The following is a 72,089-nucleotide window of genomic DNA, read 5'->3' on the forward strand; positions in this document are numbered from 1 at the left end:
CTTTTCCCTTCTTTTGTATGACCGTTCGGTGTTGGTTTTGTAAACCGTACGGTCAAATTTAACTTATCTTGTACAGTTAAGTTGGAAAGTTTATGTAAGGCCGTTAGGCCAGAACCGTACGTTCTTTTAATGTTAAGACTGATCTGAGTTATTATTAATTGTTAATATTCTATTATATGGTTTATTGCTATATTTTTGGAATGTTACAACCAGTGAATCTATTACTAACAAAAAAATATTTATCAATAATTAAAATTTTGTGAGATATATTTATGTTAAAGTATTGATATAATAATTATGTTTCATTTGTGAATCATACTTTCTAAAACTAAAGTTATGACTTTTTAAAACATCTGAAATAATTATTTGAAAAGCACATAGTTTTAGGTGAAAAACGCTAACGTGAAGGGTGAAAGTAGTTAGTTTTGACATATAGAAACCTTCGTAAAGGTAAATTGACATTTTTTTTTGGGTATAATTATGATTATAAATGTGATTTTGAATGTTGATAGTGAAATTGAATAAAAAATTATTTTGGATATGTTGTATGATTTATTTTATTATTGTATAACTACAAAATGTGAAACAAAATTTTCTAGATTTATTTTATTATTTTTGTAACTTATTTTTTATTTTCACTCTTAAAATGCTTCTTATTAAAGGTAATGTGATAGTTGTAACGAAGTGTGTTAAAATAAGCATTCATTAAAAGAGACTACGATTACTTCCATTGTTTCTTAATGTTCAAAGAACTTTATTTATTTTTTAATTAAGAGACTTTTATTTTGCACTAAAAAAAGAACTCAAATATCAAATAATTTTATGAAAACTTTTTGTTATTGCATTACTTGCTCCAAATTGAAAAAGAATAGAACTCGAGATTCGTATGGTTGGTTGACTAATTTTCCCATGTGATTTTGAACTTGTGTTGTTAACGGAAATATTTTTTTAGCCATTATCACCAACTCTAGAAGATGACTGAGTTGGGATTTGAATCAACATCAATTGTAAGAAGTGTCTATCACAATAGACAACCTAATCTCTTTTACTTCAACATTTCTTTGATTTAAACATCAATAAACACATTATTTAAGCACGTTTTAGATAAATGCGTAATCGATATGATGATAATGCCGACTTTATTTTTAACTTAAGTTCAAAGATAAGATAAAAAAATTATTTATAACAATAAAATTAGTTTGTAAAGTAATAATTTTACATATTATATATATATATATATAATCATTTAATATTACTTTTAGTTAATATAGAATTTCTAAAACACTTTAAATGAATTTATATCTATTTCAATTTTAGGAAACTAATTTATAGGATAAATTGTGTTCAATTTATAATATAATCTTTATGGTATAGGCTCAGAACTGAACGGTCGTTGTGGATACCATTCGCAATGTTGGGTCATAATTGGGCCAATGTTTAAAGTATGGGTGTTACTTCCTCCACCACCACAACTTGCTTCCTCCACCACCTCATTCCCCTTTTATCCTTTTCTTTATTTTTTCATTCCTATTTTACCCTTATTAAAATTTTAGGGTTAATATTATTTAAAATCTCACGTGAACATTCATTCTCTTTATCATTCTTCATTCTTTCTCTTTATTATTTTTCTCAGGTTGTCTCTTACGTTCCACTATCCTTGGGTTGTCTCTCATGTTCCACTTCTTCTTCTCTTTTATAGAATTGTGACATGAGAGTGTGGTGGACTTTGTGTTTAGTAAGATTGAAAGTGGGGAAAGCAATTCATCTTCAGCCGTGAGTGTGGTGATGCTTCAATGTGCTGGTTTAGAGGTGTGAGAAGTTCAGAGGCGTGAAGGTGCGTAATAAAATCCTAAAATATACCGTATAATCTTTAAACGGATGTGAGCATCCGTCGATGGATGTCAACATCCGTTTAAAGATTACAGTTTATATTTTACAGTTTTTTTTATATTGATTTTGAATATATTTAAATAATATAATTTATATTTTTTGATATATTATTTTTGAATATATGTTGATGTATTTTAATAATGTATTTTTGAGAATCTTTATTCTTATTAGTATATATTTAGATTTTTTTTATTTTGCACGTTATATATTTTGCACACCGCCCACCGCTGAAGGAGGAAGAAAACTGATATGGAGGAAAAATGGAAGATGAGAATGATGAAGTTCGGGTGAGAATCTGAGAAGGTTGGGAGGTGAGTGAGAAGGGGTAAAAAGATAGATTTTAGGGTTAAAGTAAATAATTATGATTAAAAAGTATAAAGGTTATTTTTGTAATTATAAAAGGTTAGTTTTGTAATTCAAAAAATATGTAATAGAATTGGGGAGGTGGAGGGAGAAAATGTGGTGGTGGAGGGAGTAACACCATTAAAGTATTATTATTGTTGGGCCAAAATCTTACACAAGTTTAAAATAACCAAACGGTTAAGATAACCAAAAATATTTCGTTAAAGATATTGAAAAAGTCATTTATAGGTAATGGACCAAATTTTCAGGTAGGTTGGTTTCTATTTGATTATATACTCATAAATACAACAGTGAGCCCAAAAGTCAGGTACGTTCAACTCACACTCTACCAGACTCAAATATTCAACTGTGATAAACAGTTCATTAAACCACTCCTAACTTGAGTGTCAGAGTGCCTTTTGCAGGTACTCCCCCCATTAAGAGTACAACCGAACGACATCCAGAGTACAACCGAACGACATCTAGAGTCCAACTCCTACCGAAACATAATCAATTTTATTTATAGTCGATGTGTATTAAAGGATTTTAAACAATAATTTTAAAAATAGGCAAAATAATAAAAATTAAACCGTGTAATTTTGATGTCTAATATATTTCATTAATTAACAAAACTATATGAAGCAACTAGACATTCCTTGATTACGTTGATTCCTAACTTTGTTCTTTAAAAAGAAAACTTAAAATTAATGGATCGGAAAAAGAATTGTAAAACAATATTACATCATTTCTTATAAGCTCCTCCATGCCAACAAGTTATCTCTAACTATAAAATAAGAATAATGAAAATATAAAGTTTAATCATTTAGGAAGTCTCTATTTTCGGGCAGAATCTTAATTTGGTCCTTTTTTTTCTGGACGTCTCAATTGAGCCATATTTTTGTGAAAATTGCAACAATTCGACCCCTGTCGTTAAATTGAGCTCAAAGGCGTCTGTCTTTGGTTGACGTGGCACGCTGGACTAAATTTTTAATTGACATGGCGGGGCACCTGAGTCTCACGTGGATATTTGTATTTTTTAAAAAACAAAGAAATGGAAAGTAAGAATGAATGACACCAACGGAGACCTTTATTTCCTGCGAGGCGTGATAGACAATGGAATGAATGGCATACAGATCATGATCAGAAGACCTCAAGTAAAACAGAGTCTTCCCAAAATCCAAATGCGACATCGCAGATAGAGCCTTATTCAGCTTGTACTTGAAAAAGTTCCACCGCTGGACAAACTCCACATGCTGCTTTTGCTTCAGCAGATTATTTCCCCCACCATGAGTCTCGACGCTCTGAAGAACATCAATCGCACTGGTTATGCTGTAATCCAAGTCAAAAACAGACACAGGCACAACCCTAACAAAATCTGGTGCAACCGTTTCAAATCAAAATAATCACAATCAAAGTATAATTATCAAACAAAAACCTAGAAGTATACGAATTAATCGACCTTGCAATAACAAACGAGCAAATCGAACACTCTGAAAACCTTATTCCATAATTCTTAAAACTCAACCTTTGATCTCCTAACAGCAATCCATTATTGTTGTTATCAGTCTCAAACCTAAAGCTCATCTCAATCAATTTCCAATCGAGGCCGGAGCTACCCGTGCTATCGAAATCGTTGTGGATGTGGATGAACTGGACGGTGACGGAATTCTCGAACGGAACAGCTATCCGGAGGGAGGGAGCGAGGAAGACATTGTAGGTGCTCCAGATGAGGGAAGCGAGGTCGGCGGCGCAGACCTTGCTTGATTTGGGACGACCGTGGACAGTGGCGAGGGGGTGAAACTCGCCGCGGGGGATGATGCCGTCATCGGAGATTGCGAGGCCGTAGTCAAGTAGCGATCTTCGGAGGTGAATAAGGTGCCAGAGCATTTGGTGAAAGCGGGGGAGGATTCTCAGGGGGAGTAGGTGTAGGCGTAGGGTTTGGGATCCATGGAGTTGAAGAAGTTGGTGGTGTGTTAGAAGAGATGGATGATGTGTTATTCATTTCTTTGTTTTTTAAAAAAATACAAAATATCCACGTGAGACTCGGGTGTCCGCCACGTCAATTAAAAAGTCAGTCCAGCGTGCCACGTCAACCAAAGACTGACGTCGTTGGACTCAATTTAACGGCAGGAGTCAAATTGTTGCAATTTTCACAAAAATAGGATCCAACTGAAACGCCCAGAAAGAAAAGGACCAAATTGAGATTCTGCCCTAAAATAGGGACTTCCTCAATTATTAAACCAAAATATAATTATTTTAAGAGTAAGAAAAGAAAACTAGGAATTGACTTTTTTTTTTTGTGTGGTGATTTTTATTCTTTTTAATACTCTAATAAATCATAAAAATACCACTTAAATCCAAAGTTTTGATTTATAACTGCCTAACTCTGGTTGACTATCGCGTACAACATTGAACTGACGGTACGACGCAAATATGTGAAGGAAAATGAAACTCGTTCATCCAACTTTCAGTGGGTGACGTCTTCAACTTGGAATCTCTTGTTCCAATTTGGTTTCCACAAGGTTGTTCCAACATGTTTTCTTTTTTCTAAAAGAATATACTGAGTTTGGTCCTCTTGAAAAATTATTTCCTGATTAGTAATATATAATTAAAAAGAAAGATCACTCAGAAAATCCATAATTTATATAAACATTTTTCAATCACATCATATGTAACAATAGAGTTGTTAAACTAAGTGTTTAATCTAATTTTGTTGATTGATCCTACATATTAATATTTTATTTAAGCTTGAAATTCTGTTCCGCGTTGTTTTTCTTGTCAATTTTTTAAGCCATACAATATTAAATTTATATAAAAAAGTTGATAAAGTTTATTCTAAAATTGACGGTCAGTTTGCTCTTTTGATAAGTTTTAATCAATAAACTTAAACTTTTCCAAGAATAGTCAATCGACTTTTTTTTTTAAATGGTCTTTTATAATTTTTAATATCAATTTGATAAATATTCAGTTTCAACCTAATGCAAAAAAAATGAGATAGAAAACAACATATTCAATAAAATATTTGTTTATCTTTTAATTTAATTAATTAATCTTTAAAGGCATTAAAATTTAAATAATTTTATTTTTTTGGGAATGCGTGATCAAAATATTTGTTATTTTCATCTAAAAACTACTTTATTATTTAATTGCTTCGTCATGGAAATAATGTGATTATTAGTTTTATCTTTGAATTCGTTGAACTTGCTCTTAGACAGAGGAGGAATGACTCACAAGTCAAAGGCAATTAAAAGGAAAAAAAAATATCAACGAAAAATAAAAGTATCAACTACATCATTTCACTAACAATAAAAGTTAAATATTATAGAAGTACAGAATAGTTAAAATACTTAATAAAACAATTTTTTTAAAAGAAATCTTACCGTAAATGTTATCGAAAAAGTTCATGTCTTGGTTGCATATTTCTTTTCAGCAGTGTCTACTCACAATCCGATTCGCCGTATAAAATCGTATCCGTTATTCGTCGGATATCTGTTTAAAAAATATCTGTGAATATTTTAAAACCCACAAATACCCACAGATACCCATAAAAAATAAAAAAAATATTTAATACATTTTAAAAATAAAAATACAAATATATATATATAATATAAATTAAATTAAAATTTAATTTTAATTAAATTTAAACTAATAAAATATAATTTTATTTTATTTTTAATTAAATTTAATTAAAAAACATATAAATTATTTAATTTTTAATTTTTTGCAGGATACCCGAGGGATGGATAGTATACTACCCGTATTCGACCCGTTTAGAAGCGGGTATTAAAATACCCGCTACCCATTATTCGCAGATAGTAAATATCCACGGATAGTTACTATCTACCGCGGATTTTACCTGGAGATAATCGTGTCCGCAGATAAATTTAGCATCCTCCCGAGTGTGATAAAATAAACTATATACGCAGACTGAGGCCATTTTGGTCATCATCTGAAGTAGGCTTAGATCATATATCTTCTATTTCCAAGTTGGGTTCACTGCATACTGCACAAGGCGTCTATAAAAGTACCATTACTGAGATCCATTCTGGTCAAAATTCACACTGCTTTTTCTGTAAAAGTACTGAGAGCTTTTGCTATATATACAGATGCATATGCTGTTATATACTCTGCTCTCAATCGCTCTGTTCTTCTGTTAAGGCCTTCAGGATGGGAACTCTGTTTCCTGATGAAAAACCTGAGAACCCAAATGATGTTCATCAACTTGAGCAGCAACATGATGTTGATGTTGATGCAGGAGCTCTTTTTGTCCTCAAATCCAAAGGTAATAATTAATAATCCTTTATCTTATACTACACTCTTTCTTCTTCTCAGCTTCTCCTTTTATGGAACACCTTTTACAACATAGGATTCTTTTCATTCTTTCGTTCCCTTTTCTGCTGCACGGGTTTAAAAGTGTCAGATCCTTCCAAAACCTCACTAAGTTGCTCAAAAGCAAAACAGGAAATGAATGAGTTTAAACTTGTCTGGAAATATTATGCACCTATAATATAATATACAATCAATTTAGGATCAAATATCTTATAATCAAAGACAATTTCATATTATACTCTACCTCTAAACATAATATTATAAATATTATAATTATTATTTATTAAATATATTATTCTATCCGCTATTGAATTACTATACATTAATTTATAATATATATATATATATATATATATATATATATATATATATATATTTAAACGAACAAATATATCTTTAAACTTAAAATTTATTTCTTAATATTTTAACTTTTTAGATTTTTATTATTTAAGGTGTTTATATGATACACAGTTCAACTCAAATATCAAGTTGGAACTTTGTTGAATATTTAAAAATATTATATTAAAAAAGAATATATATATATATTACTATTAAAATTTAAGAATTAAAAAATATCAAAATTTAGAATTTCCACGAATTCTAATTTTACTTCTAAAATTTAGATTATAGACATATTTAATTCATAAACTTAATTAACTAAATTTAATTGTTAAACGAGTATTGCCTTAATTGATTCTGTTTTTAAGTTTTTTAACTAAACCAGTATTATATATAACCATTACTACTGTATAATTTACGAAAACAATAAAATGTGAATAATAGATAATTATGATTTTAAAATTGAATTTAAAATATATTGATTGATCATATATATTAAATAAATATTGTGCAAATGGTGTAATGGTATTTTTAAACTTTTATGCGTAGTGATGTGTTAGAATTATCTAAAAGTTATATAAATATGCTGGATTGAATGAAATAGTACTTGTTTCGGTTTAGGATTTAGGATTTTTCTAATTGAATTAAGAAGTTATTTGGAGAAGATACTTTTGATATTAAAATTTGTAAAGATATTGTGAAGTGAATATCATTATCTACCTCTTTATCTCAAACTTTAATTTATAGATTTTAAAATAAACTTTCAATTACTAACCGTCTAATTATATTTCACCGAGTATTAATAATATTTTAATGTAAATTAATCTCTATCAAACCTAATCATAATTTAAGAGTAGGGATGACAATGGATCGGGTCGGGCACTGATAGTGCCTACGTGCAACCCGACCTGACAAAAAAAAAAGAAATCACCCGCTATCCGCACGGATACTCGCTTAAAAAATATCTACGGATATTTTAAAACCCACAGATACCCGCATATATTTAAAAAAATATATTTTTATAAATTATTAAAATAAAATTTAAATAAAATTACAAAAAATATATAAAATATAATAAAAATTAAATTAAATATACATTAAAATTTAATTTTAATTAAATTTAACCTTATAAAATATAAATTAATGTTAGTTTTGATTAAATTTAACTTAATAAAATATAAATTTAATATTTATTTTTAAGTTTTTTCGGGTAGCAGATATTCGCGGTACAGATAGTATAATACCTGCACCTGACCTATTTATAAGCAGATATTAAAATATACGCTACCCACGGGTAGCAAATATCGGTGGATGCCAACTATCCGTCACGGATTTTATTTGCGAATATCTGTGTGGGTCAGAATTTTTTGCCATCCCTACTTAAGAGTGATACTTCTATTTATATGATACAATAATTTAATATTTAGAATTATCTTTTTTGCATTTACAAGTTTATCTTTTAGGATTGAATTAGACTTAAAATTTAGTTATTTGTTAGTTAACTGGACAATCATAACAGCGACCATTTAAATAAATATATTGGTCCTGTTATAATTAATTGGAGGTTAATGATTACCAAACCCTAGCTTTCATTGAATTAATGATTTCACAGAAATCATTAAGTTGTTGTGAATGGCTTTCCCAGCCTACTTTGATGAACTAAATGGCTGACTGTTTGGTTTTTCCTTTGTCTTTATCACCACTCGTTGACTGTTTGGTTTTTAATGGTGGAAGCACATGGCACCAACGCCAAGCAGCACTTGGAAAAAAATTGTTCACACCATTCAAACAATGATATTATTAGCGTTGAAAATTCTAAATGGAATAAAGTTATTTTACAAATGAAGAATTTTTTTATCTTAAAAGTGATTCTGTGAAAAGATTTATTAGAAATTGTATTTCAATTAAAAATAATATCAATTTATAGTTTATAACATATAATTTTTATCTTAATTTTAAGAATTAAATTTAAAATTTAAAATTTAAAATTTAATCTTTAAATTATATCGAAACCTTTTAAAATTTAAACTTAAATGCTTACTTCGTCCTCATGATAAGAGGTGAATTTCTGTTTAGTATCCGGTTTTAAAAATGAAGACATTGGATTCCTATGTTATGAAAAATGTATAAATAAGGTCCGTTAACTTGACAGGAACTACGTTAAGTCCATGCTGATGTGACTGTACTTTTTTTCTTCTCTCTTCTGTTGTCTAGCTTTTTCTCTCTTTTATTCAACTTTTTCTTTGATGATTTGTTGAACTTGTTTTTTCTTTGTTGACCTTATTCATGAACTTTTCATAACATAAGGACTCAATGTCTTTATTTTAGAACAGGATACTAAACAGAAATTCACAACATGAGAAAGAAGTAAACATTTAAGCCTAACATTTATTATAATAAAATTTGTTATTATTAAATCTGTCATTTATTAAGTTTTTATAAATCTAAGTATAAATATAAAATCAATATATAATATATAGACAAAGGAGTATAAATCTTAATTTTTAGATAAGATTAAGTTGAATTTAAAATTTAATTTGTTTTAATATATTCATTTTCAAATAATTGGTATTGATATTATTGTGTATGTAAATTTGCAGGTTCTTGGTTGCATTGTGGATACCATCTGACCACATCGATAGTGGCACCACCTCTTCTAAGTCTTCCTTACGCATTCAGCTTCCTTGGATGGACGGCTGGGATCTCATGCTTGGTGATCGGAGCATTGGTGACTTTCTATTCATATAATTTAATATCTAGGGTTCTTGAACACCACGCCCACAATGGTAAACGTCAACTACGCTTTAGAGACATGGCTCGTGATATTTTAGGTAACTCACTCTTATGCTCTTTCTATTACACCTCTTCAACATTTGTGTGCGTCTGTTATCACTTTAATTTGTAAAGCTAAGATGCAAGATTCAGTGTGACATGTCCATTTTTCTTAAAATAATATTTGAACAGGTTAACTCCTTCGCATCTATATTTGAACAGGTTATACTCATTTAATATTAATTTTTTATTTTTCTTTCATTTATAAATACAAAAAATATTTTTTTATAATTATTTTATTTCTATAATACGTGTTAAATATTAAATTTTTTTATATAATTATTTTATTTCTATAAGATGTGTTAAATAAAGGTGAATATATATTATAATTAATATTGTCAAAATGAGGCATTTGATCCATCTGAGTCGGTTCACAATAGATTGGTTATTTGGTGAGTCTATCTAACCTGATTCATTTAATAGTGAGTTTAAAAATTTTGAACACTTTCCAACCCACCATGGATTAATGGATTAAATCACTTAATTATAAGTTTTTCTTTTTCAATTTTAAAAAAATAATAATTTTCCCAATTCAAATATAAATAAAGGGAAAAAGATCGTAAATTAGATTTATGATAAATTAAATATAAGATTTCATTTACGACAAAATCTCCTCAACAAATTTTTAATGGCTTCATAACGATTCAAATTTGTTTCTGCATAAAAATCGAGTTACTAAGTATAGATTTGTGGATTTTTCATGTTGCCTAATTATTCTATATAAAACTTATTTCATGTGAGTCTTTGTTCCAATATTTTATAAAATGACTAATTCAACCAAAAGTATTTATTAGAAAAATTAGGTGGATTGGTGAGCCAACCCGACTCACCACGGGTTCAACCAAATTGAGCCAGGTTCAAAATTGACCATATTAAAATTTTAATTTTTTTTCAACTCAACTCAATTTGAACCCGTGGATTGAGTTAACTCATGAATTCCTACCGATTTTCATAGCACTATTAATGATCATATATTTATTTTTATTTTAAGGTTTAGATTGTTAAAAAAATCATGAGATTATAAATAAGTGTTTTCAACTTCTCTGTGTTTGATCTGGTTATTTAAAATTAGCCGTATTATTACATTATTCATTTTAAAAAGGATACCACTATTTAGTCATTGACGGATTTGTTTTACCAAATTAATATTGCACACATTAAATATATTATCAAATTAGTTTTTATTGAAATCGTTCCATTAAAATTAATATTTTTTCTAAAGAATGACACGTGAAATTTATATTTACTCTTTATTACTCAATATACTACCAGTACTTGTAAGACCCGAGAAAATGTAGAGTTTATAAATAAGACTTGAGTATACTTTATTAAAATTTGCATGAGTTTACAAGGTGTTGTGTAGCTTAGTTGGTGTGCAAGTCTTGAATGAAACATAAAGTTCTATGTTATTTATTTATTCTGTTGATATAAGTGTAACACATGTTATTGTATGGTTGTTAAATTTAGGATGTTCTATATTTTCAATGTGATGTGTTGGATTTTTGGTAGAGATGTGTGTCTAGGATTGGATGGAAGTGAGTTCAAATCTTAGGGAGAGAGGTTTATGAGAAACCTAAAGAGGTACATAAAAATTGAGAAAAAAAAGAGAGAGAGCACAGTGAGACAGAGATTATAGAAGAGAAAATATTTTTAGAAGATAGTTGTGATTGATTGATCTTCACTCTTAAAACTTTTTCATTGACTAAGGTATCAGAAGCTAGCCTTAATTACTTATCTTAATTTTAAGAGTTTTGTAAGATGATGTGATGTTTGTGCTTTTTAAAAGTATCTATAACCATGGAACTCTATTTCATGACCATTTAAATAATGGTTTCTTCTTTTTTCATGAATATGTGAAATTAAGCCTTTAATTATATTTAGAATCATCTATGGAATTATGGTTTTCTCCTAATTATAATTAGAGATTGAATATGATTAGAATTCGTTTTTAATGAATGTATGATCTTTTGGGGTTCTAATTAAATTTCTAAATTTGATTTGTTTTTTTAAGCCCTAATTAAATCTCCTTATGTTCTTTCTAAGTCGAAGGGTTACCTTGCCTAATCAGAGTTTTCGTTTGAAACTCTAAGATTCTAATTCTCGAACAAAACCTAGCTTTGTGTTCTTCGTTGCACAGACTCTTCTCCTTCTCCTTTGCTCTGTTCAAGCCGCATCGCAAGGAGGGATGCTCCCTTCCTTTTATTTGTTCCTTCTTGGACTCTACATTTTTTTGGCTAGGGTGGAGGTTTTTCGTGCTCTTCGTCTCTCTGGTTCAACTTGCAGAGAACCTTTTCTTCTCCAATCGTTATACTTTGTTTCATTTCACAAGCAGGAGGCGTTGTTTCCTCTCCTTCCATTTCTTTGGTTCTGACGCGTTTTTCGTAGGAAGCGGGGGGCTCATATTTGGTGGCTCATGCGCGACGACCTCTTTGGTGGTGGCGGGTATCACAACGGTGACGTTACCGCGGTGCGAGGGTTGCCGTTTTCCAGCGTCTTCATGGAGGCAAGGCTCGTAGTGGTGTGTCGCTTTGAGGCTTTCTATTCTCGCATTTTTGGCCTGTGATTTAGGGGTGTTCCGCGAAGAAGAAGACTTTTTCTTGTAGCGTTTTTAGGGTTCTTGATTCTGCGATTGAGCTTTGTTTTTGTTCTATGATTTAAGAATAAAAAGGAAGTTAATGAGGGTATAATGATTAATTAGATTAATAAATGGTTTATTATTTTTTTGTCTGTTATTAACTGATATTTATTTTGTAATCTATTGTTAGAGTGGAACTCATGAGGGCTTTATATTAGATACATTGGGTTTTGAATGAGAATGGTTATTGTCCTTAGGTATATGATGAACTGTGATTAATGTTGGAATGAGTGAGTGTTGGGATGTACCTGAGTGTATGGTTGATGAGCATAAGAATGGAAGATATGTCTACTTGTTGTACCTAGTAAAGCCTGAGACTATCGATCGTCTGATATGAGATAGCGACTCCCTTTGGCCTTGTGTGCGAAAAGGGGGTGCTTGGGTATTGAACCTTCTTTGTAAGGATAATGGTGTTTGCCTTGTCCTTGTGTGGCAGGAAACATGTTCCTTAGCCAAGTAGGCGGGACTACTCGAGCAGACCTAAAGGAGAGGCTATAGGGGACCTGTGGGTTGGCTACACGTTTGAGGTAGGATACAAGAGTGTGACTGATTCTTTTCACTATGGAGTTATGGTATTGTGGAGGCTCATGGTTTTATTCATGATGGCATTAGTTCTAGTTGAGGTACATGTGATGATGATTCGTAGTTACGATGTGTTTGGAGACGATGTTGATAAGGATGAGGTTGATGGTATAGTCATGATGTAGTTGATGAGAATGTTGATGATGATCATGGTGTATAGATGATTCTGTTAGTAGGGTAGCACTATAGATGCTTGATTTGTTATTAAGTTGTGTTTGCTTCCTATGTACATATTTTATTGTTATTGGTTGTGCTATGGTAGCTTATCCATATTTGTTTGTGTTTGTGATTGTGTGTGTCTTGCGATGATCGTATATACTGGTAAAAAACACTCTCATTGAACAATAGATCTTTAAAACATTATAAGATAATTATTCTAATTTGTTCATAAAAGTGGTTTTTTACTGGTCGAAATAAAGTGTTAATGAGTGTGTTTGTTTCTATGAGAGTATATAGTAAAAAAAGAAAGCGGTGCATTTAAGCTTATAATTCTTGATTCTTCCTTCTCATAATGTAAATGTATCCTTGACAGGTCCAAGCTGGGGTCGTTATTTTGTTGGCCCAGTTCAGTTTGCAGTTTGTTTTGGTGCAGTAGTGGCTTGCACTCTATTAGGAGGCCAATGCATGAAGGTTATCATCAATTCTTCATCCCACTTATTTATTTCTAAGTCAAAAACTATATTAAATATTTATTATAAATCTTATTTTATTAATCAATTTTTTATAATTAAATTAGACTTAAAATCTATTTATTTAAATACTTTTAAAGTCATCTAAAATTTATTATAGTAAAATTTATTATATAGTAAAATTTATTATTTGTTATTTAGTCGAGTTACAGTCGAATTAATATAATATCAAAATTTTTATTTATAGAATTAAATATATTTTGAATCTTTTAATTTAAATGTTAAATTAAAATTTAATTTTGTCTTAAACTTTAATATATTTGAATTTTTAAATTAAAAATGAATTAATATAGTTTTCTAGTAATTTAAATTAATATTTGAGTTAAAATATGTCAAATGTAAAAAAAACTCAAACAATAATATGAATATGATACGTTAAAACAATTTAATATAATTAAATTAAAAAAATTATTTCAATTCATTTTTAAGTTAAGGAAATAAGAGATATAAAAGTTTTGAACTAATTTAGATTCAAGTTTAAGAAGGAAAATTGTATATATATCTCATATTTATATTATAGTTGTGTCTTTTATTATTGTTGTGTCTCCTTGATAAATTATCTCGAAAGATAAATCAAATATTATTTGATATTCTATGCCTCAGAAAAAATCATATGGATGAAATGCAGGCAATCTACTTGCTGTCAAATCCAAACGGGACCATGAAGCTTTACGAGTTTGTAATCATATTTGGATGCGTCATGCTGATTTTGGCTCAAATTCCATCTTTCCACTCACTCAGACACATTAATCTGTTGTCACTCATTCTCTGCTTGGCCTATAGTGCTGCTGCTACGGCTGCTTCCATTTATATTGGTAATTTCTCAAACCAATTTCCTTCTTTTGGTAATTTAGCAATTTCCACTTTATGCTTTAGCAATTGAATCGAACCTTTTTCGTTTCCAATTTACAATATTGTCTCAGGAGAGTCATCCAAAGGACCAGAAAAGGACTACTCTATAAAAGGTGACACGGAAAATCGCTTATTTGGCGTCTTCAATGCAATTGCCATCATTGCCACAACCTATGGAAATGGAATCATTCCAGAAATTCAGGTCCATCCTAATAATTAATCATTCTTTTTATCAAAATAGATTAACCAACTCAACTTATCAAAAATTAGTTAGGTTAAAAAAATTATAATTTTGATATCGATCGATTTTAAGCTCGATTTACAAAGAACTCGACTCGTTCAAATTGAATTCATGGTAAGACAGGTTGACTCACCAACTTAATTAATTTTGAATTTTGTATTTATTTTTGAAATTTGGAGTTTAAAATAATTTTGCATTGTATTATATTTTTCTATATTTTGAATTATCTTTAAAATTTAATATCATTTGAGATTGAAATTTATTTAGATTTGAATTAAAAAAATTATTATTATTTAATTAAAAATAAACTTGTAATTAAGTGAGTTTAACTCATTTAACACATTAACCCGTAGTGAGTTGGGTCAAGTTCAATTTTTTTCGATTTGTTAATAACTGAGTCAGATTGGTTTGACTCAATCCGTGGTGGATTTGATCGGATTAGACGAGATAGTCCGTTTTGACAACACTAGTGACTATGTTTCACACTCCAAAATGAATAATATTTTAGTGGTGATTGATAATAATGCTACTTGGATTTAGATTTGGAATTGGAACACTGTAATTAAAAAGAACCCCGTTTTGTTTTATTAATTTGTGCTTAATTGCATTTTCTTGTGTTTCTGTAGGCAACACTAGCACCACCAGTGAAAGGGAAAATGTTCAAGGGACTATGTGTATGCTATTTTGTACTCATAGTGACTTTCTTTAGTGTATCTGTTTCTGGTTATTGGGCATTTGGCAACGAATCTAAAGGCCTGATATTAAGCAATTTTGTAGACAATGGGAACCCATTGGTGCCCACATGGTTCATTTACATGACCAACATTTTCACTATAACACAACTATCAGCAGTTGGTGTGGTAAGTCACATACTAATTTAATGTAAAATTTTTAACTTATATTTCTAACCAAAGTAAGCATAAAAATAAAGCATTGAATTTGAATGCAGGTTTATTTGCAACCAACAAATGAAGTGCTGGAGCAAGCATTTGGAGATCCAAAAAGCCCTGAGTTCTCGAAACGCAATGTAATACCGAGAGTGATTTCTCGATCACTGGCTATTACTATTTCAACCATTATAGCAGCCATGCTTCCATTTTTTGGAGACATAAACTCTCTTATTGGAGCTTTTGGCTTTATCCCTCTTGATTTCATCTTGCCAGTCATTTTCTACAACTTCACATTTAAGCCATCTAAGCGAACCTTTATTTTCTGGTTGAATCTAACTATTGCCGTCGCTTTCTCTGCTTTGGGAGCTATAGCAGCAATTGCAGCAGTTAGGCAGATTGTTATTGATGCAAAAGATTATCGATTATTTGCTAATGTATGATCTCCTTCTTCATAATGAAATCTCCTGCTTCAGTTCATATACATATAGGTGCAATATTTTGTTGTATAAAACTTAGAACAAAACGAAGATAACTTCAAAATTATCTTTATCCATAAATTATATATGTCTTTGGCTTTCTTGATTTGAGATTGGAGGACTTTTGTATCGGTAAAATAACCAATTATCAATGTTTTTTCGATCCCAGAAATTGCTTAAAGAATGATGTAACAATCAAGATAAACCATCCAAGCGAATCGTGAAAATATAAGCTTAAGGTACTTAGTAATTAATTATTATGTCAACTCAACATTCAAAGAAGAAAGAATACTCATTTAGGAATTCATGGCAACATAATTAACAAGTTAAAACCTATAAAATACACTGTGACTAAAAGTTGTTAGTTGATAATTATAAAAACTAGTTCATAAAGTGTTTTATAAAATTATTGGTCGAAGTTAAGGTTGTGAAAGAGAAATTCAATCATTAATCTAGTAAAAATGTTGAGTTAATGGTTCATCACTTAGTTATTAATTGTATTTATTTATATAAATTGTAAAAGATTATGTTTGATTAATAATATGCTATTTATATTTGCAACACATCACATGCAAAAGAAAGTTTTTGACGTTGGTGTTTTTCGACCTTTAACATGCAATACGAGACGGACGTTATATCAGAAGACGTTAAATTAACGTGATCTCAAATCCTTATAACATGCTACATTGTAAGGAATCCAGTGTAATTCACTCGCGCTTAGCAGTTATCAATGGATGTGTCTTCTATGGGATGAAAATGGGGAGTTGACATCAGCTTTTTAGAGAACAGGCGTCAAAGTCGTTGAGCCACAGAATTTCGCTCAGCGAATATTTTCTCTTGAAGTGACACTCTATAAGTGAGTTGACGTTGACCATGGTCTAGGCCGACGTCAATATATGTATTTTTATATATATAAATGATTCGTTTTTTTAATTTTATTACAATTGAAAATCAGTTTTTCCAATTGATATATCCATAATTCATCTATCCACAATTTAAACTATATAAAAACTAAAGCTATCAATATCAAAACAAAAAGAACTTAAAGTAAACTATTGCACCTAACTCCATCTTTTCAAAAGATATTCCGCTCATTCTGCCTTAGCTTCGTGATTGTGGCATCTATTAATGGGGATAGATTGTCTAACTGTTGCAAAAACAAGAAAATTTTACTGTTGAAAGTTGAATATGATTTGTAAGATTTCAAAGTTAAATTATTACTCAGTCCAATTATCTTTAATTGCTGCTCAGATAATAGTCTTTATCCATAACATTATGTAGTAGTTGCATGTCCAAAAATCTGTCAGTTTATTATTACACTAAACATTGCAAACAAAATAATCAAATATAATAGTCTAAATTTCACGTACGAAAATTATTAGTAAGTTAAAGATCAATGAATGTCAACCTTAAGATAAATTATTTCAATTTATTTTATCCTTGGCCGACCCACGTCCCTAAACAAATTTCTTTCTCACGTATTAGTAACATATAATTAAAAAGAAAAATCACTCAGAACATCCATAATTTATATAAATACTTTTCAATCACATCATATTTAACAATAGAGTTGTTAAATTAAGTGTTTAATCTAATTTTGTTGATTGATCTACATATTAATATTTTATTTAAGCTTGAAATTCTGTTCTCTGTTGTTTTTCTTGTCAACTTTTAAGCCATACAATATTAAATTTATATAAAAAAGTTGATAAAGTTTTTCTAAAATTGACCGGCCAGTTTGCTTCTTTTGATAAATTTTAATCATCAATAAAGTTAAACTTTTTCCAAGAATAGTCAATCGACTTGTAATATATATTTTTTTAAAATGTCTTTTATAAATTTGATAAGGTTTAAACCCTCCGTTGGTGCTCAAGTTTGTATGAAAATCTCAGTTGGATCCTCAAGTTTTTTTCTGTCTCAATTGGGTCATATTTTTTGTAAAAATGAACACATTTTACCCTAACCGTTAAATTGTAACAAACGGCGTTAGTTGGTGCTGACGTGTTGCATAGTTACGTGGAATTTTTATTACGTGGAATTTTTATTTAATTTGAGAAATTATGATATGGCAACCTTTATGACGTGGTGATGTTTTGACTAAAACCAGATCTTCTCCTCCCTCCCCCTCTGCTTCCTCCCCCATTGGCAACACCGGACTCAACTTTATTCTTTATGGGCGGTTCTCTCTGATGCTGATGCAGTCCAACACTCACTCACGCCATTGCCTACTGTCACACTCCATATGTCTTTCCATCTTCAAGTGCATTCTTCGATGGAAAACGACGAGCATTCTTCGGTGAGGCTTCAAGCGCCTTTGGAGGTGCCAGCGAGGTCCACTTTGATCAAGAGTTTGAAGAAAACGACGTCGGATCATAGAAGTGTGAACCACAAGCAGTTTGAAGCAACTGTTCAAGATTTTAAACCAAAAATGGCTGAAAGTGAAAGGCCGCGTCGTGACTCGGGGGAGCTCGCCGATTCTACTAAGCCCATTTTAACAAGATCACGTGCGCCTCGCGTTCCCAAACCGCCACCGAGACCATCGTTGTCTTCTTCATCATTCCCCTCTCACTTTTCTTTCTTTTTATTTTCCTCACCACGTACGCCAAACCTGTGTTGTTTCTCTCTTTCTCTCTCACAGCCTTTCATTGACATTAATGCAGAGCTGTATATTGCAGTAGCAGCATCTGCAAAACCTGACAGTGAAAAAGAATAACACCTTTTTTTACACCTTTATCAATAATATATATTTCATCTAAACAAATGCAAAAGATATACAATAAATTATATAAAACATATAAGTAACTTTCTTTTATTATATTCACTGAAAAAATAATATTTAGAAAAAAGAATGATATATAATATATCAAAGTAAGAATTTAAAATAATAAATATACATGGATTATAATATTATAAACAAATATAATAATAAAAATATAAATTAATAGATCAATAAGTAATCAAAGATAATTAAAATAAAATAAATAAACATAATCGATAGATAAAAAAGATAAATTAAATGAAATAAATAAATACTACTAATGCAGAGATAAAACAAATAAACAAAAGTATTTCATAACTAAATATAAATTAAAAGAAATAATTAAATACGGTCAGTACATAATTAAAAATAAAATAAATAAGATCCGTAAAATTAAAACTAAAATTAAATAAAATAAGTAAACATGTTCAGTTGTAAACGGATATATATTACAAAATAAATAAGAAAAAACTATGTGTAACTGAAGATAAATTAAATAAAAAATAATAATTAAAAATAAGTTAAATAAAAATATGTAATTCAAAATAAATAAATAAATGAATAATACAAAACACATGAATTTATTAAGATTAATATAAAAAGAGCTTAACATCTTACTCCCTTATTGACAGGACAGCCAATAATACTTTAGCTTATTATTAATATAAATTAATTGATTGACAGGACATCAATCAATTTAAGAAAAAAAGAAAAATAAAATAAAAAACAGATTCTCTAGGTTAAAATTTGATTGAAGCTACAAAACATGTACAGTACTCAATAAAGAAGAAACCAGACTGAAGAAACCAGACTGAAAAATTTATGACTGGAGGCAATGATCTTGTTTCCAATGGTGTGGACACCGAGGGATAGAACTCAAGGAGCAAGGTGCAGTGTCCTCAGCATCGTGATTTTTTTTAGGGTAAGGAACGCCCACAACAGAGAAAGCAAAAGGAAGGAGATGAATCTTTGCGCAGGATAGAAGACCAAAACGAAGGAGAAGAAGAGAACGATCGCCATGTCATAATCTCTCAAATTAAATAAAAATTCCACGTAATAAAATATTTTGACATCAGCACATTAATTATGCAACACGTCAGCACCAACTAACGCCGTTTGTTACAATTTAACGGTTAGGGTAAAATTTGTTCATTTTTACAAAAAATATGACCCAATTGAGACAGAAAAAAACTTGAGGACCCAACTGAGATTTTCATACAAACTTGAGGACCAAGGGAGGGTTTAAACCATTTGATAAATACTCCGTTTCAACCTAATGCAAAAAAAATGAGACAGGAAAACAACATATTCAATAAAATATTTATTTATCTTTTAATTTAATTAATTAAATTTTAAAGGCATTATAAATTTAAATATTTTTTATTTTTGTGGGAATGCGTGATCAAAATATTTGTTATTTTCATCTAACTACTTTATTATTTAATTGTGTCATCATGAAAATGATTATTAGTTTTATCTTTTAATATTGAATTCGTTTAATCAAGCATCTTTCTTTTCTATTTTTCTACTGATAAATCAAAATTAACTTGTTCTTAGACAGAGAAGGAATGACTCACAAGTCAAAGAAAATTAAAATAAAAAAAAAACATATCAAGGAAAAGTAAAAGTATCAACTACATATTCCACTAACAACAAAAATTAAATATTATAAAAGTACAAAATACTTAATAAAACAATTTGTTTTAACAAAATCTTACCATAAATGTCATCGAAAAAGTTTGTCTTATTAGCATTTGTCTCGGTTGCATTTTCCTCCTAACTGTGCTAATATATATGCACACATCATCTGAACTAGGCTTAGGTCATATATCTTCTGTTTCCAAGTCTGGTTCACTGCATACTGCACAAGGCGTCTATAAAAGTACCATCACAGAGATCCATTCTGGTCAAAATTCACACTGCTTTTTCTGTAAAAATACTCAGAGCTTCTGTTATATATATATATATATATATATATATATACACACATCATATGCTGTTATATACTCTGCTCTCAATCGCTCTGTTCTTCTGTTAAGGCCTTCAGGATGGGAGCTCTGTTTCCTGATGAAAAACCTGAGAACCCAAATGGTGTTCATCAATTTCAGCAGCAACATGATGTTGATGCAGGAGCTCTTTTTGTCCTCAAATCCAAAGGTAATAATAACCCTTTATCTTATACTACTTCAAAATCTTTTTCTTCTTTTTCTCAGTTTCTCCTTTTATTGAACACCTTTTTCAACCATAGGATTATTATCCTTCTCTATTTCCCTTTTGTGCTGCACTGTTTTAAAAGGGTAGATCCTTCCAAACCTCAGTAAGTTGCTCAAAAGCAAAACAGGAAATGAATGAGTTTAAACTTGTTTGGAAATATTATGCACCTATAATATAATATACAATCAATTTAGGTTTATAGTCAAAGACGATTTCATATTATACTCTATCTTTTACTCTTAGTCAGTGATGACAAAAAAAATTGACAAATACGAATGTTTTTCAATAAAATCTGGGATGAATAATTACCAGCTACGAATATTTATTTATTATAGTAGATTTTCTAATACTTGTTTCTAAATAGGTTGAATGCGGATAATATACTATTGGATCTACGGATACTGGTTATCTATAATAATAATAAACTAATTTATATATTTTTTAATAATATTATATTTATGATGTATAAAATATTTTTTCTTTTTTTTTGGGTAGTGTTGAATTTTAAATTCTAAGCATATGCTCGTGCGGGTAACAAATAAGTTGTGGTTTTGATTTTTACTTTGCGGGTTAGACTGCAAGCAGGCACTATCCATACCCGACTCTCACGTGTTGTCATCTTTACTTTTAACATAATATTATAATCATGTTTTAAAGTTTATCTTAAAAAGCTTTGTTGTTTGTTGAACCTATTGTGTCACTCATATTAAAATATTTGTTGTTTGTTCAGTTTATTGTATTACTTGTATCGAGATATTTATTGTTTATTGAACATATTATTTCATCCACTATCAGATCACTATTTATTAACGTGTAGTCTCACTTTTGATAATAAGCTGAACAAGCTAATGGTTTGATTATATGAGATTAAATTCAGCTTAAAATTCAATTTTTAACATTTTAACCTCTTAAATTTGGATTGAAATTAAATTTTTTAAATTTTGATATAATTTTGTTATTAAACTTTAAAAATAAATAAACATAGTAATTTTAATCTTCCTATTTTAAATTTTGTTTAGTCGGTTAAAAAAGACATTTCAGATTATTTAAAGTGTTTATATCATTTGATAGATATTCCAACTTAAATATATAAAGTTAAAACTTTGTAGAATATTTAAAAGAATTATATTAAAAAAAGACTATATATATTATTATTAAAATTTAAGAATTAAAAAATATCAAAATTTAGAATTACAACAAATTCAATTTTATTTCTTTATCTAGTATGTAGTAAATATCATATGGTCAAACTGATGTTAATTACAACAAATATCCATCAAACCTTAACTTAAGAGTGATCATTCACTATATATGACAGAACCATTGAGTGTTTAGACTGATTTTTTTAATGTTTCTGACTATATAAATTGTCCAATTCTAAATTAACTGGACAATCACAGGATATAGTAACCATTTAAATAAATATATTGGTCCTATTATAATTGATTGGAGGTTAATGATTACCAAAACCCTAGCTTTCAATGAATTAATGATTTCACAGAAATCATCAAGTTGTCGTGAATGGCTTTCCCAGCCTACTTTGATGAACTAAATGGCTGACTGTTTGATTTTTCATTTGTCTTTATCACCACTCGTTGACTGTTTGGTTCTTAATGGTGGAAGCACATGGCACCAACACCAAGCAGCACTTGGAAAAAAATTGTTCACACCATTCAAACAAGGGTTAAATATGTTTTTAGTTCCTAAACTATTGACCGTTTCTGGTTTTCGTCCCTCTTCCAAAGTAAGGTACAATTTAGTCCTCAATCTTTAAAAAACGTTCGTTTTAGTCGAAAAAACGAACGTTTTGAGGACTAAAACGAGGACTAAAAACAAAATTTTGAGATTAAAACGAACGTTTTTCTAAAGAATGAGGACCAAATTGTACCTTACTTTGGAAGAGGGACGAAAACCAGAAACGACCAATAGTTTAGGGACTAAAAACATATTTAACCCTTCAAACAATGATATTACTAGCGTTGAAAATTCTAAATGAAATAAAGTTGTTTTACAAATGGAGAATTTTTTGTCTTAAAAGTGACTCTGAAAAAATTTATTAGAAATTTTATTTCAATTAAAAATAATATCAATTTATAATTTATTATAGAAATGAATGTAATTTTTATCTTAGTTTTAAGAATTAAATTAAATTTAAAATTTAATCTTTAAATTATATCTAAACCTTTTAAATTTTATTATAATAAAGTTTGTTATTTATTAAATCTGTCTACGTATAAGTACTTAGTTTTATATATGATTTTAATTTAAAAAATATTAAAAATCTTACATCAATTATAAATATAAAATCAATATATAATATAAAGATAGACGAGTATAAATCTTAACTTTTAGATAATTTTGTAAGATTAAGTTGAATTTAAAATTTAATTTGTTTTAATATATTCATATTATTATTATTTGATTAATATACTATTGTTTGTAATTTTGCAGGTTCTTGGTTGCATTGTGGATACCATTTAACCACATCGATAGTGGCACCAACTCTTCTAAGTCTTCCTTATGCTTTTACCTTCCTTGGATGGACGGCTGGGATCTCATGCCTGTTGATCGGAGCATTGGTGACTTTTTATTCATATAATTTAATATCTAGGGTTCTTGAACACCACGCCGACAATGGTAAACGTCAACTACGTTTTAGAGACATGGCACGTGATATTTTAGGTAACTCACTCTTATGCTCTTTCTATTACACCTCTTCAATTTTTGTCTGTCTGTTATCACTTTAATTTGCAAAGCATTCAGTGTGACATGTCGATTCTTTTTTAAATAATAATATTTGACATACACAATTTTTTATATTCATTTAACATTGTTTTTTATTATTACTTTTTATTTATAAATACAAAAATTTATTTTTATATAATTATTTTACTTTTATAATATGTATAAAATCGATGTTAATATGTATCGTCATGCTATTTTTGTTTTTAAGATTTAGTACATTAAAGAAACGAGATTATAAATAAGTACTCTTAATTTGACTCTAGGTTTGTTTGATTTGGTTATTTAAAGTTAGCTGTATTATTACATTAGTCATTTTAAGAAAGTTATCATTATTTAGTCATTGAGATTTTTTTACTAAATTAATTTTGCACACATTAAATCTATTATCAAATTAGTTTTATTGAAATCGTGCCATAAAAAATAATAATTTTTCTAAAGAATGAGACTTGAAATTTATATTTACTCTTTATTACTCAATACACCACCAACACTCGATAAAAATATTCTATTATTCAACATGGATTTTTTATCATGATAAAATTGTAAACACTTGTGCTCTTGCAACTTCAATAAAAATAAAATCTTCTTACGTAACCTTTACAATGATAAAATTGTAAAATCTCCCATGTAACTCTTACACTGATAAAATTGTAAACTTTATCATACAATCGTTACATTAATAAGTTGATAATCATCTCATAAACAATAACCAACGTCTTATGTACATCTACATTTTTTTATTTTTTATATATTAGTTAATATCAAACTTAGATGAATATTCATTTGAGAACAAGTATGTCAAAATTAACGAATGAGATGAACTAATTAAGCAGAAAATTCAATATTTATAATGTTTTATTTTATTCAATTTTATTTCTGTATTGCAATAGATTAACCAATTAAAGGTTAGATAAAGTAAAGATATAAATGAAAAAAAAATAGAAATAAATTCAGTTAAAAACTTACCGAAGGAAAAAAAAAGGTAAAAAACACTGTTATTGAACAATAGATCTTTAAAACATTCTCAGATAATTATTCTAGGTTGTTCATAAAAATGGTTTTTTACTGATCTAAATAAAGTGTTAATGAGTGTGTTCTTGACAGGTCCAAGATGGGGTCGTTATTTTGTTGGCCCAATTCAGTTTGCAGTTTGTTTTGGTTGTGTAGTTGCTTGCATTCTATTAGGAGGCCAATGCATGAAGGTTATATGCTCAACTCTTCATCCCACTTATTTATCACCAACCAAGTCAAAAACTATATTAAATATTTATTATAAATTTTATTTTATTAACCAGTTTTTTATAATTGAATTAGACTTAAAAAAATTTAGTTTTTAAATTTAAATATAAAATTGAAATTTGTTTCTATCTAAAAATTTAATATATTTGAATACTTAAATTTAAAAAATTAATGAATATAACTTTTTTAATAAGTTAACTGAATATTTGACTTGGAACATATTAAATAATATAAAAAATTCAAACGTAGAAATTTTTTAACATAATTAAATTAAAAATACTATATTCATTATTTTTTAAGTTTAAAAATTAAAAGATATCAAAGTTTTTGAAAAAAAAAATCTAATTTTGTAAGAGAGAAACTTATATATATCTCTTATTTATATTATAGTTGTGTCTCCTTGATGAATTATCTGGAAAAATAAATCAAATACTATTTCATATTCTATGCCTTAGAAAAAATCATATCGATGAAATGCAGGCAATTTACTTGCTGTCAAATCCAAACGGGACCATTAAGCTTTACGAGTTTGTAATCGTATTTGGATGCTTCATGCTGATTTTGGCTCAAATTCCATCTTTCCACTCACTCAGACACATTAATCTGCTGTCACTCGTTCTCTGCTTGGCCTATAGTGCTGCTGCTACGGCTGCTTCCATTTATATTGGTAATTTCTCAAACCAATTTTCTTCTTTTGGTAATTTAGCAATTTCCACTTTATGCTTTAGCAATTCAATCGAACCTTTTTCGTTTCCAATTTACAATATTGTCTCAGGAGAGTCATCCAAAGGACCAGAAAAGGACTACTCTATAAAAGGTGACACTGAAAATCGCTTATTTGGATTCTTCAATGCAATTTCCATCATTGCCACAACCTATGGAAATGGAATCATTCCAGAAATTCAGGTCCATCCTAATAATTAATCATTTTTATTTCTATCATACTTCATAGTCTTACATAATTCTTTTTTACTTTTATCTTCTAAGATATTTTTTAAAAATAAAATTATGATTAATAATATTATCAAAATGGATTAAAATTCATGAGTCAACTCGATTCACGAGTTCAAACCTGATTGGGTTATGTTAAATATAATAAAAAACTATGTATGTGATTATCTCTCTTATGTTGAATGCACACATAGAGTCCTCTATTTATAATAAAAAAATATGTACTAAGTCCAAAATATAAATAAAAAATAATAACAAACCAACTAAGATAAAATATAAATATAAAATAAAGATTATATATCTAACACTTTCCCTCAAGCTGGTGCATACAAATCGTATGTACCAAACTTGTTACAAATATAATCAATTCTCGGTCCCCATAAAGATTTATTGAAAATATCTGCTAATTGATCACTTGAATTGACGAACTCAGTCTTGATATTTCCATATACAATCTTCTCTCGAATGAAATGAAAATCAATTTCAATGTGTTTGGTGTTCTCATGAAAGACATGATTAGAACTAATATGAAGAGCAACCTGATTGTGACATATAAGCATCATTTGAGTGACATCTCCAAATTGTAACTTTCTAAGTAATTTCTTAAGCCAAACTAGCTCACAAGTGGCTGAAGCCATAACTCTATATTATGCTTTTGTACTAGATCTTGCCACAACACTGTCAACACCCAATTTCGTCCGGGTGACTAAATAAAATGTTTCTTACTTTTTGCTTTGTTTTATTTTATCTCATTTTTATATCTTTTCATCATTTTGTTTCATTTTATACTATTTAATTTTAATTTAATTTTATTGTTTTATTTAATTTAATTTTATTTTATTTTTATTTTACATTTTATTATTTAGAGTTATTTCGTTTTATCCTTTGTTATGTTAGTTTTTTTTACTGTTTAAGTTTTATTTTATATAAATGTTTTTAGTTAAACGTTAACAAACAAAAATCTAAGAAAAAAAAGAAAAGAAAAAAGAAAAGAAAACAAGACACTAAACACAAAGGTCAACCAAGCCTTTCTCTGCAAAGAAAAGCAACTGCAACATTACAGATTAATGCTAAAAACACGCCAGCGGCAAGAGAAAGTTCTGGTCCCTATTGCTAAAACTCCTTATGGAGAGTTGCCATCATACATCAAAGAGGGAAAGGATGTCTGAATGGCTTTCCCAGCTGATCCATTTTAAACATGAAGAAGAAAAAAGACAAAGGAAGATCTGAGGTCAGAGGATATGCTAGAGCTCCCAGAAGCAGTAGAAAAAGAGCTCGCTGGTTTTCAAAATGGTTTAAAACACAGTCAAAAGGAAAAAGCAGGAGGAAGAGAGAAAAAAAAAAAGCTAGAGAGAACGGAGGGCAGGAAAAAGACACTGAAAAACCAAGAACCGATCATCATCGAGTAACAGCATTTCGGGAATTCACCTACAGAGAGAAAGGAGGAGATCATCGGAGGGATCGGGCTGGCCAATAAGGGAGCTCCAAGAGGTAAGTGCACCTTGCTCACACCTAGCACACTTGCATCATCATATGGTTGGATGCGTTGAAAGTTGTTTCATGTTTGATTTTGCATATGTCTGAGTCGTTTACATCACGTTGCTAGTGAATAGACCAACCCAACAGTAAAAAAGGAAAGAACCCTTTGCATACAACCCCTCCTCATACCACCAAAATCCCCAATGCCGTTAACCTGCAAAAAACAAAAGTCTAAACCCAACCACACAGAGATGACTACAGCAATCATAAGCCTCCACGGTTATCTTCACTGATAACTAATCTTCTTCTCCGAGCAATCAAATTTTTGACCGTTTCCTCCTCCATCACGCGCATCACAGAAAGTCATCATCCCGTCCAACTTTCACTTCATCTTCCAACTATCAAAATCCCAAACACAGAGACAGAAAAAAAACATTCACCTGAAAAATAGAGAATAAGTAATCCCTAAGCTTCATCACCTCCATTGCTAGCACCAAAATACAAAGCACAGAAACAGAGAGAAGAGGAGAAGAGAAACAGAGGAAGAATGAAAGGTTAGACCGCCACGAACGGCGGCAACGTTTCCGGCGCAGGAGACACCACCGACGGTGACTTTTGGCCGGCCAAGGAGATGTGCGGCAGCGCTAGTCTGGAGCCGTGGAGTTCTCGTGAACAAGGAAGAAGCGCCTAAGCCTCTCCTTTGGTTCTACGCGGAAGGAAAAAAACCCTAAGCGCTTTCTGATTTGGGAATAGAAAATGGGCCTTCGGCACTAACATTCACCAACATTACCCTACAAATTCATTGCTGCACCCTTATCCTTGTGGGCTTGGACCACATACCCCTGGTTTTTTTTTAGCCTTTTTGTTTTGATTATTATTTGAATTTAATTTTATGCTGTTGTGATTTTGTTACTGCTGCATGGGACCTTTTGTAAGATAACCCCAATCCCTTTGTGTTGTGCTTTAGTTTTATTAGGCTTGTTTGTTTGTTGTATTCTACCGCACCCATACTTGCTTTTCTAATGAAAATATCCAATAAGAATCATATAAAAAAGATAAAATTATAAAAAAAAATCGTTTTAGGATATCTGTAACATCTTCGTTGCAAATAAATAAATGAAATTTTGATTTTGTTAGCCTTTTATTATATAGATTATAAAATACAAAAAATATAGCTTTGGTGTTTCTTAATTATTTAGTACCCTTTTAGTAACTAGAATAAAATTTAATTGGTTTCAATTTTAGGTCTCTTTAAGCGTATTCACGTCAGTAGCAATAACACTTTTATTTTATATTTTATAATTTTATCTTAAATACTTATGTAAATAACATTGTATTTTTGTAAATAGTTAGGTAAATAATATAATTGTGGCATTTCAAATACTTACGAAATATTCTTCTTATTTTATATTAAACCTTACGAAAAAAATTGTTACTGTTTTCACAATTTTATTATAAACAGTTATGAAAATATTATTTTAATATTATAAAATTGTAAAATAAAAATAAAAATATTAAGTAAAAAATCTAAAAATTAAATAATGATATGAGTACTCGTGCGATCGTTCGCATTAGCCTAGTACTTAATTTCCTCAATCTTAAAAAATATATTTTAAGGGTTAGGCACGTGTGTGATCGCTCGCATCGTCCTCGTGCTAAAAACCTTTTCCCTTTCTTTTATAAAAAAATACAAAAAAAATATATTTTAAGGCTTAGGCACGTGTGTGATCGCTCGCATCGTCCTCGTGCTAAAAACCTTTTCCCTTTCTTTTATAAAAAATACAAAAAAATATATTTTAAGCTTAGGCACGTGTGTGATCGCTCGCATCGTCCTCGTGCTAAAAACCTTTTCCCTTTCTTTTATAAAAAAATACAAAAAAATATATTTTAAGGGTTAGGCACGTGTGTGATCGCTCGCATCGTCCTCGTGCTAAAAACCTTTTCCCTTTCTTTTATAAAAAATACAAAAAAATATATTTTAAGGGTTAGGCACGTGTGTGATCGCTCGCATCGTCCTCGTGCTAAAAACCTTTTCTTCTTTCTTAAATAAAATTACAAAAATATTTTAAAGGTTGAGCACACGTGTGATCGCACGCATCGTCCTTGTGCTAAATATCTTTTCCGTTTATTTTATAAAAATATCAAAAAATATAAAATCTTCAAAAACTAAAAACATCAACAATTTCAAGGCAACAGACAATTTCTAGCCAGAACTACGTGATCCTTGATTCTCCATCAAAAGTGGAGATACGTAGGAGCAAGGCTAGACCTTGTCAGGTTCACTTTCCCAAAAATTCAAATTTATCCATAATCATTTTCCAAACAAATTTTCTAAACAATTTCTCAAACAAGCTTTCCAATCTCCAAAAGAACTACGTAACCCTGATTTCTCATTCTGAATGAGAATACGTAGGAGCAAGGTCAATCCTTGTCGGGCCCAAAAAACTAAAAGATATATTTTGTTTATTTAGAGTTTTATTTTAGGGGATAGTTAAACATATTGAAAACCACATCATATTCGCGTATTTAGTTAAAGGTACTACCTTAGGGCAGGCGTTGTAGGGTGCTAATACCTTCCCTACGCGTAACCGACTCCCGAACCAAGAATCTCATTTTCGCAGATCATGCCTTATCATTTTATGGTTTTTCCGTAGTTTTCCAGAATAAACTATGGTGGCGACTCCAAATCCATTTTCGAAACCCGTTTCCTTTTTTGGATCGTCGTCCCGTCGCGATTCCGGTTGCGACAGATGGCGACTCCACTGGGGACCTTTTTTAGAGAGTCAAGCCATTTAACTATATGCGCGAATTCAATGTGGTTTTTCTTTATGTTTTTCTTCCCTTTTTCTTTATCTATCTTTGATATTTGAATAATCGCATGTGAATAAATTTGCTTGTTGGATATTGAACCCTAGGGTAGAAAATGTGTTATATCTGCCTGGGAATCTTCTGGTTGTTTTGCAGGTGAGGGTTTGGGGTGTACAATTGCATTCTCCCTTCGCACACACACATTATACACATCATGAGTGGGGCCCTATACCCGGGTCTGAGCGTAGCTTAGAAATAGAGGGGTTGTGTAGCGGTGCCATTTGGGACATACTTCCTGTTTGGCTATCGTGAGAACCCCAGCTAGAGTTTGTTCTCTTCACTTGTGTCTCCGCATCTAGTTGATTACTCGACTGTTGTGGAGATACTATGAAGGGGGCCATAGCTCTAGTGGCCGTTGATCTTTAGGTTCAGGTAACCATCCTTGTGAGATTTCATATACTTAACCTTGGATCTTAAGTGTTCAACCTTCAATAGGACACAAAGGGAGATGTGTGCAATCTTATAATCCTCATTGTTGCTTAATAAAATCCAACACCTTGTACATATCACTATATCTTTTGATACATTTTTTTCTTTCTTTCTTTTCTTTCTTTTTCTCATGCATTTTTATGGTCTTGTCACTGGTTCTAGTCAGGAAATTATAATTTTGTGAATAAGCCTTTGAGATAAAATGGAAATTAACATGAGATCTGAAGTCAAGGGGGGTTCAAGTTCAGAAATTTTAAAGGAAAGGATAGCCATTAAAGTAAAGGAGGGTAATATGGATTGCCTGAGAGAACTGCGGAAGAAAATGGAGACAACCCAAAAGGATGCATTCAGGAAGGAATATGGGAATTTGTTGAGCCTGTTAGAGGTGGAAGTACAAACACCGGCCATTACTCTTTTAGCCCAGTCTTATGAACCACCATTGAGATGTTTCACTTCATCGACTACGCCGCCATGAATGCATTTGTGGGTTATAAAGAGCGCTATGAGAATCCAATCACTGCTATCCTAGCTGAAGTTTATGGGACCCTTCATAGTTGTTATGAGCTAAAGGACAGGAAGATGTTATGTTGCTTACCGGTGGTGCATGCATGGTTCATCTCTCGGATGAGTAAGGGAGCCTTGAATGTCACGTGTCCTATGGAGGAGCTACTGCGGTGTAAACCAAAGATGAAAGAGGCAAATGAATGAGCGCAACTCTATGCGGGCTTAGAGGAGGAAAGGTTTAAATGACGTGTTTTCTGGGCAGCAAGGACCACAAATCATATATCATTGCGGGAAGTACCCTAATGTACCCCTCATGGGTATTCGATGTTGTACTAATCACAATACTGTGTTAGCACAAAAGCAATCTGGGTAGCGCCCACGCCTGCATCTCTGGCCATATCGCAGATCTTAAGAGGAAGGAACCTTTGCTGAATTGCTTCATCAGGTTAGAGACACTTGGGGCAATGGTCGGAGGGAGGCTCAAGATTATGGATTATTAATGAAAGTTTTCCTTAGGAAAGGGAACATAGAAAGGGTTAAGACAATCAAGTTGTAATTCACGTTAATTTCACCTACCCAAATTGTGAAAAACAATTTCAAAATGACGAGCAGTGGATAAAAGCAGTAGTGACAAAACGGAAGAAGGAACGTTGGCATCGGGCTGAATCAGAGAAGAAACATCAAGAGTTGATGAATCAGATGAAGGAGTATACCGTTGAATAAGGGCGAGTTATAGAAAACTGGAAGAGAAGTTTCTCACAACTAGCTTCCCTTGCTAATGAAGCCATTAAGGATGTCCCTAAGTTATTAGCTGATGCTGAATCTGTAATGCCGATCTTTAATCTGCCTAAGAAGGTCGAAACTTTCCTCAATTACTGCAAGAAACTGATGAGAGAAATGAAGAATGTGATGGCTGAGGCTCGTGATAATTGATCGTGATACCTCACATGTGGTGAACTTAAATGTTGTGGATGAACTGTCCTATTGGCTTTGTTTCATGTTAATTTCCAGATTATACATTTGGCAATGTTTTCACATCTTTATAATTTCTTACTATAGTAATTGCGTCACTTTGTCTTTACTCTTTTTCTTTTCGTTTTTATTTTCTTTTTCTTAATTTATTTCATCTAATGAAATTCAGATTTAAAAATAATAATACGGCTAAGTCTCCAAAACACCCTAAGGGACACGAACCAGTGGAAAAATCATGGAGAACCAAGGAGAAGTTCAAGAGGGGATGAAAGCCGATATCCAACAGCTGAAGGGACAAATGAGTCAAATCTTAGAGGCTTTGAATGCCTTACAAAGCCCTGGAGATTCGTGCGCACAACAACCACAACAAACAGTTCCAGAGGCACAAACTTTCCCTTCCTATGGTCTTCCCCCGAATTACACTCCACCCTCAGGAGTGGAATTGGAACACCTTGACGTTCAAAAGGCTGAAGATAATGCAGTTGAAGTAGAAGACGAGCTTGGGGCAACCACTTTCACAATTCCTGGGAAAACGATCCAACCAGGTATTGAGAGCATGATAATGGAAAAACAACCCGAGACGAAGTCTTCATCTTATGTCGTTACACCAGCAGATTTTAAGGACGACAAGAGTAAATTAGAAGTCTTTGAGAAGAGGTTGAGAGCCATAGAGGGCGAAGGAAGTTTTGAATTTGGAGATGCTAGAAAACTATGTTTAGTTCCTGATGTGGTGATACCTCCAAAGTTCAAGTTGCCAGAGTTTGAGAAATATCGGGGAAATACTTGCCCAAGGAGTCATATAACCATGTACTGCAGAAAAATGGCAGCTTATGCCAACGATGAAAAACTTTTGATTCACTTCTTCCAAGAAAGTTTAACTGGCGTGGCTTTAACCTGGTACATGCGCTTAGAAACGACTCACATCTACTCATGGAAAGATCTGGTTGATGCATTCCTAAGGCAGTATGAATATAATAAAGATCTAACACCTGATAGAGTACAATTGCAGAACATGTTGAAGAAAGAGTCTGAATCATTCAGAGAATATGCCCAAAGGTGGAGAGAAATTGCTGCTCAAGTAGAACCGCCTCTGAGTGACAAGGAGATGACTACCATATTTCTGAATACTCTACAACCACCATTTTATGAACACATGATAAGCAGTGTCTCCTCAAGTTTTGCTGACATAGTAGTAATTGGAGAGAGGGTTGAGGGTGGCATAAGAAATGGAAAAATTGCACTAGGCCTAGAGCTAGTAGCAAGTTTAAATGAGTATGGTCCTAGACATGAAGAACGAAGAGCTAATTCACATTTTACTGCCTATCCTCAAGTGTCACATTCCTATGGGTCCAATCGAGTCATTCACCGAAGAAATTACAATCGCGATGAAAAGGTCGCCAACTTTACTCCTATCCCCATGACCTATACAGAGCTACTGCCAGATCTTCTCCGCAATAACCTCATAGAAGTTTGTCCAACCAGGCCTGTGCGACCTCCGTACCCAAAGAACTATGACATAAATGTCAGGTGTGATTATCATGAAGGAGCACGTGGACATTCAACAGAGGCATGCAAGGCTCTAAAGCATAAAGTGCAATCTTTGATCGATTCAGGATGTTTAAAGTTTGAAGAAAGTCAATCCAGCACTGTGGCAAGGCATGAGTCCGCCTCTACAAATGCCATGAACAAATGAAGAGGACTCTAGGACTATGTGGGAAAGCATAGGTTATTGTAAAAGGCGAAACTGATGTTGTTTTGCTCATGTTTTGAATTGTCTTGCTATGAGGGCTATGCTCATTGATATCATGTTTCCATCCATGACTTTTAATGTGAACTTTCATTACGAGGTATCTCCAAGGTTTACTGGGAATCATGTCCTAATAGGGTGTCGTGGAGAGAACGAGAGCCGCAAAGAACAAATTGAAAAAACAAAAAATGAAGGCAATCTTGAGTCACTCGTCTTTCTTGTAAATCGTCAAACTCTTGTTTTTCGAAAATAGCAAAAAAGGAATAAAAAAATGATAATCGAAAACAAAAGTTGCAGTGTCAGATTATTCCGAGGTCAAATGTTGAATCAAAAATAACAATTTGACGTTTTTTCGAGACGTTTGTGCGCATGTTGCTTGAAAACCTTCACCATTTACCTTTTCCAAAATAAAGGATTTTCCCCAACAAACACTGTCACTACTCTCAGTAACAAAGTGAACCTTTACACTGGGGCAGATTGGTCTGACCAAAATTACTCTCGCTTGTGCTAGTTGGGTGATCCCTGAATCCATTGAGACAAACAAAAGAACTTCCAAAAAGAGAATAAGCCCACTAGATTGAAAACCCGAAAAGGCAGTCTAGAAAGGAAAAAAGAACTCATGTTGAGGTCATCTAGTTGTAGAATTAATCTTTTGAAAATAAAGCAATCAGAATTTGAAATGATGTGTGGCCATTTTTCTTTATCCAAAAAGCAAAAACTATAACCATTGTTACCCCGTTTGAGCCAAAAATAAATTCTTTTTCAAAATTATTCCCAAGTAAGGTTTATCATCAGTATGAGTCAAGTCGAGAAGCAGACGAAGAGCACTGAATGATCAAACGAGAGAATCCTTCAAAAGGGTAAACAAACAAAAACGAAAAACAAAAATGAAAAAATCACAAAGTGGTGATAAATGAAAAGAATGAAAAAACGAAGTTCAAGAAAAAAGAAGAGTGCTCAAAAGATCAAATAGTTGACACAATGTCAGATGATAACCCTTGTTTCAAAAAAATAATAATAGCCGACAAGCATTCATTTGAGCCTTTATATATTTTTTTCAATACCTTTAGCCTTTAGCCACATTACAAGCCTAATAAAGTCCACACAGATTGAATAATGTTTGCTCAAATTTTCATAAAGCTTAATTTTGCGATAAGAAGAAATGACTTGCAATGTGTCCAAAAAACAAAAACAAAAAAAAATTTGAAAATGAAAAAAAGAGAAAAAAAACTAATGTCTCAAGAAGAGGGGATCTCCCTACCAACTGGTTAGAAGCGTACAAAAGAAAATCAAACCAATTTGCGCCATCCTTTTAGCTGATCCTTTCATGCCCACTACCTCTCCCAAACGAACCCCATGCCAAAAACAAAAAAACAACAAAAACTGGGGCAGCTTGGTGGATCTCACCGCACGCCTTTTCCTTGAAATTCATTAGCCCGTAATCTCAAGACTGGGGCAGCTTTGCAGATCTTACTTGAATTTTCCACCTGAGTTATCATGGATTTGTCACCATACTCATTACACCAAATCGGGGCAACTTTTAAGTACCTCGTGTTCGCTTCGGCTCTCACCTCCTTTAAGGAGCATATGAGGTGACATGCCCACATGGCTATCCCATTCTCTTCCAAACCATTCTAAACAACTCTCATCCTTCACTTGCCAGTAATTTCAAACGTGTGTGCACTAAAGTCTCGAAAGAAAAAGTCAAAAATGTAATAATCTCAAAGTTAGATCTCGGATGTGTGACATTCCTCACTTTTAGAAGCATTGAAAATAATGACTGGTTTGATGATTTCAAGTAAGACAATTGACTAATAAAAAAAAACAAAACAAAAAAAAAACAAAACAAAAAGAATAACATTCAGATTTTCTCTTTCAAGCCATATTGTTTCATTTCGATCATGTTTTTCTCTCATTATAGGGTCTTGACATCCTAATCCTGCATCAAAGATTTTAATACTTTGTAATGAAAGGTTTCGACACCTTGATGTATTTTCAAAAATCAATTTCCTGTCAAAATTACAAAACATTTCACAAATTACAAGTTTCAAGAATTTCAAAATTCCAAAGCCCAGTTTCAACACTGGCCCCCAAAGCCCAGTTTCCACACTGGCCCACAAAGCCCAGTTTCTACACTGGCCCCCAAGCCCAGTTTTACCTGGCCCACAAAGCCCAGCTTGCCTGGCCCCAAGCCCAATTTTCACATTGGCCCCACAAAGCCCAGCTCGCCTGGCCCCCAAAGCCCAGTTTCTACACTGGCCCCACAAAGCCCAGTTTCACACTGGCCTCCAAGCCCAATTTTCACATTGGCCCCCAAAGCCCAGTTTCTACACTGGCCCACAAAGCCCAGCTCGCCTGGCCCACAAAGCCCAGTTTCTACACTGGCCACAAAGCCCAGTTTCACACTGGCCCCCAAGCCCAATTTTCACATTGGCCCCCAAAGCCCAGTTTCTACACTGGCCCCCAAAGCCCAGTTTCCATACTGGCCCACAAAGCCCAGTTTCCATACTGGCCCCCAAAAGCCCAATTTTAACATTGGCCCCCAAAGCCCAGTTTCCATGCTGGCCCACAAAGCCCAGTTCCACACTGGCCCCCAAGCCCAGTTTCTACACTGGCCCCAAAGCCCAGTTTCTACACTGGCCCCCAAAGCCCAGTTTCAACACTGGCCCCCCAAGCCCAGTTTCAACACTGGCCCCCAAAGCCCAGTTTCCACACTGGCCCACAAAGCCCAGTTTCTACACTGGCCCCCAAGCCCAGCTCGCCTGGCCCCAAAGCCCAGTTTCACACTGGCCCCCAAGCCCAGTTTCAACACTGGCCCCCAAAGCCCAATTTCCGCCTGGCCCCAAAGCCCAGTTTCTACACTGGCCCCCAAAAGCCCAGTTTCAACACTGGCCCCAAGCCCAATTTTCGCGCTGGCCCCAAAGCCCAGTTTTCAACACTGGCCCCCAAAGCCAGTTTCAACACTGCCCCCCAAAGCCCAATTTCTACACTGGCTCCCAAGCCCAGTTTCCACACTGGCCCCGAAGCCCAGTTTACTTGGCATTCTGCGCTCAAGTTTTTCTTTTCATTTCTGTCCTCTACTAGGAAATAGTCGAATTCTTCTATAATCTCACATTTGTCTTGAATTTGCTTTGTACTAATCCTCTTTCTTTTCGCCTCCTTTGAAACCCAGACGAAATTAGTGTTTATATCTTTACTTAGCTTTTACTTTGATAATATGGAAATTTTAAATTTTCATATTATCTAGTAATATCTAAGTAAAGAGGGGCAGCTGTCAACACCCAATTTCGTCCGGGTGACTAAATAAAATGTTTCTTACTTTTTGCTTTGTTTTATTTTATCTCATTTTTATATCTTTTCATCATTTTGTTTCATTTTATACTATTTAATTTTAATTTAATTTTATTGTTTTATTTAATTTAATTTTATTTTATTTTTATTTTACATTTTATTATTTAGAGTTATTTCGTTTTATCCTTTGTTATGTTAGTTTTTTTTTACTGTTTAAGTTTTATTTTATATAAATGTTTTTAGTTAAACGTTAACAAACAAAAATCTAAGAAAAAAAAGAAAAGAAAAAAGAAAAGAAAACAAGACACTAAACACAAAGGTCAACCAAGCCTTTCTCTGCAAAGAAAAGCAACTGCAACATTACAGATTAATGCTAAAAACACGCCAGCGGCAAGAGAAAGTTCTGGTCCCTATTGCTAAAACTCCTTATGGAGAGTTGCCATCATACATCAAAGAGGGAAAGGATGTCTGAATGGCTTTCCCAGCTGATCCATTTTAAACATGAAGAAGAAAAAAGACAAAGGAAGATCTGAGGTCAGAGGATATGCTAGAGCTCCCAGAAGCAGTAGAAAAAGAGCTCGCTGGTTTTCAAAATGGTTTAAAACACAGTCAAAAGGAAAAAGCAGGAGGAAGAGAGAAAAAAAAAAGCTAGAGAGAACGGAGGGCAGGAAAAAGACACTGAAAAACCAAGAACCGATCATCATCGAGTAACAGCATTTCGGGAATTCACCTACAGAGAGAAAGGAGGAGATCATCGGAGGGATCGGGCTGGCCAATAAGGGAGCTCCAAGAGGTAAGTGCACCTTGCTCACACCTAGCACACTTGCATCATCATATGGTTGGATGCGTTGAAAGTTGTTTCATGTTTGATTTTGCATATGTCTGAGTCGTTTACATCACGTTGCTAGTGAATAGACCAACCCAACAGTAAAAAAGGAAAGAACCCTTTGCATACAACCCCTCCTCATACCACCAAAATCCCCAATGCCGTTAACCTGCAAAAAACAAAAGTCTAAACCCAACCACACAGAGATGACTACAGCAATCATAAGCCTCCACGGTTATCTTCACTGATAACTAATCTTCTTCTCCGAGCAATCAAATTTTTGACCGTTTCCTCCTCCATCACGCGCATCACAGAAAGTCATCATCCCGTCCAACTTTCACTTCATCTTCCAACTATCAAAATCCCAAACACAGAGACAGAAAAAAAACATTCACCTGAAAAATAGAGAATAAGTAATCCCTAAGCTTCATCACCTCCATTGCTAGCACCAAAATACAAAGCACAGAAACAGAGAGAAGAGGAGAAGAGAAACAGAGGAAGAATGAAAGGTTAGACCGCCACGAACGGCGGCAACGTTTCCGGTGCAGGAGACACCACCGACGGTGACTTTTGGCCGGCCAAGGAGATGTGCGGCAGCGCTTGTCTGGAGCCGTGGAGTTCTCGTGAACAAGGAAGAAGCGCCTAAGCCTCTCCTTTGGTTCTACGCGGAAGGAAAAAAACCCTAAGCGCTTTCTGATTTGGGAATAGAAAATGGGCCTTCGGCACTAACATTCACCAACATTACCCTACAAATTCATTGCTGCACCCTTATCCTTGTGGGCTTGGACCACATACCCCTGGTTTTTTTTAGCCTTTTTGTTTTGATTATTATTTGAATTTAATTTTATGCTGTTGTGATTTTGTTACTGCTGCATGGGACCTTTTGTAAGATAACCCCAATCCCTTTGTGTTGTGCTTTAGTTTTATTAGGCTTGTTTGTTTGTTGTATTCTACCGCACCCATACTTGCTTTTCTAATGAAAATATCCAATAAGAATCATATAAAAAAGATAAAATTATAAAAAAAAATCGTTTTAGGATATCTGTAACATCTTCGTTGCAAATAAATAAATGAAATTTTGATTTTGTTAGCCTTTTATTATATAGATTATAAAATACAAAAAATATAGCTTTGGTGTTTCTTAATTATTTAGTACCCTTTTAGTAACTAGAATAAAATTTAATTGGTTTCAATTTTAGGTCTCTTTAAGCGTATTCACGTCAGTAGCAATAACACTTTTATTTTATATTTTATAATTTTATCTTAAATACTTATGTAAATAACATTGTATTTTTGTAAATAGTTAGGTAAATAATATAATTGTGGCATTTCAAATACTTACGAAATATTCTTCTTATTTTATATTAAACCTTACGAAAAAAATTGTTACTGTTTTCACAATTTTATTATAAACAGTTATGAAAATATTATTTTAATATTATAAAATTGTAAAATAAAAATAAAAATATTAAGTAAAAAATCTAAAAATTAAATAATGATATGAGTACTCGTGCGATCGTTCGCATTAGCCTAGTACTTAATTTCCTCAATCTTAAAAAATATATTTTAAGGGTTAGGCACGTGTGTGATCGCTCGCATCGTCCTCGTGCTAAAAACCTTTTCCCTTTCTTTTATAAAAAAATACAAAAAAAATATATTTTAAGGCTTAGGCACGTGTGTGATCGCTCGCATCGTCCTCGTGCTAAAAACCTTTTCCCTTTCTTTTATAAAAAATACAAAAAAATATATTTTAAGCTTAGGCACGTGTGTGATCGCTCGCATCGTCCTCGTGCTAAAAACCTTTTCCCTTTCTTTTATAAAAAAATACAAAAAAATATATTTTAAGGGTTAGGCACGTGTGTGATCGCTCGCATCGTCCTCGTGCTAAAAACCTTTTCCCTTTCTTTTATAAAAAATACAAAAAAATATATTTTAAGGGTTAGGCACGTGTGTGATCGCTCGCATCGTCCTCGTGCTAAAAACCTTTTCTTCTTTCTTAAATAAAATTACAAAAATATTTTAAAGGTTGAGCACACGTGTGATCGCACGCATCGTCCTTGTGCTAAATATCTTTTCCGTTTATTTTATAAAAATATCAAAAAATATAAAATCTTCAAAAACTAAAAACATCAACAATTTCAAGGTAACAGACAATTTCTAGCCAGAACTACGTGATCCTTGATTCTCCATCAAAAGTGGAGATACGTAGGAGCAAGGCTAGACCTTGTCAGGTTCACTTTCCCAAAAATTCAAATTTATCCATAATCATTTTCCAAACAAATTTTCTAAACAATTTCTCAAACAAGCTTTCCAATCTCCAAAAGAACTACGTAACCCTGATTTCTCATTCTGAATGAGAATACGTAGGAGCAAGGTCAATCCTTGTCGGGCCCAAAAAACTAAAAAATATATTTTGTTTATTTAGAGTTTTATTTTAGGGGATAGTTAAACATATTGAAAACCACATCATATTCGCGTATTTAGTTAAAGGTACTACCTTAGGGCAGGCGTTGTAGGGTGCTAATACCTTCCCTACGCGTAACCGACTCCCGAACCAAGAATCTCATTTTCGCAGATCATGCCTTATCATTTTATGGTTTTTCCGTAGTTTTCCAGAATAAACTATGGTGGCGACTCCAAATCCATTTTCGAAACCCGTTTCCTTTTTTGGATCGTCGTCCCGTCGCGATTCCGGTTGCGACAAACACTATGTTTCTTGTTTTTCCAAGAGATCAGGTTACCACCAATGGAGACACAATATCCGAATGTAGATCTTCTATCAAAAAGAGATCTTGCCCAATCAGCATCATAATAACAAACCACTCTTGTATGGTTACTATAACCATATAACAACCCTTTTTCAGGAGATCCTTTAATGTACTTTAATATACAAATAACTACATTCCAATGATCTTCACATGAAGAATTAAGGAATTGGCTTACCACACTAACTACAAATGAAATATAAGAACGAGTAATTGTAAGATAATTCAATTTTCCAACTAGTTTTCTATATTTCTCGGATCTGACATAGGTTCTCCCTGTTTTGGTAGAAGTTTAGTATCAGGATCCATGGGTGTGTCCACATGTTTTGAATTCATCAATCCAGTTTCCTCCAAAATATCTAGTGCATATTTTCTTTGAAATAGCAATACCATCGTTGGATTGTGCCACCTCAATACCCAAGAAATATCTAAGTTTGCCAAGATCTTTGGTCTGAAAATGGTTGCAAAGATGTTGTTTCATCTTAGAGATGCCATAACTATCATTGCTTGTAGAAACAATGTCATCAACATATACTATCAAGTAGACATATCCAATACGTGAGTGATAGTAAAAGGCTGAATGATCTGTCTCACACTGAGTCATACCAAATTGTTGAACAACATTACTAAATTTTCCAAACCAAGCCCCAAGAGATTGTTTTAGGCCATATAAGAATTTGCAAAGACGACATATCAACCTAGAAACTCCCCCTGAGCAAAAAATCCTAAAGGTAGCTCCATATAAATATCTTCTTGCAAATCTCCGTTAAGGAATGCATTTTTGACATCTAGTTGATAAAGAGGTCATTGTTGAAGAGTCGTCATGGCTATAAATAAACGAACAAATGTCATCTTTACCACTAAAGAAAAAGTATCACCATAATCCAACCCAAAAATTTGAGTGTAACCTTTGGCCACAAGACGAGCTTTGAGGCGATTAATAGTTCTATCAGAACCAACTTTGATAGTAAAAATTCACCTGCAATCAACAACAGGTTTCCCATACGGTAATGGGACAAGCTCCCAAGTTTCACTACTCTAAAGAGCACTTAGTTCGTCTAGCATGAACTGACACCAACCAGGATGGGCTAAGGCATCAATAACATATTTTGGGATGGTCACAGAAGAAATAGACGAAAGGCAGGTATATAAAGATGAAGACAGTCTATGATAACTTAAAGCAAGATAATGTGGAGAGGGATTACGGGTAGAACATATACCTTTTCGAAGGGCAATTGGAAGAGTAGACTCAGTTGTCAGAACTGAAGGAGACGAGGTAGTTGACACTTCAATTGAGTCACTTGGTGATTGTTGAAAAACACCTAGTGAACTAGACACAATTGGAGGAACACAAATAACATGAATATTGATAATATTAGAAGGAAACATATCAAAAGAAGAATGATCATTAAAATAAAAGGAAGATCCATTGAAGGTGACATCTGTAGATATAAAATCACGATCAAGAGAAGGAGAAAAACAATTGTATCCTTTCTTTGATTTAGTAAACCTAAAAAACACATTTGGGTGATAGAGGAGCTAACTTATCAAGACAGGACCAAAATTATGAACAAAACATGTAGACCCAAAAACTTTTAAAGGTAAGGGGTTCATGAGAAAATAATGGATGATCCGATAGCGGCCTAATAACGGGTGGAACAATATGTCCAACAAACAACAAGTATCGCTAGGATAGGTTTTAACCATATCTCTGATACCATGTTAAGAAGTGAACTTTAAACCTGACTCAACCCCAAAAAACTGGCTTATAAGGTGAGATTTGCACCCACTTATATATATATATATATATATATATATATATATATATATATATATATATATATATATTATAAATTGACTTTATCTCCAGTCGACATGGGACTTCCAACAGGTTAAAAAAATTAAAATTTTTATACGAACCAATTTGGAGCTTGACCCACTAAAAACCCGACTCGATCGGGTTGAACCCGTAGTGAGCCAAGTTGACTCGCCAACCCATTTAATTTTGTTTGTTTGTACTTAATTTTGGATTATATGCAGAGTTTAAGATGATTTTGCATTGTATTATATATTTTTATTTTGAATTATCTTTGTAATTTAACATCATTTTTTATTGAAATTTATTTAGATTTAAGTTAGAAAAAAAATGTTATTTATTTTAATTGAAAAACAAACTTGTCAGTGTGAGCCAAGAAGCCAATCCGTTTAACCCATCAACCTGTGATGAGTCGGTTCGTGTTTAAATTTTTTTGATTCGCTAATAAGTAAGTCGAATTGATACAAAGGGCTACTCGTAGTTGTGGTTGGTTGGGAATGCTTTCGTTCGAGGGGGAGTGTACCAATGTGAAAAGGACTTACCCTTGAGGGGGATATTGTTGGGTATTCAAGTGTAAGTCCAAATCCCACATTGGATAGAAATGAGAAAGTAAAGCATTATATAAAGGTGAAAGACCCATTAACCCATTGCCTTAAGGTTTTGGGTAGAGAGTAGCGTCAATCTCCGGTAAACCTCCTCCTCGATAGACCCAACAGGATTGACTCACTAAGTGGCCAACCCGTAGTTTCATACTCCAAAATGAATAATATTTGAGTTGTGTGGTGATTGATTCTAATAATGTTATTTGGAATTAGAACAATATAATTAAAAAGAACCCCCGTTTTGTTTTATTAATTTGTGCTTAATTGCATTTTCTTCTGTTTCTGTAGGCAACACTAGCACCACCCGTGAAAGGGAAAATGTTCAAGGGACTATGTGTATGCTATTTTGTACTCATAGCCACTTTCTTTAGTGTATCTGTTTCTGGTTATTGGGCATTTGGCAACGAATCTAAAGGCCTGATATTAAGCAATTTTGTAGACAATGGGAACCCATTGGTGCCCACATGGTTCATTTACATGACCAACATTTTCACTATAACACAACTATCAGCCGTTGGTGTGGTAAGTCACATACTAATTTAATGTGAAATTTGTAACTTGTATTTCTAACCAAAGTAAGCATAAAAATAAAGCATTGAATTTGAATGCAGGTTTATTTGCAACCAACAAATGAAGTGCTGGAGCAAGCATTTGGAGATCCAAAAAGCCCTGAGTTCTCGAAACGCAATGTAATACCGAGAGTGATTTCTCGATCACTGGCTATTACTATTTCAACCATTATAGCAGCCATGCTTCCATTTTTTGGAGACATAAACTCTCTTATTGGAGCTTTTGGCTTTATCCCTCTTGATTTCATCTTGCCAGTCATTTTCTACAACTTCACATTTAAGCCATCTAAGCGAACCTTTATTTTCTGGTTGAATCTAACTATTGCCGTCGCTTTCTCTGCTTTGGGAGCTATAGCAGCAATTGCAGCAGTTAGGCAGATTGTTATTGATGCAAAAGATTATCGATTATTTGCTAATGTATGATCTCCTTCTTCATAATGAAATCTCCTGCTTCAGTTCATATACATACAGGTGCAATATTTTGTTGTATAAAACTTAGAACAAAACGAAGATAACTTCAAAATTATCTTTATCCATAAATTATATATGTCTTTGGCTGTCTTTGATTTGAGATCGGAGGACTTTTGTATCGGTAAAATAAACGTCGGCCGCCCACAATCAGACGTCTATATAGACGTTTCACATGTACTATCCGACGTCTGACTTGTATTATCCGACGTCTACATTGACGTCTCCCAATAAGACGTTGGTGCGGGATCAGACGTTAAAAGTCTTTTCTGCACTAGTGAGAAATTCAGTTAGTTAAAGTATTAAGTCAATAGTTCATTGTATTTGTTTATATACATTTTAAAGGATTAAGTTTAATTAGTAATATGATTTTTATATTTGAACCAAATATTTAATAATTTCTTAATATTTTTTTAACTTGATTATATTATAATTTTGTTTAAAATCCAATAATTTTATCTTATGTTATATTTAGTGTTAAAGACGCTTAAATTGTGATGGGTGAAAGATACATATAACACTTTTGGCTAGAATTTCTTGAACATTGTTATCTTCTTTATAATCGAGTTAAAAAAATATATAAAAAAAGAATTCAATATTTTAGTCTAAATATAACTAACAATCAAAGTATTAATTAAACCTAACTTTTAATTTGGTTTGATTGTATTGGTACATTATATTTTGGAATACTTTTAGTTTTAGGATTTCATTAGTTTTAAGTTTTGCAGTTTTTTATTCACATATTAAATACATTTTATTTTCAGTTAATATTTTTTTCATATTGTCTATTGTACCAAACTAAATCTTTAAATATTTCAATCAAAATTAAAATGAAGAAATAATATCATTCTTTTCACTACATACTATATTTTTATTAGTAATAAGGAACTCAATACTAAGATTAGGATTTCTCAAAAAGATACTGATAAGAGAAAGAAAAAAGAAATTACTGGAAGATTTTGGAAAGTATAAAAGAAAATTATTTCTTTTTATGGAAATATTTCTTTTTTAAAAAAAATATAAAATTTCAAAAAATATCCAAAGAATATTTCCAAATTATCCCTAGAACATTCTCCATTATTTCTTTTAAATGTTCTTTCTAAAATGTTCTAAAAAATTCTACAAAAAAGAAGGGATTTACCCACGGCCATAAGCCTTCGGTAATATGCGTGTCGAAAACATTACAGACGACATTGGGCCTTTGGTATTATCGACGGGCAAAAGTCCTCAGTAATACTGAAGGCCAGAAAGTCGTCGGTATTACCGAGGGGCGAAGGCCCTTGGTAATTGAAGGCGAAAAGAGAGGGATATAATGATGACATCACAGCAGCTGGGAATGATAAAAAGAAAAAGAAGATTTAATGCAGAGACTGATCCAGGATTTCTAGATGAAAGAATTGAGAAATTTGAAGCGGCATGCTCCAGCAAAGATAAATTGGATGCAAGAAAGCCCCTACTCCATTGATCTTAAGCATAAGCTATAGGAAGCTAAAGTAAAACCTGCAGTAGACAAAAGATTGCCAAAGATGGTTGGAAGACTAATCTTGTTTAAACATGGCCAAGGCATATAGCATATTCAGTTAGTCTCATTAGTCAATTCATGTTCAATGCAAGAGAACCTCACATTCAATCTACAGCATACAGAGTTTTAAGCACTTCACAAGGGAACCCCAAAAATAGTCTTATTCAAGAATAATGAAAAAGTGATGTTAGGATCCAATTGCAAAGTATGGGAGTTCCGTCCCATATTTGAAGTAAGGATTCTAGTATGGATTGTCGGGTTCAATGGCTCTTCAACTACCATAGCTAGATTTTGTGGTATGATTCACCAAAGGTTCTTATTAATTAGTACAAGAGCGTCGAAAATGTTTTTCAACAGCAAACAAGCTAAATAGGTATTGCACTACTCACCAGGGTAGTCAAAGGGAAAGTGCATAACAAACCAACATGATCATAATGGAGTGTGATGGGATGTTACAACCCAGTTGGTATAGGACTTGAGTCCCACAATCGACGAAAGGATTTTAAAGTTGGGTTAGCTAGACCTTGTTGAGCTCTCCAACTACAACAACTAAGTTTTTATGGTGTGGTTCTCCCACGGTTATTATCACACAAATGCAGGCTATACAAGTTCACTAGTGGATAGAAGATCAATGTTCACATATTGTACTTTCCTACGGAAATTTAGTTAAATGAAAAGGTAAGAACACAACACAGTAGCTAGATCATCTACAGAATAAAAATTCAAATATATTATTCAAGGAGTTTTTTTCATCTATGGATAAGAGTTATCCTAGATGACTTGGAACTTGGAAGCCAAGTAAGTATGTCTCATTAAGCTCCATTATAACCAGAAGTTGGCGATTAATAAAACTCAGTCCTACAAGCATGATAGGAGTATAGCACAAAGCATGATGAAATAGATAATCATTTTACACATCATCATGGAAAAGCTATAAGAAAACTTAGTGTGTTTCATACAAAGAGCAAATAGCTCATGTCCAACACAGGGGCTGAAAGGCTCCAGTTTCAATGATCCAATTACCAAGCTAAGAATGGGAAGACTTATATTAATAAAACTGGGGGAGTGGGGGTGAAGCTGAAAATGTGGATATTATAAATTAGATGTAAATCATTTCAGTGTATCAGGTTTGAAATCCCTTAATCAAAGGAATATGTAAAGGAGTCTGTCCAAGAAGCTAGACCTAATTATTAGGATATAACTTCTGATTATTGGGGTGATTTATTTCCTTACACATAGGCTTGCACTATGCTAGAAATACCTGTGATATTATTTTGAAATATCAATGACATCATTCTATTCTCTTTTCAAATTGCAATTTTCCAATTATTGAAAGTCAATACTAATATTATACACAGAGTAATAAAAGCTCTTAGCACTACAATAAACAATGAATAATGGAATATACTATTTCGAAGATGACACAATTCATAAAAACAATGTGTGAATAGAACCGCAAATTGTATGCAGGAAACTAAGCTCATAATGAAAATATTAGTACTAACCAACACCTATAATAGTTAGTTACTCACAATAGTGGTGCCTAAAGAAGGAAGCAGTTGAATTTAATCGCAGTTTCCAGTTAAGCATCCAAGAATCTATTCATTCAAATATCCTCAACGACCAATATCCAAAGAATGTTGGCACCTTCAAAAACTCTAAGGCCACACAAAAAGAACACAATTTCTACCACACACACAATGACAGAGACAAAACAACATGAAAACGAAAAAAAGAAAGAAAACAAGCATCATTCAAGTACAATCTCTTCTCGACAAAAATTCAATTTAAAAAAAAACTTACCTCGAAAGCAAAATGGACGAAGATGTCAGCCTCTGCAGACCACGACCACGAACTTAACAAGCCCACATCACCCCAACGTTGTCGTCAAGTCAACCTTGATGACCCATCACCACTATCGATAAACACCGACTAGCACGACCCACCACCCTGCCGGAAACACCACGCCACCAACGACCACAATTCCACGGGAGAACGCCTTAGGGTGACCAAAAACGGACTAGGGCTTTGGTATCATTGGAGGAATTTCTGAAATTTGGCAGAGGAGAGGGGAAATTTCTAAAATTTGGGCAAAGGAGAGGAAGATTAGGGCTTTGGTATCATTGGAGGAGCAAAGGGGAAGGGTTGGAGGGAAGGGTTTTGGGCGACGAAGAATAGGACGAAGACTAGGGCTAGTGGGAAAATGAATTGCAGAGAGAGAACAACTTAAAATTCTTCAAAGACATTACCGAAGGCTTCTAAGCCGTCGGTAATTGAATTCACCACTGCATTACCGAGGGCTCCTAGGCCGTGGGTAAAAAGCCGCCGGAAAAACGCACATTTCCTTCATGTTCTAAAATATGAATCTAATCACCTCATTTATGACTTGGTTAAGGAAGTTACAATCTGTGTCATTTTTTTTGGTTATCATCAATCTTCTCCCCCTTATTCTTTTTTTTTCTTACCATTTCAAAAGACTTCATGAACACACTAGGGAAATGAGAGTTTATTTATAAGATTTAAGTGTCTTTATTTAGGATTTGCAGTTATCATTGTATTTTGTATCTTAGAAAAAAATTCTTGAAGGGGTGAATCAACAATGTATTAATGGATCTTAAAAAGGGTACCTTATTCCATTCTTCATTCAAATTCTTTTGAGAAGAATAAGAACTATCATTTATCAATATCTATAAGTTTAATGTTGAAATAAATAAAAAAAAATATTACAAATAATATAATGTTAAACTAAATAGTTAAAATATTAAGCAGTCGAATACTCATTTCAAGACATATATATAGCAGAAAATGAAATCACAGAAAAACTGTCACATTAATCAAAAGGAACTTTATTGTTTTTTAGTTACAATGCTGACTAACTAGATGAACAATTCTTCAAAGTCATACACTATAAATGATTAACCTCTGGCATAAACCAGAAAACAGAAAACTTAATCTCCACATTGAAAACTACAAACAAAGGCTATAACAGATAGTTTCATAACTCTATAACATTTGCATTCACTTCTGCAGAAGTCTTCTGATCTGAATCATCTGATGCAGACTGTGGTGCCTGGTTGTCCATATCAACACCAATAACACATGCAGAGTGCATATTAGTAGCACTATCTGCTACTCCATTTGGTGTGCCAGAAAACACACTATCTGCTACACAACTAGGTACTGTTGTTCGAACAAGTTCTGTTGGTTGTGAAGAACAACTTTTCTCTCCTTCTGTCAACTTTGGAACTTTCATTTTACGTCTTTCTGAATCTGGACTTTCCAGCATAAGGGGGCCATTCGAAAATTCTAACAATTGTTTCCTCTTGAATTGACTGCTGATGTTTTGCTTGAAAGTGGCCATTACAAGCTGATGCACACAAGAGACAGAAACCTTGAAAGTTATCACAATGCAACAGTGTACAATAATACATAAATAAACTAGGTACATCAAGAAAAATTTAAGGACAAACTAATTTTAATATTATTCTTCTGGTCTGCATTAAATGGTTAGCATAGATTGAGATAAAACTACTTATAATTGAAGAACAAGTGTCTAAAATCTATTTGTTTGTCAATAATGGACACCAGATTTCAAAAGTAAGTACAAAGGTTTAAACAAAAGTTCTTGTAGATTTGACAAAAATTTCTACTTATCCTCTTAAGAAGTAATTTTTAAGCTTAAGTCAATCTTATAAAATTGGCTTAGTGTATGTAGTAAGGTGATGTTTGCACCTATTTATATTGGTAAATTTGTCTTATTTTTAGTTAATGTGAATCTCAAACACACATTTTACATTGAGGCATATACACTCAGCATGAAACTGAACATTAATGAATGTGGTCTGATAACATTCCAATAACAGATGACATGATAGACCCAACAATCAACAAATCTCGTTAAGATAGATTTTGGATGACTTTGATACTATTATAAGAAGTGAATTTTAAGTTTAATTCAACCTTACCAAATTTACTTAAGATGAAATTTATTCTTATTTATATACTATAAATTTGTCAAATTTTAGTTAATATAGAATCTTCAAGACATCTACAATGCAAAAATACCATTCATATGGTACATGTACAATACAGCTATAGTTATAAATAACTCCTGAGTAATTGATTGAATCATCTTCTAAATTTACTTGAACTCTCATAAGGTATTAAATGTTCAATAGCAGAATTTCTGTGAGATCAAAGGATAAATCTCCACCATATCTCATAAAATTCTTACCTGAATAGGGCAAGCTGCTACCAATGCACTCTCAAGAATTCCCCCCAAAACATTTCCATCAGATCTAGCCATTGAAATGCTCAACGATCCACCTGTACGAACTGGACCATTAATACCACCAACGAAGGTACAAGCTCCTGATAATGACAGTATCTCAAAGGTACCCTGTCAGGAAAAAAAACCAGAAAATGAAACACAAGCACACCGAAAAAACAAACTGCAAAACTTTGAAGTCAAGTGAAAGAAAAGCAGGGAAAGATTCATATACTATTATATTGGAGATTGTTTGCGTATTTGTACCTCAAATCTCGTAATATGATTGGAACCAGCATGTTCACGAATGGTCACATTTGAAATAGCACCAGTAGCAGAAAGTATGCAAACCGATAGCGGGCCTTTCTCAAAAAATGACATTATCGTTTCAACCAAATTCTGAAAATTACCAAAAAAAGATGATATTTTCAGTTGATACCACAATTATAGAATAGTTCTATGAAACTAAGACAAATCTGAAATATGAACTAATCTTTTAGGAGTCTTTCATTACCTCTCCAATTTGCACAGTCAGAACATGAGGTATGAAGCTTCGCCCTGCTGTTTCTGCCAGAAACCCACCTGTGATAAACATAGTTTCAAGCATAAGAAACATATTAAAACATGTTTAAGCATGAAATCCTTAAAAAAATAGACAAATAGAACATGAGATTAAAACATAGTGATTTGTTGTTACAGAATTTTATTTTTTTTAATTTCGGTATAAAATTATGCAACCTATTAATTTAAAAATTTAATTTAATTGTTTTAGTATAAGAATATTTCAGTAATTTTTTACGAGTAGTGGTTAAAAACACAAATACCATAATATCCACTCTTACTCACTTTATACGTACAGGTACAGGTTCGAGTATGTTGTGACAGGTTTTACCAACACTTTCAGTAACATGGTTTTTATATTTTAGTATTTTAAAACTCAAAATTAAAGAATTTGTTTCATTCCTTTTTCAATTTGATTAATTAGACAAATAACCAGTGAAATACGATAATAAGTAAAATGTTACAGTGGTAAAATACAATTATTTATCTCCGTAACGCATCTTGGTTTAGAGAAAAAATCCGTAAGCATAAAAAAACGCATGCTTAATTTCAGCAAACATTTGTCATTGTCATTGTTTGTATATTTACTTAATTATTCTTTTCTGCCAAGAGAATATTTTTAAAAATTTTAAGGAAAAAAAATCTGGAAAAAGTGGGTTTTTTTTACTCTCATATAACTTTATTAAAATCCTTCTTAGAATATTGTTATCATTATGTATCTATACATATCAATCACCACGTACATAAACTCTCCTAGAGAATTTTGGTAGTTTTTTTTTTATTATTTTCTTTCTTGCAAATTTTTCTTTGCTTGAAAAAGATAAACTAAAAATTCTTTAAAACACTTAAATATTTTATATTTATTTAATATTATTTTTACTTTATTTTCCCTCTATTATTTTCTTTGGAAGAATATAAAAATTTATACTTTTTTTTTGACTATTTTACTTTTAATAATATGTCAAATGAATATAAAAGTCTATCATAGTATTATTGGTTAACAAAATACCTTATCTGGTTTTTCAAAAACAATAATGGAACATTGGCTCACCACAAAACAAATAAAAAAAACAGCATGCAAATATAAACAAGGAAAATAATATATTTACAGCTTTAACTTTGTTAAACCTATTTAACTTTTAATAAATAAAAAAAAGTTAATTTTTTATTTAATTTTTCTTAAATTATTTTATATTTTAAAATAAAAATATAATTACACCTGAAAAACTCACCAATGGAAGCTATAACCTGCAGTTTACCAGAGCCACGAGGGCGTCCCCTTCCTCTCTTGGTCTGATCGGAAAGACCTGGCAGCGGCGGCGGCACCACCGCCATCAACGGAGACGCCGTGCTCCCGACATCCTCGCTCTTCCGAGGCCTACCCCTTCCTCGCTTCACCACCAATCCCGAACCTACAGCATCGGAGTTTGCTACGGCCACAACCAGCTCCGAACCAGAACCAGGACCAGTTGCAACGTTAACTGCGCTAACAGCATTGTTGTTATTGTCGGCGGCGCTGACATACGGCGCTGCTTCCTTAGGACTCTGTGACTCGTCCGATGTGGCGCCCAGAGTCAAAAACTGATCAGTGTCTGAAAGATTGTGTTGTTCCATGAAATACAGAGACACCTTTTTTTTGTTTAGTAACAAAGGAAAGAAATTTTCTGTGAGAAAATAATAATAATAATAATAATAATGAGAAGAAGGTGATAATGGTGAAGGTGTTATGAAGAAGGTGACAGAAGAAAGAAAACCAGTTTTTGAGACTGTTTCAGAAACTGTTAAAAAATTTGGATGTTTTTGAAAACTTTTCCTAAAAATATGAAAATAACTCTTCTAATTCACATGATAAGCTTTTATTTGTCATGTGAATTTATAAATGAAGAAAATTGGAGATGGACTCTTATTTTTGTTTGTATATGTTATAATACCTTACTTGGATTTTAATTTTGAGATAAAAAAGGACAAAATAAAATTATTATTTGTTATTATTATTTCATATTGCATTTGATTTTCTTTTTATTTTTAATTAATATAGGGTAAAAGAAGGAATCTCGTGGATTATAAAAATGAAAATAAATAAATAATAAATATTTTTTATTTATTGGCAACAAAATTTTTAATTGCCATGAATTAAAAATTAATGTTTTATAATATTTAAGCAGATTTTTTCCTATATATTATTTACCGTGTAAAATATTTATTAGTTTTAATATGGCATTAATTTTGTATTTTTGGGAAATGTTTCTCTCTCTTAAATCTTCATTATTTAAAAATTATAGCAAATTGCTTTCAAATATTAGTATTTTTAACATTGAAAAAAATAATAATACTTTCCTGGTATATATTTAATAGTAATTTTCTCATTTTAAGTATAAAAACTTCTTAAATAGGGTTTATGTTTTATAATAAAAATCATTTTATCCTCTTTTTTTAGAAAAAACATTTAAATTTTCCAATAACATAATAATATAAAAAGCAAATTTAAGGCTATTTTTATCACCAAAATAATGTTATTCTTTTTTGGGGAAAAAGTAAAATTTGAATTTTTAAACAAATCAAGATTAAAAGTGAAAACAAAATAATTTACGAAAACGTTAAATAATCACAAATCTGAATTCATAATTAATACTTTATTTTATATATAATATATATTGTGAGTGAAAATTCCTATATTTTAAAAAATAACTGATTACGGTCTTTATATTTAAAATTTTTCATTTTATACTTTACAATATTGTTTTCATTTTTCAGTTTTTATATATTATTTTTAACTCTCTTAATCTTTATAATTATGAATTTTCTTAAGGGTAGGAACTGAAAGGATAGTTTTATTCAATTAAAAAGACCACATATATAATTAAAAAAAAATGAAGAAGATAGAAATAGACTTAAAGTAAAGAATTTGCTCGTGAAAAAAGAGTACTGTACCAATTGCAAATGGCAGAAAGACCATACAATGGCACTTTTAAAGTTTGGTATAATAAATTATCTAACAAAACCTTTTATACTAAAATAAAACGTAAGTAATTTATCACTTATATGCATTTAAAATGGAAAAATGTTTTATAATATCCCTTAAGATATTACATAACTATAACGGAGACTATGATAAAAACAATTAATTTTTTTATGTATGATAAAAACGATTAATTTATTATGGAACAAATTTAATAGTTACAATTTCATTTATATTAATAAATACAGCTATTTATTTTAATAAAATATTTTTTCACTACGTCACAGGCACATACATACATATATATATATATATATATATATATATATATATATATATATATATATATATATATATATATATATATATAATGAAATAGCATTGGTCAAATGGCAAAAGGTTTTTTCATACACAAGTATTCAAAGCTAAATGTTATAAAATTATTTAAATTTAAATTCATGAAAAAGTATTAATGTTTGACACGTTAAAAATTAAAAAGTTTAAATGGATTTTTTTAAATAATTAAGATATATATTTAATTCATATTATTTTAAAGAGTGGTTGATAATCAAACGTTGGCTGATTTAATTGAGAATAATCGAAACTATCATATGTTTAACAGTTTACAACGTACTTTAAGAGAAATATTAAATATAGTGTAACAAATTATAAATTAGTTTAAATATTAAGTTTAAAATAATTATTATGAGAATTATTTTCATATAAATAATAAAGTGAAGCAATTCTGTTACTTCGCAAAAATGTTGTTACAGTACGTAGTGGTTTCAAGTGCTATATAGTTTTTTATTTTCTTAAAAAATAAAAAAACGTCTCACGTCACGTGGCACTGTAAAAAACTAAAGCTAAGTAATTAAATATTAATATTAATATTAATATCAAATACAATTCAATAAATTAATCAATAATTTAAAAATCTGAATAAATTAAGAAACATAAATATTAATATCAAAATGTAATTCAATTAACTTTAAAAGAGTATTATAATAAACTTAAAATTAACTAATTTAAAAAATAATTTTATTTAAGTATTATAATTAATTTAAAATAAGGTTATTTAAGTATTATAATTAATTTAAAATAAGGTTATTTAAGTATTATAATTAATTAATTTAAAAATAAGTATTAATTAAATTCAATTGAAAACTTAAATAGAAATTTTAAATAAAAATAATCAATAACGTAAACAAAAATAAAAATAAATGAATTAATTAAATTAAATATTAATTGTAATAAATAAATGAAGTTATATATTAAAATCAATACGTAAACTTAAATAAAATATTCATTAAAATCAATAAATAAAATATTAATAAATCAATCAATTAAATTAAAATAAATATTAATTAAACTCAATAAAGACACTGGAATAAAGTATTAGTTAAAATCAATAAATATAGTTAAATAAAATATTAATTATATTTAATTAATTATTAATTCAAATCATTAAGTAACCTATGAAAGGAAACAAGAAATTCATGTTTAATCTTATTATTATATATACAAATTTATCATATTAGTGATAATTATAATATTAGTGATAACATTGCTCTCTCAACATGTGACAGGAAAAAAAGAGAGTCAAACTTCAAAATATATATATAAAAAAATTTATTTTCTTACTATTTGTGAGCTTTTGTATTTCACATATATTTGATCAGTTCAAAAGTGAAAACCTTTTGTTATATTAAATTACTTTTAGGTTTGTTTTGGAAGCTTAGTAAATGTTTTATATATATGTTGTGGGAGTTGAGGAGATATTATATTACCATTTTCTGCATAGCATATAAAATAAATTATCTCAAATTGAATTATATGGAATTGGAATTCTTGTGCGGGAGATTTAAATCACAATAACAAATTAAGTTAATGCATATATTCATGGGCTCAAATCAGGTTTGTAAGTCCAATTTCAAATCACAAGTTAAGTTAATGCAATGAAAAATCAATATAATGTTATTATATAAAGTTTCAGTGAATTTGTCTAAACTTTTAAAAATAATAATAAATAAAAGAGAAATCTAAATCCATCAGATCGTATATTCATTTTAAACTTATGAAAAGTTAGCTAAAATTTATTATATATAATGAAAAAATGTCATTTGAACTGAAAATACAACATTTAAGCAAACATGTACAATGAATTAAATTTGTTGTTAATGTTATTTATATATTTATATCATTGGTGTGTGTCATGATTATTACTATACGTATTAGATATTCTCACCACATACCACAAAAAGATCACAATTATACAGAGGTATCTTCAAACTACTAAATAATCCTAATATTAATTCTATGGTATGAAATGTATGGATTGAAAATTTTGATTAGATGTTGTGTGACTAGCTAAAATTTAAGTTTTCTTATCATTTTATATTGTGGTTTATTTATTGATTTAAAAGTTCAAAAAATGAGTGTAGTTTTATGTTTTATATGTTATTTGTGTGGGAATAATGTTAAATATTTTTCTCATTATTGTTATACAGTCAAGGGAATTATTCAAAGAAGTTTTCAGGATTTGTATTTTTTTATTTGATTATTTAGTTTATAAAGTCTTTGTGTAGTTATTTATTAAAAGTGATTAAAGTGACTATTATTCTCGTGGTGGTTATTTAGGTGACTTAGAAGATAAATAATCATAGTAGATTTCAGGTTCTGATTACATTTGCCTTTCACGTTTTGCAAACTAAGAAGTTTTTGTGTATGGTATTGTCTATGATTTTTTTTCTAACATTTTTCAATATTCAAAATATGAAGGATATATTGTTTCATTTATAATAACAAGTTCTAACTACTAATCGATTTAAGTTTAAATTCTGGTGGTGCATCTAGAAGTTTTCATTGTTTAGCTACATGTACAAAATATTTTGAAATAATGTCGGATGAATATGTGAATGATTTTTTAACCTTTTCAAGAGTGCAGACTTCTATTTATGATGATTTTATGTAAGTCATATGTGTTTTAGAGTAAACTTGAAAGATTTTTTTATGTGAATCTATTTTAGTTTATTATGATTTATTAGATTAACGAGTGGTTTCTTTGAGTCATAAAAGGAGTTGGCATCAGTGCTTGCGTACTTTTATAAGCATGAATAGTTTAAAGTTTGTGATATTTTTCACGAAAGAAATTATTGTATTAATAAGTTAGTTAATTTGATTTTTATTCACAAAAACAATATAAGCGACTTAATATTTTAACTTTATGTATTTATTTATATTATTTTCATAATATAGTGAAATGTTATTTTTTATTATGGGTCATCTTCATATTTTGTTAACTTGAAATTAATATTATGGACATGATATGTTAACAATTTTTTTTAATAACTATTTAACAATAGACTATGTGTTACTATTTTATTGGCCTGTATATTTAAAACAGACCAATCACAAGCTATCACATAAACGATTGTAAAAAAATTTGTTAAAAAAATATTTTTCTAATACTGTTTGAAAGTTTGGTTTGTTAAACTCTAAAATATATTTTATTTTAGAATTTTTTAATTTTGACATGTGACACATTCAATTGTAATTTTGGCATGGACACATTTGACCCAATTTTGATATATGACATTTACAAAATTATTATTGATATTTTGTATACAAAAATATTGAATTGAATTTTTATTTATGGACATGATTGAATATTTACATATATTTTTAAAAATATAAATAATAATAAAAGTAAATTCTAACTTATGTGTATATCAATTTCAACTTTTTTATTAATATTCCCTAATAGTAATATTTACTTTGAGACAATATCTAGAATGGATATAAATAAAGAGATAAAAATTACAAAGTAGTACTGTAAACATTCATGGAACAATAAAAAGTAGATACTGAGAGAAGAAAAACCAAAAAAAAAATTGCATGACGGTTGCACTGTATATGAAATGAAACCATTTATTTGAAGAAATGGTGGCAAAACTAATTAAGCGGGAGGATTGTTCCCGCCAATATTTTTCTGTAATTATTAACTTTTCCTGAACCAAAAGAAAAGAGGTTCTTTAGTGCAACATGCAGAGTCATTACGCTACATGAGTTGACTCATCTTTCATTGCGAGTTAACTCATTTTCTATTTTTTTTTTAAATATGTTTTAAGAAAAAAAGAATACATTAGCGCGCATGAAAGAAGAAAAGTACATTAACTACCAAGCTGTAACGGAATTATTAGTCTGATTGGACTGAATTCTATGACAAAGTTAAAAAAAAAATTAATTTATTTGCAATAAATAATACTATTTTTGCAATTTTTATTATTGTTGGTCAATTACTTGGTATTATGTTGTTTAAGATTTTATTTTATCTTTGTGGGAAAAAAAATTAAATATGAACATTAAGTTGAGATGTGAATGAATTAAATAAAATAATATCTTATCTCTATATTAATTAAACAAATTTAATTTACGTTTTTATAGTTCAAAATTTTTATTTTATTTTTTTATTCCTATTGTTTTTAATAAGCTTTAGCGTTAGAATAATGATACTTTGACAACATTTTTTTGACAATATTTTAACACCATCTACGTGTCATTCTCTGAGTGGTCCATGTTGGTGTTTATGATTATTATTATTATTGATTGTGAAACAATTTTGGACCAATCACAGAATGACACGATGATGTTAAAATGTTATAAAAAAATGTTGTCAAAATATTATTATCCTTAGCTTTAATCAGTTAAATAGTATAAACTAGAACAAAAATTAAAAGTCTATGCAAAAGAATAGGAAAGTGATAACAAGAGTTGTTATATATAAAAAGAATGATAATGATACGACAACTTTTTTTGACAACATTTTAACATCATCTATGTGTGTCATTATGTAATTAGTCTATGTTGGTGTAATTAGTTGTAGAAGGTTCTAGATAAATATTTCACAATTTAGACCAATTGACATGAAGAATTATTCATACTTTTTTTAGATAAAATAATATTTTGTATTAACAAACAATCTTATTTCATTTCAATAAAATTATTTTTAATAAAAATTAGTGAAAACACGTCTACGATTGTATTTACTTTTTTTATGATAATGAAAAATTATAAAGTTATTATTATTATTATTGTTATTATTATAATTATAAAACTAAATATAAATCATTTTTATAATTTTATTATAAAATGTATTTATTTATTTTGTAGGTAGTTTTATAATTTAAAAAAATTTTAAATTTAAAAATGGTCAAATAAAAAATAATTAATTTTAAAAATAGTTACTTCAAAAGTAAAATTAATATGATAATTATTTTATTTTTTAAAAAGTATTTAAGGGTTTAAATTTAAAAATAAATGTGAAAAAAATAATTAAGGTATAGATATATAAGGTTCACAAATGTAAAGACCTAAAAAATGAAATTTTAGAGGTGATACTAGTTTAAAAATAGTGAAACTCAATTATTTTAATATTAAATGGTTTTAATATAAATAACTTTTTTATGAGCCAGTTTCATTATTTTTAAAACACATTATTTCTCTAAAAATCACTTTTCTAGTTTTTTAACTTGTCTCTAAGGATTTTCGCTTATTGTTCATATGTTTGAGATCAGAGATGAGTATTCATCACGACGAGATCTTCAAGTTTAACCCATCAATTTCTTAAATAGAGCAAGTTGGTTTTTTGTTCCTTTTTTTGGGTTTGTTCGTTTTCCTTACATGCTAGCCCTTTTCGTTTTAAATGTGAAGTTTGTGTCTTTTATAAAACTCTTTGTTGATCAATGATCCTAACAGTTTATCCTGATCATGTTTATGTGGTTCGTAGGAGTAGACATAACTTCATGTACGTTTGGAGCTGTTTTAGGTTTTTAAAAGTGATTTGGTCATCTGTCAAGTAAAGAAAACTAACTAATGCTTTAAATTTAGTATGCTGTGTATATTTTCTGTTAGATGTTTTAATTGTGTGAAATTTGATGATTTGATGTGGTTAATTTCATTTATAAATTTTTGGTTGAAATGGATACTGGTTTTGGATGATTCATTATGGTTAAGAATGATTGTTTAATTGATTTGAATGGTGTTGAAATATTGTTATGATATGGTATAAGTACTTGGGTTGTTGTTAGAATCTTTTAGTTTAGTATGAGAAAGTTATGAAGGAGTTGTTGGTTCAATATAATAGGTCTTGCATATCTGAATTAATAAGATTGAGGAAATAAATTGTTGGTTCTGTTGTTATGTATATAAATGAGTAAAAAGTTAGGATATTGGTTAGAAAAGAGAGTTTTTACATGTGAAATTCAAAGATAGTCGGTTTGTGAGTTAGTTTGGAGTTAAGAATTGAAGTTTATGATATTTAGAACTTAGTTAGCTTCTTATCATGCTAAAATATGAGATGTAAGTATGTTAAGTTGGTAGTTGGGCTATGGTGAGTATGAGCTTAATATAAATGGATTGAGTCGTTGACCATTTGAGCAAATTGATATCCAAACTAAGTTAAATGTGTTTTCAAACTTACAAGTATTATGATATCAATTTGGTTATTTGGAAGTGGCTTGATGCATACAAATAAAGAGAATTAGAGTTGTTGTTTTCTAGTATGGCATTAAGGGGCACAAAGTGAAGTTGGGTGTCACAAAGTCAAAGAGTCACTGGACTCCAAGGCGTTGAGTTGCCATTTTGGACGTTGAGCGCTGCGAAGATAGTGAACTCTATGTGTTCTTGGTGTTGGGGGGAAACTTTGGGCTGTTGAGTGTTGTGCTCTCTGTTTGGTGGGCGCTGAGCGGTAAGAAGTGGCATTGAGCGCCACTTCTCTAGCGAGGGGGAGGGGGGGTTGTGTGGTGAGGAGTAGTAGGAGGTCCTAGTCTATGGTTTGATTTTTTGGCGATAGGTGATAGACAAACTAACCTTATGTGGTAGCTTGAGGTGAGTCAGTTGTTTCACCATTACAAGTGCAAACTTGCCATATTCTAACTTCAATACACATATCTAGATGGTCAAATATGAGTTATGAATATGTTTAAGTTTTGATTTGAATTAAGAATGCAATTATGTATGGTTGAACTAAATTGTCCTTGCTTCTTTATAAAAGTTAGCTTACCCTTTTGTTTTGTTTGTATGTTTGTTTGTGGTTCTCTTTTGCAATGATCATCTGATTTGTGTATGCAGAAGAAGATGTAATATATAATAGTAGTGTAGGATCTTGTATATATATTTTGTTATTATAAGTTATACTTAGATATATTAATATCATCTTATATGTTTTTTTGAGTTAATTGTTTTTTTTTGAGTTAATTGTTTTGTATTATTGGAGGTATGATCCTGTAGTTGAATGCTTTGAAAAAATTGTGATGTTATAACAACAAAAAAATAAAAGCAATCTTAAAACATATAAGTTATACGTATATCAAAACTACAATATATAAATTATCCTTCTTTAATAAATGAAATTTAATAGTTTTTTTGCCAGCCTTTATTAAAAGACGTTGATTTAACATTTTTTTTTAAATTGGTAATTTAAATAAAGAAAAATACTTGTAATTTTTTTAAGGAGTATTTGCTTCATATAGTTTTCTTTCATTTAAAGAATGTGAGATGAGAAAAATTTTCATATTTATTAAGAGACTATAAAAATGTACCACCGTCCATCTACTGGTTAAAGTGTTTTATAATTGGTATTAAGCAAAATAACTACTAAACATAATCTATGTATTTCAACATTTCTCATTAATTTACATAACTAAGTTTTTCAAAAACATTAGATTTATCCCATAAAAGAGAAGATCTATGTATAACACACAAAAAATATACATAGGTAGCTTCCATTATCTACCTAACTTCTAAACTATCTAATTGTTATGACCCTTGTCTCCACTGTCCCCTAATTATTTGAAAATACAAGATCATAACAAAGAGAGACAACAAAAAATCAGGATAATATAATATATTTAAAAATTATTTGTAACTCACAAACAATTCAAAGTATTAATATAAACATCAAATTTTTAACAATTCATTCATTGCACAAAATTAATTATATCAATTACAAAATTTTTATTTCTAGAAGATTTGTTCGTTGAATTGAATTTAGATATTCTAAACCTATGAAATTTAGAGAAAAAAGATCTCACTATATGTTTCTATACTGTATTTATCAAATATAATTAAATTGCTTTCAGTTTGTAAAAATAATTAAGTGCAACTTCAACATGTTTAGAGAATAACGTTTTCAAACATAATATATTTCGAAATATTAAGGGGAATAATAACGATAACAATAAACTATTGAGATGAAATGGTCAAAACTATAAATCCCAACTTTGTAAATTGTAATGATAAATTAGTAAATGGGATCTCATTAATATATATATATATATATATATATATATATTATAAAAACTTAAGCTCAAAATCTTATTTAAAGAAATAAAAAAAATTAGTTAACACAAATTCGGTTTTTATATTTAGTAGGAATGATTTAAAAAAATAAAATAAAATTTTTGTTATATTTAATATGTAAAATAGAATTTCAATTATTTGGTATTAATTTTATAAATTTCACTATTTCTCCAAAGTTTTTCCTCCTTATTCTTTTTTAATTTTCAAATTGTTTTTCATTTTTCTATTCAATCACGAGTGGTTTAGTAGAAGATAAAGAGAATTTTAGAAAATATAAACTTATCAAAATTTATTTTAGAATTCTTAAGGAGTAAGTTAAAAGAAATGTTTAACTTTGTTTTAGGTACGGGTTAAGGTCCCTTACTCAAAACACTCCAAGCTATCTTGGAAACCGGATGAGCTTCCTAATGGTCCTTCATCATCCGAGTTACGTTGTTTGCTCTCTCTTCTTCTTGTCCAAGTCATGTGGGTGGGTACATGTCACGCTCAAGTAAGTAATTATAATCAATAATTATATGGTAAAGATGAGTGGTCAAAAGTAATTACCTAACTTCCCTTGTTAAACATATATTTATAAATCTTATAATGGGCTTCCAATAAGGTCTGACTCATTAATTACCAATAAATGACTTTCATTATTCTTATTAATTTCCAATTGATGACTATTATTTTTATTCATTGTTCATATTAATTATCAATTAATTATTGTTCTTGATCGGTCGATCATTTCGTTGTTAGATGGTCGACCGTATGATCCTTAGCTGACCGAGTGGTCATAAAGTACACAGCCCCCCAAACCCGAACGTGATATAATGTGCGAAGGGGTTTTAGGTAGTCCACTTTCACTGCATATTAGTTTTACCTTTGACACTTGTCTTTGTGTGTTGTTGTACGTTTGACCAAGATCCTGAGCTTCATCAACCACTCGTTGTAAGTAAGGCAAAAATTAAAAAATGTTCCCTACGAACTGGTTGAAGGTGAGTTGTGAGTTTGAAAGACGTTCTTTGACCACCCGTAGAGGGCTTGACAATAGTTGAAAAAATTCCCTGTCGGCTGGTTGAAGGTAAGTCAGGAGTTGAAAAACGATCCTTGACCACCCGTGAAGGGCTCGACAGGAGTTGAAAAACATTCCCTGTCGACTAGTTGAATGTAAGTCAATAGTTGAAAAATGTTTCCTGACCACCCATGGAGGGCTCGATAGGAGTTGAAAAGCATTCCCTACCGACTGGTTGAAGGTAAGTCAGGAGTTGAAAAACGTTCCCTGACCACCCATGGAGGGCTCGACAAGAGTTGAAAAACATTCCCTGCTGGCCAGTTGCTCAAAGTTGACCAAGTGGATTGTGTGCAAGGTCCTATCATCTACACAAAAGAAAATGAGCGATTCAAATTTGAACGGTAAAAAAAAAATGTAGTCAGTCATGCTAACAAATTTGTGAGGTTAGACAGTTAATGTCCAACTAGCTTAGGCTATAAGGCCAAATGGCCAAGAAAACGAGATCGTTCGATTTTCAGTTGAACGTTTGAAGGCCAAAATGAGGAATCCATATTAAAATGTGTCACGATCGAGATGTTAGTGCTTAATGCCTTGTGACTTGTAGAAGAATTGAGGACGTTAACAGTGACTTTATGGATAGGCACCGCTCGGGATATGCTAAATAAGGATTGAGGTGCCCAATTGAGGCTCGAATGAGAGCCAAGCCATTGGGGCCTGACGAGGTTGAACATATGAGGGCCAATTGATAGAGCGGTAGAAACACTCAAGTCTTCTCGAGCTATATCATAAACAAAAGAAAAATGGACCATAATGAATGGTCAAAACCTTCGCCGATATGTTAACTTTAGAGTTAGGCCAGGGCTGAGTGGTTGATGCCTGAACAACCAACACTTGAGGTCAAAGGTGACTGCACCACTGATATTAAGCTTAATTAGGCAAGAATGAGGCAAGGTCGTCGATATGGAAAACACATCAGGCTGTGAATATCAGGCCAAGACCGGGCTTGACGTTGAACGCATGAGGTCGATAGGTCTAAAGACAAGTCGACCATTATGTCAGACAAGTTTGTGGAGGAGTTAAATGAGGCAGATACCGATTGAGACTTTGGAGGAAGTTTGATGCCAAAGGTGAACAATTGACACTTGGATAAAACCAAGATGCGAGGTAGAAACCGTTGATCGGTTGTTCAATCAAAATTGAACAACTATAAGCTTGAAACCAGTGGATGCCGAAGGAGAGAACAACTTAAGGCCTGAGATAGCCTTGCTGCGAATGAAGGCACCAAACCGAACTGTCAACACCAATGAAGAGGCACTATTATGAGGCCAAAGATGGCCATTTACGAGGCTTTAACAATGTCATGAACGTAAAGCGAGACATGTCCACTTAGTTGTGGCTACGAATAATGCCAATAGGACCGACCTTGGAGCAAGCCGTGTTGTTGGAGGTGTGACCGTTTAGTCTCGTCGTCAACACTTAACCGGGCAAAAACGATAAAATGCCATATCAAGCTAAATGATTAAAATTGTAGCCATATAATGTTGTGATCAAGATGGATGTCCAAGATGATTGGCCAGCTTTCAAGACTTGAACGAAGACACAACTCTCGATCATGCAGCAAGCTGTCATGTACGATGTGCAAGACCATCAGGCAAGGTTGAACACATTACACAACGAGAAAGCTAGGGCCAGGCGACAAGGTGATTGTCTTCCATTGTACTACTCGTTTGGTTCCTTGTGGCTAGAGGGGATGCCGCTCGACCCCACAGTAGGTGCTAAAATGTTTCAAATAAGGGGTTGAGGTTCCTTACTCAAAGCACTCCAAGCTGTCCTAAAGACCAGATGGGCTCCCTAATGGTCCTCCATAATCCGAGTTACGTTGTTCGCTCTCTCTCCTTCTTATCCAAGCCATATGAGTGCGTACCTCTTTGACGCTCAAGTGAGTAATTTTACTCAATAACTATATGGTAAGGATGAGTAGTCAAAAGTAATTACTTGACTCCCCTTCTCAAACATATATTTATAAATCTTATAATAGGCTTCCAATTAGGTCTGACTCATTAATTATCAATAAATGACTTTTACTATTTTTATTAATTTCCAATTAATGATTATTATTCTTATTAATTGTTCATATTAATTATCAATTAATTATTGTTCTTGATTGGTCGATCATTTCGTTGTCGGATGGTTGACCGTCCGATCCTTGGCTGACCGGGTGGTCATACAGTACACTTAGTATTTAGATTATCAATAATGGAGTTTTGAGTGTGAAATATGGGAAGGTAATATCTTTAATTCAATTAAGTTGTTTTCAATTTGATGGTATAATTAGAAACACAGAAGAATCTTGTGGAGAATGAAGTTTGATTATGATGAAAATTGTGTTTTATTTTTTTTTGGAGTTTAAGTTGGTATTTAGTTGAAGGAGTGTTTTAAAATGTGATTATGTTACTTTGAAACTTTGAGATGTAGTAATTTTTTGCATTTAAAGTAAAAATTTTACTATCTATGTTGAACAAAAATTTATGAAATATGAAAATAATAAATTAAGTAGGAAATTAAAATGCCGGTATTGGAACTTGAACATTGAGTAATCTATGGTTAGATGAAATAATGAACAAGATGTTTAAATTTAAAATTATGAATTGATGTATATTAACATGCACAATCAAGTTTTTTGTATGTAAATATTTAATAAGTTATTGTAATCCTTTATAGATGTGTTGTATATCAATGAAGAGTGTATGGTAAAACTTCTAACATCCCATTTTAATGCAGAGAGAGAAAGATTGTTGAGGATAGTGGGGAGGTGTAGGGTATTTTTGGAATAAAAGAAAATAGTGGGGAGATGTAGAGTATTTTTGGAATAAATGAAAATAGTGGGGAGGTGCAGGAGCACTTGGGGTGGTGGAGGGAGCAACACCCTTTTTGTTTTCTTACCTTTTGCTTTTACTTTTAAGACATGGTTAAATGTTGTCTTTTTGCTTTTTATATATTTTGGGCCTAATTTTGTACTTGTGATATTTATTGATGGGATCCAATTACGATAATGGTAATAAAAAAGCCCAATTTATTATTCGATGTCTTGATAAATATGTTCGATTAGGTATACAATTTCTCGATGCTTCATTTCTAAAACTTCTTCTATCTTTCCTCTTTGTCGATTTGATAACCACGTCATACATGCCTTCTTTCATTCCCAAATCCCTTTCTATTAGATTTCACATTTCTTCTATAAACCAAGTCAAATTGAACCTTATAACCCCTTGTATCCTTTATATCTTGGTACTTAGAATGGGAAAAACAAAAAGAAATGTTAAGTTGTCAAAGATTGATTCTCTTTGCTCAATTACATAGGTAATTTAAATATATTTGAATACAAGTAGATACTAGGAGGAGATTTAGGTTAAATGTGTTTCGTTTTTTTATATTTGAAATATTTTATTTAAGTTTAAACATATTTTGTATTATTTTTCATCCTACTTTATTCGTTGTGAATTATATAAACAATCCTTTACTTTTCATGACGAACTCAATATTCAATATTTTATTTCACTCGTTTCTCGTCTTAATTGTTACTTAAGCAAGAAATATTTTTTTTTTATCAAAGATGATTCCCATTTGATTGATTACTCAAATAAGTTGTACATCCTTAATTACAAATAGATACCATATGGTATATATATATATATATTGAATGTGTATGAATTTTCCAGGTTTAATTATGAATAAGTTTGCTTTTGTTTTGATTTCTGATTTTACATTCAAGGTAAACATGTTTTGTTTATGCTTTTTCTCTTTATTTATTTTTTATTGTGAGCAACATAAAACAATTTTATGTTCGTTGTGACCAACTTAAGTTCAATTATATAACTTACTCATTTTTCTCTTTCAAATACTACTTTGAGTAGGATAGAAGTTACGAGGTTGGATATGATTTCTATTTGATTGATCACTAAAGTAGGTGGGACATCGTTGAAGACAAATGAATTCTAAATGATGGAAAACTTTGTGTGTGTTGTTTTTCAGGTATAACAATGTTAAATTCTACTTTAGTTTTTGATTATTTATTTAAGATTAAACATATTTATTATTTATGTCCTCCTTTTATTATGTTTTATGTTAGTCACAACCAATTCAATACCTAATATTGTAACTTACTCCTTTTTCCTTCAATTATTACTTACAGCTAGAAAAGTAAAAAAGGTCAAGTGATTGGAAATGACTTTTATTCAAAAATGTCAAGTGGTTGAAAATGACTTATTCAATTACAAGTAAGTGAACCATCATTGACTATAAATGAATGATATATAATAAATGTTATATATGTGTATGCTTTTCATATTTAATTGTTCTTATTTTGATTTGTGATATTTTGTTCGAGTTAGCCATTGTTTTTGTTTTTCCTTTTAATTTTGATAATTTGATCAATAAAATAACTTCATACCGATCTTGATTCACACATGATAAATTAAAATAAAAGGTGGAGTTGTTTGACATGACTCTTTGATTGATTACTAAAGTAATATATCATTGAGTATAAATTATAGGTGTTAAACACCTTGTATGTTTATCTGGATTTAAAGATTCATTCAATATCATTCATCCAATTATCCATTTTGTCTAAATTGACCTTTTAATTGTACTTAGGATGACTATGTTCATGAAATCTTTCAAACTCATAGAAGAAGGTTGATAAAGAGTTTGAGATGTCTTCATTGCTATTTTGAGTCTTTAACTAGTGTGAAATAATATGATGTTGTTGTGTCACAATAACATTCTCATGTTGTAAGATTGTGGCTATGATTTCTATTGTCATAATAGTATGAGATTTATATGAGGAATGATAGGTTATGTACCTCATTCTAAATGCCAAACATAAATTATATTAGAAACATAAATTATATTAGAAACTCATTGAAATTTCTAACTATTTCCTTAACTAGTTAAAGCATTCAACTACATAAAGGATGTGGAGTACTTAAATCTAATAAAAAGTTTACAAAACTAAAAGTACTTAAAAATTAATTATATACATAATATATGCACATTGAACTCAAAGTATATATACATTCACTTTAGAAGGTACTAAAAAGACTTTATAATACTCTCTTCCAAGTTCAACTCTTAGACCAACACATGCATTTATACATGTATTGAGTACAGTAAAATTCCATATACATAATAAATAAAGAATAAATGATAAAAAATATGTATAATAATACTTTAACTTTAACTCATATATCAAAATAATTAACTTATACTTAAAATGTTAATTCATTCATTCATCCACTGAAATCAATACATAGACTACATACATACAACAAATGATATATAATTGTTCTTTCAAGAAAGCTTGTATTAAATATGCCTCTCTTTCAACTTTTGACCACATAAGAACTTTTAATCTACTCAATTAAACACTTAACATAGTTAGAACATAACTGTTAACATATATTTGTGTACTTAATACATACACAAGTATAAGTGTTCACATTTAAACCTATGTTTGTAGCAGCAACTCATGTAATGTCACATGGTTATTATCCATAATATTTAAATAACAATTAAATCAATTAACATAATTCAAATCCATATTATAGTTCATTCCTTAAGTATAAATTAATACTTAAAATGTGACTTGAGTGACACCATTTCTCTTGAGTAAGATTTAAATATAAAATAAATGGATGTTTTTTTATCCCATTCTCAATTAAGTAAAAATATATCACTTAACGAAATCATTATCACTTTGATAAAGCAAAGACTAAGATCTCTTTTTTAAGTTTGAAAAGTAAACCAAAACATAAATTACATGCAATAGATAAAAAATATTTATAAAATCTACTAAATGACATCCATTTATATTGAACTCAAATTACTTAATAACTCAACTAAATACACATATCACTTAAATAAAACTATATCTACTAAATTAGTCCATATTCAAAACTCAAACTATAACAATTTACTATTATAAAATCATTCACAAAAATACTCTCAACTTTTCTTCTTAGTTTTGCACATGCTTGAACATAATTATTTATATTTAGTTTCAACTAAATTTTCAAATCTAATTCATTAATAACAATTTATCAAAAATAGTTTTTTTTACTCAAAAGTGATTTGAAGTCCAAACAATAGTGAAAAAAATCAAACAACACCAAAATTGTAAATATCTAAATCCACAGTTCAATTAAAGGTTAATATAGTTTAAATAATTACCTTTCTTAACCAACCAAAGTAATATTAACCTAATACTATAATTTGAAAACAATAGGTTGAATTTAGTTTATTTTACTTTAGATATCAGTTGCATTAGTCATTAGTTATTGTGAGTTGTAAGGCTATTTCAATTAAACATTATCTTTTAAATGATTTTTTTTAAACAACAATTGCTTGTAGTAGACAATTATTACATGTAAATATCATACTCACTTCAAAAATAAAACTCCATAAGAAGTGTAAAATAAATTGCCTTAAAACTTAGAAATTAAAAGCCACGGACACCTTGGTCATTTTCACCCTTAATTATCAATGGTTGATAAAACGAGGAGAGAAAAAACTACAAGAAATATACCTTTTAAATCTAATGCTTTCCCGGCAAAATGGTTACAGTTTTTTATTTATTTTTTCATTCAAATTAAAATTTCATTTCATAGGATGGTGAGTTGAGTCAGCAACAGCATGTAAGCACATTAGCGCGTCAAATAAGTACTTTTTTCTATTACATATACCTTGTGAAATGGAGCTGACTCAATGTGTGTTGGTGCCCAAATCGGACTCAACGAGTCAACACACTTACGACTCGTTCTAGAAAGAATAACCAAACCCGAACTCGGCCACTGAGTCTAGAACAAACCAAATCAAATTCATTGTTTTCCAGTGTGCATTTTCTTCACTAGGGTAGGGTTATCCCTTCCATTTCTACTTCTCTCACACCTTATAGCCCTAACAACTACACTCTCCACCATTCATCTTCAACTCTTCGCTCGATTTTCGAACCCTATCTACTTCTTCTTCTCCATTTCCAATCTCTCTGAATTCCTTTCTCCATTTTCCCAATTTCTCTTCAATCTGAACTTCGATTTTCGTCTTCACTCTCGATTATCTTCAACTGTTGCTGGCTGCATATGTCTCTGCAGGATCTGATTGAACCCTAGCTTTTGAATCAATTTTGTGCTAGAAAGTCTAAATCAAAGGAAAATCTATCTTAGGGTTCTAATTTTCCTAGGATGGAGGCGCCCGTAGCGAGACCGAGGGGGCGTCCGAGGAAGAGGAGAAGAAATGATGAGGAGAATGAGAACGAAGCAAAGAAACTGGCGTTCATGGGGACACGACCTCCTGTGGCTTTGTTAGGAAGGTTCGTTTTGAAAAATTTCCCCAGGAATGGAGTGTTCCTGGGAAAAGTAGTGTACTATGAAAGCGGGCTTTATAGAGTTTGTTACGAGGATGGCGATTCAGAAGACCTTGACAGTGGCGAGGTCCGCTCTATACTAGTAAAAGAGGATGGAATTAATGGTGATTTGGCGGGGAGGAAGGAGAAGTTAGAAGAATTGGTGTCAAAGAATGGTGGAAAGATCGGAATTGGTTCACAGAAGGGACCAGTTGAATCCATTAAGGAGGAATCTAAGGCTGGAGTGTGTGAATTGAACGATGGTGGATTGATGATTGAAAAAGATGAGGAGGAGGATGATGAAGATGTCAATTCTTTGAGTGATTCTGGCACTGGCCTGGGAATGGATTCTGGTGCTGAGGCCGAGACCCTGCCACCACCACCTGAGTTGCCGGTGTCATCAGGTACCATTGGGGTTCCTGAACAATGTGTCTCACTGGTATTCTCTGTATATGGATTCCTGAGATCCTTTAGTATACGGTTGTTCCTACAGCCGTTTACTCTGGACGAATTCATCGGTGCCCTGAATTACCAGGTCACGAATTCACTATTTGACGCAATTCATCTGTCGCTGATGAGAGTTTTGAGACAGCACCTTGAATTCCTCTCATCAGAGGGCTCAGAGCGAGCATCAAGATGCCTAAGGTAGTATACCTATTCGTCTACTGCTATGTGATTGTTAGCATGAATAGCTTGCTTACGCTTATATCACAGTTATCAATTTTAGATTTGGAAGGGGGATGTAGTTGCTAACACTTCGAACACTTTAGCAGGATAGTGATAGAGTTGTTAGATAGCTGATATAGTGCCTTTACGTGGTGGAGTTCTTTGAATCTGCTATTCTTGTTATCTCTGTCAAGTCTCTGGCCAATTGAAGTTTTGAATCGATATTATGTGAATTTTTGTCTATTTTTAGTTTTAGTTCCATGCAACCTAACATTTACATATATCTAAACCATATATTTCAATTATATATGTCATATATAATTGATATAGTGGATTATTGGCTTTCTGCTACTTTCTGCTATATAATATGAACTAAATAAATAAAACAACATTGTTTAAGGGCTAAGAATGGGTTTTGGAGTCTATGCGAGACTATATGATGGTAGTGCTGTTAAAGCACGCAGTAAGCCACTATTGCAGCTGCGATGACTGCTATTGAATACCACTCTGCTGTTTGAATTGAATTCCATAGCAACTGTCTAAAGTTACTCTCTGCTACATTGCAATGGCATCACTACAGTCTGTTATTGACTCTATTTTATTTGGCAAAATCCTTATGTTTGAAAAGATATTTTGTTTGATGTATTTGCAGGTGCAATGAATGGAGCTTGCTGGATCCAGTGACATGGCCAGTCTTCCTTATACAATATTTGGTAGTCAGTGGACGCACATATTCTCATGAGTGGAAAACATTTTACCAAGAGGTGTCCACTGTGGAATATTATGTACTGCCGGTCAGTAGGAAGCTGATGATATTGCAAATTCTCTGTGATGATGTTTTGGAATCTGAGGATATTTTAAATGAAATGAACATTCGGAGAGAATCAGAGGTTGGGATTGATGATGATGGAGAAGATATCCTTCCTACAGAAGTTGGGCTTAGAAGAGTCGAGCCAAGATACACCTTTACTTCAGCGTCTGAGGATAAAGAAGCTACAAAGCTTGTTTCCGCTTCAAATGCTG

At 31.3% G+C, this 72,089-nt stretch overlaps 5 protein-coding genes across 6 annotated transcripts in view; 4 read left to right on the top strand and 1 right to left on the bottom strand.

Moving 5' to 3' along the window:
- Nucleotides 1–6,189: 6,189 nt before the first annotated feature.
- LOC124835404 (GABA transporter 1-like) lies at nucleotides 6,190–16,208 on the top strand. Its single transcript, XM_047310324.2, has 7 exons — nucleotides 6,190–6,514; nucleotides 9,501–9,731; nucleotides 13,482–13,579; nucleotides 14,267–14,453; nucleotides 14,562–14,692; nucleotides 15,358–15,591; nucleotides 15,681–16,208. Exons 1-7 carry the CDS (start codon nucleotides 6,400–6,402, stop codon nucleotides 16,059–16,061), a joined length of 1,377 nt encoding a protein of 458 aa, XP_047166280.1. The 5' UTR covers nucleotides 6,190–6,399; the 3' UTR covers nucleotides 16,062–16,208.
- Nucleotides 16,209–20,619: 4,411 nt separating this feature from the next.
- Nucleotides 20,620–44,443, top strand: LOC124835403 (GABA transporter 1-like). 2 transcript variants are annotated; one of them, XM_088108381.1, is made up of 8 exons: nucleotides 20,620–20,761; nucleotides 20,903–21,012; nucleotides 23,521–23,751; nucleotides 24,919–25,016; nucleotides 25,534–25,720; nucleotides 25,829–25,959; nucleotides 43,592–43,825; nucleotides 43,915–44,443. In XM_088108381.1, the coding sequence occupies exons 2-8, from the start codon at nucleotides 20,904–20,906 to the stop codon at nucleotides 44,293–44,295; spliced, it is 1,371 nt and encodes a 456-aa protein (XP_087964507.1). In that variant the 5' UTR covers nucleotides 20,620–20,761; nucleotide 20,903; the 3' UTR covers nucleotides 44,296–44,443. The 2 variants fall into 2 exon arrangements, with proteins under 2 accessions (XP_087964507.1, XP_087964506.1); XM_088108380.1 differs by having other exon boundaries at nucleotides 20,638–20,761; nucleotides 20,895–21,012.
- On the top strand, nucleotides 26,895–35,398 carry LOC148201708 (uncharacterized). The gene has a single exon (XM_088108379.1). The coding sequence runs from the start codon at nucleotides 32,492–32,494 to the stop codon at nucleotides 33,947–33,949; it is 1,458 nt and encodes a 485-aa protein (XP_087964505.1). The 5' UTR covers nucleotides 26,895–32,491; the 3' UTR covers nucleotides 33,950–35,398.
- A 4,263-nt stretch (nucleotides 44,444–48,706) lies between the features above and the next one.
- LOC124846396 (AT-hook motif nuclear-localized protein 7-like) lies at nucleotides 48,707–52,426 on the bottom strand. Its single transcript, XM_047323642.2, has 5 exons — nucleotides 51,923–52,426; nucleotides 50,644–50,711; nucleotides 50,397–50,528; nucleotides 50,097–50,261; nucleotides 48,707–49,229 (listed from the first exon to the last, which is right to left on the bottom strand). Exons 1-5 carry the CDS (start codon nucleotides 52,302–52,304, stop codon nucleotides 48,858–48,860), a joined length of 1,119 nt encoding a protein of 372 aa, XP_047179598.1. The 5' UTR covers nucleotides 52,305–52,426; the 3' UTR covers nucleotides 48,707–48,857.
- Nucleotides 52,427–69,764: 17,338 nt separating this feature from the next.
- The window catches only part of LOC124846388 (DDT domain-containing protein PTM-like), a 13,408-nt gene continuing 11,083 nt past the window's right edge, over nucleotides 69,765–72,089 (top strand). Inside the window, exons 1-2 of the mRNA XM_047323633.2 lie at nucleotides 69,765–71,045; nucleotides 71,719–72,089. The exon at nucleotides 71,719–72,089 is cut by the window's right edge and continues 325 nt beyond it. Coding sequence (XP_047179589.1) covers nucleotides 70,240–71,045; nucleotides 71,719–72,089 — 1,177 coding nt within the window. The 5' untranslated portion in view covers nucleotides 69,765–70,239. The remainder of the gene's footprint in view (nucleotides 71,046–71,718) is intronic.

This window comes from Vigna umbellata, chromosome 3 (genome assembly GCF_029865625.1).
Source record: "Vigna umbellata cultivar VRB3 chromosome 3, Vumbellata_1.0, whole genome shotgun sequence".
In the NCBI taxonomy this organism is placed as follows: domain Eukaryota; kingdom Viridiplantae; phylum Streptophyta; class Magnoliopsida; order Fabales; family Fabaceae; genus Vigna; species Vigna umbellata.

Excerpts from the sequence above, each read along its gene's own strand:
- LOC148201708 (XM_088108379.1), top strand. The coding sequence starts at position 32,492 with ATGGAGAACCAAGGAGAAGTTCAAGAGGGGATGAAAGCCGATATCCAA.
- LOC124835404 (XM_047310324.2), top strand. The coding sequence starts at position 6,400 with ATGGGAACTCTGTTTCCTGATGAAAAACCTGAGAACCCAAATGATGTT. Across the intron at positions 13,580-14,266 it reads TAGGAGGCCAATGCATGAAG|GCAATCTACTTGCTGTCAAA; the intron begins GTTATCATCAAT and ends GATGAAATGCAG. Across the intron at positions 14,693-15,357 it reads GAATCATTCCAGAAATTCAG|GCAACACTAGCACCACCAGT; the intron begins GTCCATCCTAAT and ends GTGTTTCTGTAG.
- LOC124835403 (XM_088108381.1), top strand. The coding sequence starts at position 20,904 with ATGGGAGCTCTGTTTCCTGATGAAAAACCTGAGAACCCAAATGGTGTT. Across the intron at positions 21,013-23,520 it reads TTTTGTCCTCAAATCCAAAG|GTTCTTGGTTGCATTGTGGA; the intron begins GTAATAATAACC and ends GTAATTTTGCAG. Across the intron at positions 23,752-24,918 it reads CATGGCACGTGATATTTTAG|GTCCAAGATGGGGTCGTTAT; the intron begins GTAACTCACTCT and ends TGTTCTTGACAG.
- LOC124846396 (XM_047323642.2), bottom strand. The coding sequence starts at position 52,304 with ATGGAACAACACAATCTTTCAGACACTGATCAGTTTTTGACTCTGGGC. Across the intron at positions 50,712-51,922 it reads GCAGGTTATAGCTTCCATTG|GTGGGTTTCTGGCAGAAACA; the intron begins GTGAGTTTTTCA and ends TGTTTATCACAG. Across the intron at positions 50,529-50,643 it reads TGACTGTGCAAATTGGAGAG|AATTTGGTTGAAACGATAAT; the intron begins GTAATGAAAGAC and ends GGTAATTTTCAG.